General features: G+C 38.7%; 1 protein-coding gene across 1 annotated transcript; it reads right to left on the bottom strand.

Annotated features, from left to right (window-relative positions):
* Positions 1-19417: 19417 nt before the first annotated feature.
* Positions 19418-69001, bottom strand: LOC149157565 (uncharacterized). Its single transcript, XM_089433728.1, has 2 exons — positions 68409-69001; positions 19418-19532 (listed from the first exon to the last, which is right to left on the bottom strand). Exons 1-2 carry the CDS (start codon positions 68999-69001, stop codon positions 19418-19420), a joined length of 708 nt encoding a protein of 235 aa, XP_089289854.1.
* Positions 69002-72089: the final 3088 nt, after the last annotated feature.

Here is a 72089-nt window from a genome sequence, read left to right as displayed (position 1 = left end):
TGGCCAATTAAAGAGTTAATGAAAAGACGACCCAAGCATAAACTAATAATTTTGGAAGCAAAGAAACTCCAGGAAAATATATACCTTTGTGAACCAGAGCAAGGATCATTTCTTGGTGACGAGGATGATGAATATATGGATATAGACACCAATAGGGAAATTGAAAAAGATGAGAAAGAGTAAGTGGACAACTTAAAGGATTGTATGCTACATAAGGAAGGGATGCAGGAAGCCATAAGAAAGACCTCCATGTCTCATGATTTTGAAACTAATACTTATTTTGTGTTTGCAGGTAGTGGAGAATCATAAGAAACTGAGAGTAAAATGGAAATTAAAAAAGCTTAGGAACCACTGGAAGAACCTATGCAAGTATGCAAAGGCATAGATATGGAGGATGTTGCTGCATAAATGGATTTTTTGGAGGATTGGATGGATAATTCAAAGAACAATTATGAAGCAAATGAAATGATGACGGACTACAACAATTTCATAATGGATAAGGACGAGGTTTAAATGAAGAAAATGCAACAGCAAAGTGATAGTAATAAGAACAAATTCGAAGAGAAGAGGCAGAGAATGATAGAATATGAGTGGTGTCATAGTGAACTCATGGAGGAGAACAATCGTTTTCAACAAACAATGGGTGATTTTTACCAGCAAGAAGACAATTTGGACATGGAAATTGAAGAGATTAGAAGATTGATGGTGAAAGTGTCACAAAAGAGACATATTGCAGGAAGAAAAAAAGATAGCAAAAGCTTGTTGATGACAACATAACAAGCATATAAAAGCAAGGAAAAGGGAGAATTGCAACATAAAGTTTGGAAACCTGGAAAACATAAGATGACAACCACAAAACACCAACAACATAACTTAGTACAAGATCAATGACAGACTAAAGTTTGGGATCCAGGATGATTTTTTTTATCATGACGAATGGTCCAGAGACCATGATTTTCTTTTATCTGTGGAGTCTGATGCAGGTGCATCAGGCCTGGGTCAATTGTTTATTAGAGGAGTTAGTTTGTAAAGTTAGGATTTAATTAATTAATGTATTTTTCTATAGTTTTAAAGAGAGAATGAAGATTATTGTAAATAAGAGAAGATTGGAGAGTATTTTGGAAGGTTAGAGAGGATTATGGATTAGTTAGCTCTTATCTAGGGATAAGGGATTAGATGAAAGATTTTATGGATTATGAGAGATATTTTGGGAGTTTGTTGAGGGATCTAGAACCTACCTTGGGTTCTAATCCATTTGTATAAATTGAGAATAGCCTATGAGGCATGTAAGACGTAGAAATGTGTAAGTGTGAGAGTGAAGTATGATAAATTCTCCTGTAATTATTTTGTTTTATTAATTAATAATTTTAAGTTTATGTGTATACCTATTGTTTCATTTTTAGTTTAGTGTTGTGAGCTAATGTTAATGAATGCAGGCCTAAGGTTAGATGTTATTGTACCTGCGTCAATTTTTGGTATCATAGAAGGAGAAACAATGTTCTTACCTCATTACTCCATCTCTTCGAATGTATGAAGGCCCTTAAAAGAATTGAAATGCCCTCATCAATATTTTTGTTGACTGTGAAGTTAAATGACCACTGGGACCGAAACCATATGGAATGTCGATTCTTGGTGAACGCTGGCGATAGGAGAGTCGGTTTGTTGGGGATCGGGGAAGCCTGTCCACTGTGATAGGATTGTAGTGCGTTGTTGTGAGAGCCAATCTTCCATGATTGCAGTGCGTTGTCATAATAGCCAAAGAACCAAGTTTTGAAGCAATCTCGAGTTTAGAAAAATGATCTAACTAAGATTGCTGAAGTTTGCCACTTGAAGAATCTGCATCCCTAGAAATAGAAATACCGTGTTAGATGAATTTTGCATATATGAGTGCAATTCTACATACAAAAGTGTAAATTTCTCTGATTTCCATGAATCTTAGTGCATAGTACAATGCAGTGAAATCTTGAAGAGGTTGCATAAAATCGGTTCCAGCCACGGGTAAGTTCGTTGTGCAACAGTAATCAACATTTATTAAGCACAGTCGTGGAAGAATAAGCCCAAAGCAGAAGAGGTTTGTTGATAGCTTCTGTTTTCTTAGGTGTCGAACCATTGTGACTGCACTTTTTCCAGTGCAAAAAAAAACCCTTCACAGCCATATGATTTGTTATTGCGCCCCAAATTTCCGAAAGACATCCGACATGGAGAATGTTATTCACAACCCAATCTACCAAATATATTGTGGGTACATTATACTAGCAATTGTCCCAAAAGGTACAAATAGAGGCCGATAGGATTATTAAATTGGAATTGTTGAATTTTTTTAGAAGAGATATTGGTTCAATCAGCTGGTTTCCTACACTACCACAACTCTTCCCGGTAAACCCTGACAACGATTCTGCTTTTGTGAAAAATTAAAATTTGCACCAGTAAACATCACACATATACCTATACAGCTGGATTGTTGATTGATATCTTTGGACATTGAATAATTTAAGGTAAATCTATTCGCTATTACGCATTTGTGAAAAAATGAAAATTTGCACCAGTGAGCATCACAAATATATACAGTTGGATTGTTGATTCGTACCTTTGGACATGCTCGATTAATGAATAATTTAGGGTATAATCTATTACGTAAACAAAGGATCAAAGGGGGAAGGGGTGGGGTTTGTGTACTGGATCAAGCCTTTGAGATTCATGGGAGAAACGAAGGAAGAATCCCCGCCCAAAACCTCCTCTGCAATCATCCACTGTACCCTCTCAGTTGGATGAAATTTGTCCCAGTAAACATATTCCTTGGGATCCTTGCAGATTGAGCACCATGGATCCAACCCACAGCCTACATGGCCATTGTATGGACCATCTCCACAAAAAACCTGTTGACCCACCCCGTACCTCCTAGTCTTCGTCATCCAAAATGAGGTCTAGTGTGCAGCACCCTAGGCTGATGGCCTAGGCTGCCCTGGTTCGAGTCCTCCTGCCGACAGAGCCCTCATCGCTCTCTTTTTCACATCCCCCCTCAAGTGAGAAAGGATTCATAACCCTATATAATCTTATTAATGAATATTATTATATATAATATTATATTAATATTAAGGTTTAATCCTATTCATATTACCAAAAATAATTTAAGAGAGTCATAAACTAAGCAATATGGGGATTAACAAAAAAAATTAATTAATTAATCTATAAATAAATAAAATTAATTTTTTAGGAAGAAAGCGCAGGAATCTAGCATCTGTTGATACTCGAGCCATCATCTCTATTTAAATTAACAAGTCTTTTTTTTTTCAATTTCTAAGGCCTCTCTAAACTTACGATAATGAAAATGGTCAATCCTCGCAATGACTTTAGCCTCTTCAATGGAGATGTGATGATTGGTTTTTTCTGCATGCTCTACCAAAGCGGAGGAGCGAGACCTTCCATGCCTGATGTCGGCAGCATGTTCACAAATCCTTTGGCTAATGGATTGACCGGTCTCACCAATATAAGGAGCTCGACAAGAACAGGGAATGATATAAACACCCTTCTAATCCTTGGGGTTAATCGGGTCCTTAACAAAATGAAGAGAACTTCATATAGTGTTAAGAGGTCTAAAAGAAGAATGAATCTCATGCTTCCTCAAGATCCTAGCAATTTTATCCGTGGTCCCTTGAATAAAGGGAAGATGAACACCGGAAGACCAATCCTTGGGGTCAATCTTACTCTTAGGACCCTTTTCAGCATTTTGAAAAGCCTTAAGACCTTGAGACCTACTATAACCATTCTTATTAAAAACTTCCAGGAGGTAAGTTTTCTCATCTTCAAGGTGATTTTCGTCATAAACGTGCAACGCCCGCCTAAGTAGCTAAGGTGTTGAGAACGCCTATCTTTTGAGCAGGAAAATGATGGGAGCTAGCATGGAATTAAATTGAATTTAATTATTTTAGAGAGATGTTACAATGTTTAACATTTTGACTTAGTCAAATTAAAATTAAAATATAAAATATAAAATTTTCCAACCCATGGTTTTTCCTTATCATATTTTTAATCTATGGTTTTTTCCCATGGTATTTTTCTCTAATGTGAGTTATTTAAAGGTTAATATTTAAACTAATCTAAATTCATTTTAACTCTACATCTACCAAATGCCAAAAAAATCAAATCTCTTTTCACTCTTAAAAAATCAAAGTGTCAAAAAAAATCCCTCTTAACACATAATAAACTTACAACTAAAAATAAATCTAAACTAATTTTTAAATTTAAAATTTAAAATTTATATTTGAATTAAATTATAAAAATAAATTAATAATACATTGCATTTAAAAATTAAAAATCCTCAAAAATCTTTGCTTTTCTGAGCTTTTTTCTTTCGATCTTTGATTTTTATGATCTTTTTCGTGCTTTCTTGATTTTTTTTGCATAGAATCTTTTTTGAGCTTTTGTGCTTTCTTGACTTTCCGTGCTTTCTTGATTTTCCATTGTTTTGTTTTCTGGTTCAGATCAACGGTTGAAAGTGTTTCATCTGATCTAACGGATCAAAGTAAAAGTGTTGACGAAAAGTTGATGCATAGGAAAGGCCTATCGGCCTAAAAATCCTCAAAAATCTTTGCTTTTCTGAGCTTTTTTCTTTCGATCTTTGATTTTTATGATCTTTTTCGTGCTTTCTTGATTTTTTTTGCATAGAATCTTTTTTGAGCTTTTGTGCTTTCTTGACTTTCCGTGCTTTCTTGATTTTCCATTGTTTTGTTTTCTGGTTCAGATCAACGGTTGAAAGTGTTTCATCTGATCTAACGGATCAAAGTAAAAGTGTTGACGAAAAGTTGATGCATAGGAAAGGCCTATCGGCCTAATTACATGCATACGACTTTTAAAAACAAACCTCAATTCACTTTTATAAACGTATTTCATAAAATTCATAAAATTGATTTTTAATTGAATTTTAAAAGGAATGATAAAGTGAAGTTTTAAATGGGGGGATACAAAGTGTTACAAAGTTTGTTTTTAAAAGGGATTTTAATAACAAGATAATAAGGGAATGTATACGAAGATATTTTGGAGAAAATTATTATATTTTTTTTTGGAGAGAATAGGTGGGATATAAAAGAGAATTGGTGTATAAGGTGATGTTGTAGTGGTTATAACCACCCTCCAAAATTTTGGGCTACACCCAATTTCGGAGCCTCCCTTGAGAGTTTCACTTGGTGACTGCACACACTCAGGATCACTTCGTGAGCTGGTGTGAGTCTTCGCACCCACTTTGCTTGATCATTTCACCTAAGTTCTTACATGTTGATGTCAAAGTCATGTTTGTGACCATGTTCTGGTTATACTCAAAGTCTTCGCTTCGTGTATACTTGTTGTGTTCGCTATGAAAACATCTGTCGCACTCACACACAGAGTCACATTCACTATCGCGCAAGAATCATCGCGGTTGACCAATGATCAATCACAAGTGTCGTGCTTGTCGCTTAGTCATGTTGAGCATGTGTGTGAGGATGGTTTGAGTCGTCTTGTCATCAAGTCATGTAAGTGTGTGTTTGCAAGATCATGTATGCATATTTCGCTCGTTCACACACTTAGTCACTTTGTTGAAGTTATAATGACTGGATTCCCCTTTGACAGCCAACCATCACCCGACGATCGACTTGATCGATGTCACCTAGAACAACGTAGAAGCACCAAGCAAGCCATTTCAAGTTGCGATGTTCGCAAGAAAATCAATCAACCTTCATGCTGGTCAACCGGAGAGTTTGACCCGACAGCCAACCCGGGACTGACTCCCCTCAAAAATTACGCAGAGGCTGTAGACTTTACCCACTTTGTTGACTAAGAAAATTACGTAGACAAGTAGGATAGACACCCAGTTCCCATCCTTATCTCCCTCAGAAAATTGCCAGTTTTTCCAGCCAACCCTCCTGACAGTCGATCGGTTGCTCACCCAGAAAATTGCGTAGTTTTCATGAGCAAGTCCTTTGCTGCCCAGCAGTCCTCTCAACTCAGAAACTACGTAGAGGTTACAAAAAGGCTATCCTCCCAGAATCATCGCAGTTTTTCCTACCAGCAGCTCTTGGCAGCCGACTGACAGTTCCCTCCAGGAATTGTGCAGTCTTTGCTGCCAAGCTCCAGCAGCTGGCTGCCAGTTCCCTCTAGGAATTGTGCAATTTTTGCTGCCAAGATCCCGACAGATGACTACCAGTTCCCCTACGGAATTGCATAGTTTTTGCTGCCAATGACCCAACAACTAACTGCTAGTTCCCCTCAAGAATTGCGTAGTTTTTGTTGCCAAGCTCCCGCTGCCCATTCGTTCTGAAAACTGCGCATATTTTTCCTGCCCAACCTTTCCGCAGCCCGAATTGTTCCTCTAAATAACTGTGCAGTTTTTTCCTCTAGCTGAGCCAGACCCCACGGACATTCACCATCGATCCGGATTTCCCATCTTCATCACCCAGTGACACCTGCACAGTTTTCATCAGTAGTACCCTGAGCCTCCATCCCGCTTCACAACCTTGTCACCTCTCCTAATCACCTGCATTTGAAATGATCATGCATCATGGAAGACTAGGAGGTTTATGGATTTGATGTTGTCTCGTCATGAGTGACTGTAGACACAGGTACATAAACAAGCATGACACGATGATGGATGGGATGAACAAAGGGAACACATGCAGAAGGACAGGTTCACCAACGAATGAAAAAGCGATGCATGCAAAGAGATGCGCTTACGAACGGATGATCATGCAAAGATGTGTTCGCAGACAGACGGACGTACGAGAAAACATGAAAGATGTGTTCACGAACGAACATATAGATGAACATGCACCTTTTCCGAATGGACGAACCTATCAAGCTTACCAACATACAAGCAAGGAGAAATGTGTGAATGCAACATCAAGCGAACCAATGACCATCGAAGACTTCTTGCACTTTTTCATACGAAGATGAAGCTGTGACACACCATAAGAACATCCATCACCCAACAACACTACAACTCGACATGAACACCAACAACAACACAAATGTACCAGCACTGTCATGTCGAGTCATGTCATCCACATCTCTATTATTGGCCATACTGTCAATCAATGTAATGTAACGTGGAAGTACAAGAGATCCACTTGTTGTACGAAGAGTCATGTAAAGTCAAAAAGTCATGGAAGTCAAATAGTCATGAGGGTAGTCAAAAAACCACAAGGGTCAGTTTCATCCTTGGCTATAAATACCCTCTCATTTGTACATGCAAAGGAATTTTCACCTCAGCTTCTCCCGCATAGCCTTAAGAGCCTGTAATATTTTCTTGGAGGAGTAAGTAGTGGCTCCAACACCTTGCACATGGGGTTAGTGATGTATGGTGTAACGATGTGTCTTGGAACTTTCGCTTAATTCAGAATCCTGCTCACATGCCAACACGTTTTCACACATGTATTGTAATTGTTGTAAGACTAATATTTAACACTTGTAATGCATGTTGCTTTAACCTGTGTTTAACACTTGAACTAATTCACTTTTTGTAATACATATATGTTAATGAAAATGTGTTGTATATGTTGTTAATGTTGTCTCGCCCGTGTAGACTACTTTCCCGAACATCAAACAGACCTTTCACACAAAACTTGCTATAACAACCATTGTACTCACGCGGACTAGTCTGCTGAGTGTTGTAAGTTTTATCTTCCCTTGTGTGTTGTGACTTCCACATCTATGTAGACTGTTCCAACGGAAGCTGTACACATCCTGTTGTGTTGTGTGTTCCTAGCAGAATTGGGACTACTGATTCAAAATGGATTTTGGATAGACTCCTAAGTCTAAGTATTCCTCACAGAGGAAAATGAAAGTCCAAGGATGTTCCTGGAAATAGCCCCATTGCAGAGATCGTTTCATTCTAAATCTACTACAACTTGAATGGGCTAAAATGGACTTAGGATGCAGAAGTTATCGCAGAAAGAAGATTCCCTTTGTTCTTTGGAAAAAGAGGCAAAATCCCCTAAAATGGGCAAAAAAACCCTTATAAAGGGAAATCACATCGGAGGAGGTCCAAAAGGTGGACATAAGCGGAAAGGGGAGAAACCCCCGATTTTTGATCCCTGACATATCGGGTCGGAGGCAGGCTTGTGCATATAACGTAAGGGAAGGACCTCGGGCCGATGCGATATTGCAATCGCCGATATCGGCGGATCGGTGTCGGCGATGCCACAAGGCAAAGGACGGATCCCCGGGCCAATGTGACTTGTGATTGCGATATATTGAATCGCAACGTCGCCTTGCAATGATGTAAAAGTGGTGATAACGTCGGACCTGATGGACTTTATAGGCGGGGTTCGATAAGTTTTGAGTTTCGGTAAAAGGGAATTTCCTGTGTATAAGCGCGTTTTGGTGTAAAAACCGAAATACAAAGGAAATTTCTCGAAGCAATAAAGCGGACTCGAAAGGGAATTATAAACACAGTGCCATGTTATTTGAGTTCTGATAAAGCGGGATTTCGGGTGGGCCTCAGTCGGTGAGTGGTATTGGGCCAGATCCTCCCAATCCCATACAATGAATGACGCGTGGCTTGGCAGAGGAGCAAAGAAACCGCCTTTTTGAGCGGGTAACCTCCGTACCCTTAAGCCGCCCGAAACCGCATGTTGACTGTTAGATTGGAGATCACCCAGATCGATGGTGGAGCTTGTGAAAGCGACCCAAGGTGGACTCGATGCGATATTAGGGCGATTTCGATATAATTTGAAGTCCGATAAAAAGGATTTTGTCGGGTTTTTCAGGTATTTCCCATGTATTTGGGATTTTACCCAAAATGCTTATGTGATGCAATATGCTGCCTAATGGTAGACACGATAGGGATTTTAGGGGTAATTGAATGGAATTTCACGTCCGGATTTACGTCCGGTAATGTATTTTCCAGAAATCTCTGTGTAATTAAATTTTCTCCATTTTCGGGTTTTTGCCTAAGAGAAGGCCTTGAAACCTCTGTAACCACTCCAAATCCTCATGCCACGGTGCAAATGAGCATTTTTACAAGCAATGATGCATTTTGAAGCCACAGAGCCGCAGAGCCAGATGGCTAGTCGAACTGACAAGGGGTAGGGAAGCCGTAGAGGCGCAGAGAGATGATGATACGCATAGAAAATGGCTCGGGTAGCCGAAAAGCTAGAAATGTACCTCAAAGGAGGCAGAGAACTTAATTGATAGTAGGCAGAAGCAAGAGAGTAGAGAGAGTTAACAACTAATGCGCAGAGCAGCTGAGGGAGTCTTTGGAGTCACTTGGAGGTCAAGTGAAAAGCCATAGAGCTGAAAGTTGTAGAAAGCCAAAGCTAGAGCCAAAGAAGCCAAGGCCGAAGAGCCAGAGCCAGAGCCAAGAGCTACAGCCAGAGCCGAGCACCAAAGCCAGAGCCAGAGTGAGAGCCTAGAGCCAGAAACCCAAGAGCTTCAGAGCCAGGGGATAAGATGGTGTTCTTAACCCATTGTGTTTTGTGTAAACCAGTGAAGTTGAGCATGGAGCTTGTAAAAGAACTTAGACCATAATCTCAGAGAGCCTACTTGAGTTGACTAGATCTCAAGGAGATGTAGCCTAAGAGTTTTTGGTGAACTCCATATTAAACTTGCTGTCTTATGTGTGATTCTCATTTGCTGCATTGTTTCACTGTTATATGTTTTATATCAGTTTAAGCAAATCAATTACAACACATAAACAGTTTAAAACAACCATAAGCATACACCTTATTTTCAAGCACATATTTAATTCCGCATTGGTTAATCATAAAGACTTGGGAATATTTAAGCTTTGGAAGTGGGAGAGGTGCTTGTAAGTTAGACAAGAAGCCTAAGTGCCCCATTTTGCAGATCAGGCGGTATCAGAGCTTAAGATTGGTTAACCTCATCTTCAAGAAGGTGATATTGAAACTGGGTATACCAGAGCAAGTGGTATTAGCTCAGAATGCTTGATTGACAGAGCAAATATTGCTTGTCTGAAAGGTGTTTGGGTAGTCAAAGATTGATTGTCTGATTGTTGTATGCTTGTTTGCAGACTGACTATTGTTTGAGTTTGCAGAGGTGAAGGGAAAGCTATTGATAGCTCAGTCTAGGAAGGACAAGAAGGAAGAAGGGCTGAAGGCATTCTTCTATCCCAAAGGACCTCAAGGCAATCCTTGAAGCACAAGAGGTTTGTTGCAAAAGGTTGCTTAAATAAGCTCTTTAGTAATCTTGTTTGAAGTTCTTTTGTTCATTGGTATAATGACAACTTCTACAAGTGAGTCCTCAAACTCCTCTTGCATCACAAGAATCTTTGATGAAGACATGAAGCAAGACTTGTTCATTATGATGGACAAGGTGAGAGAAATGTGTGAGGAGGGAAGGAAGAGAAACATACTTAGAGAGCAGTTGAATTCCATGAAGGAAGAGAAGCAGTTGCTTTCTGACAAACTGGAGGAAATGGAGAGGTAACTTCATATTTCAAATATGAACTTGAAAAGGATGCATGAGTTGGAGTCACAACTCTTTGTTGCCAAAGAAGCCTTGGTCAAGTATCATCTTGAAGAAGAGGTAAACCATTTCAGTTTGTCTTCAAATTCTTTTAAGAATGCTTATATTGGTTCTTTTGAAAAACATACCGAAGGCATAGGTTCCAAGCTAATGTCCAAGATGGGCTATGAAGGAAAAGGCTTGGGTAAACATGCAAAAGGTATTGTTGAGCCAATAATAGTTGAGGAAAGGCCTAAGTATTTGGGTCTTGGATATGGATAGTCTTATGGAGGAAGTTCCAAAGCTGCCATGAAGGCCATTGAAACAACTACAAGAAGGAGTTGCATTGTAGGTCTTCTACCTCAAGAGTGTGAAGATTGTATTCAGGAGGAATGCAATGGCTTGAAACATCATTTGCAGGATGCGGGTGTTCAGAAGCACACACTTGGACCAGAGAGTTGTGGAAACTATGACAGCCTTGAAGAGATTGATGGCGTTCCAAAGGGAGCCACTTCTTCATTTGCTTCACCTCCTCATGAAGGCAATAAAGGTGAAAGAGAAAGGTATAAATCTGGTTCTAAACATATTCCTTTGATTATGTAAAGCATGGTAAATTTCTACATAGATATGGGAAAAGAATTGCATGTTCCTTTTGTGGTTTGGATAACCATCATGTTTCTAGATGTTGGAAGAGAATGGGTACATACAAGAAACTTTTGAAGGAAAAGAAGCAAGAAGCCAAAGGTCCATTGGACAAGGCAAATCATGCCGTCAAGAGGATGCACATGTGTTGCACTTACTGCCATAAGAAAGGACATCTTGTTGAAAGGTGTTGGACTCTGAATCCAACAATGATTCCACCAATGCTGAAGAAAGTGGAAAGAAAATATGGCAGAAATAGAAAAGAAGTTTCCATGATTGATGTGTTTCAGGATGATTCACATGTTGATGCTAATGTGTAGAGAAAGGTAGTATCTTTGAAAGGGATTGGTAAGAAATTGTTAGAGTTCTTATCCAATTAAGATTGCATATCTATTGATGCATCTATTTGATTTTCTTTGTTAATGGAATGCAAGTTGCAGGACTTTACCAAGAAGAGGAATAGGAGAAGTTGAGTAGGAGGCTCACTTTGTTGCTCCAACATTATATTTCATTTCAATTTCGAAAGTACAATGTGCTTAAGTGGAAGTTGAAGAATGAAATGCATACATGAGCATGAGATGCATGAACACAGGGATGTTGATGATTTCCTTGTATTTGAACATGTATGTGTAATTAATGTGCAGGGTTGATTGCTTTGACATGCATGTGATGTAATGTTGACTTGGGAGAAGTTAACTTGGTCTCCAAGATGGAGATAATAATGAAGTGTTTCACTTTAGAAAAAGAGTCCTAATGGTGTTTTTCTACATGCTTGACTTGAAGGGTCATTTGTTTTAAAGGCATGTTTTGTGGGCTTGTTGTCTAGTCCATCCTTTGTATGCAGATGTAAGACATGGAGGTGTTCACAAGATGTGAAATTTGTTTCTTTTGTTGAAGCAGGAGTTTAGGCCATCAAGTTATTGTCTGTATTTCTGTTGTTGTTAACAGTTGTTGTTGACAACTTTTCAAACATAAAATGAAAGTTTTGTGGAGCAGATATACTTCACATTTGTTTGAGCCACCTTGGATCAATGATCGAGGCAGAGAAGTTCAAACTACCTTCTATGACCATTTCAGCAGGAGTTCTTCAGGAATGAAAGGAGGAAGACAGTTCTTCCCAGGAAGACCAGCCCATCTAGGAAGGAAAGTGGTCATAGACTTTGGTTTAGAGGCACTATGCAAGGAAAGTGTGTGGAGGCTGAAAGAAGAGGGTACTGTTACTCTCATTTACTATTTAGATCAGTATATTAGTCTTTTGGAGATCAAAAGTTCTTTTAGTGGGAAGGCATGATCCAAAATGGATTTTGGATAGACTCCTAAGTCTAAGTATTCCTCGCAGAGGAAAATGAAAGTCCAAGGATATTCCTAGAAATATCCCCATTGCAAAGATATTTTCATTCTGAATCTACTACAACTTGAATGGGCTAAAATGGATTTAGGATACAGAAGTTATCGCAGAAAGAAGATGCCCTTTGTTCTTTGGAAAAAGAGGCAAAATCCCCTAAAATGGGCAAAAAAACCCTTATAAAGGGAAATCGCATCGGAGGAGGTCCAAAAGGCGGACTTAAGTGGGAAGGAGAGAAAACCTCGAATACCGATCCCCGACATATCGGGTCGGACGTAGGCTTGTGCATATAACTTAAGGCAAGGACCCCAGGCCGATGCGATATTGCGATCGCCGATATCGGTGGATCGGCATCAGCGATGCCACGAGGTAAAGGATGGACCCCCGGGCCAACGCGACTTGCAATTGCGATATATTGCATCACGATATCATCTCGTAGCGATGTAAAAGGGGTGATAACGCTGGACCCGATGGACTTTATAGGCGCGGTTCGATAAGTTTTGATTTTCGGTAAAAGGGACTTTCCTGTGTATAAGCGCGTTTCGGTGTAAAAACCGAAATACAAAGGAAATTGCTCGAAGCAATAAAGTGGACCCGAAAGGGAATTATAAACACGACGCCATGTTATTTGAGTTCTGATAAAGTAGGATTTCGTGTGGGCCTTAGGCAGTAAGTGGTATTGGGCCGGCTCCACCGATCCCATATAATGAACGACGCGTGGCTTGGCGGAGGAGCAGAGAAACCACCTTTTCGGGCAGGTAACCTTCATACCCTTAAGCCACCCGAAACCGCATGTTGACCGTTGGATCGGAGATCATCCAGATCGATGGTGGAGCTTGTGAAAGTGACTCAAGGCGGACTCGATGCGATATTAGGGTGATTTCAATATAATTTGAAGTCTGATAAAAAGGGTTTTGTTGGGTTTTTCACATATTTCTCATGTATTTGGGATTGTACCCAAAACACTTATGCGATGTGATATGCTACCTAATGGCAGACACGATAGGGATTTTAGGGGTGATTGAATGGAATTTCACGTCCGATAGTGTATTTTCCAGAAATCTCTGTGTAATGAAATTTTCTCCATTTTCGGGTTTTTTCTTAAGAGAAGGTCCCGAAAACTCTGTAACCGCTCCAGATCCTCATGACACTGTGCAAGCGAGCATTTTTACAGGAAATTATGCATTTTGAAGCCACAGAGCCATAGAACCAGATGGCCAGTCGAACTGACAAGGAGTAGGGAAGCCGCAGAGGTGCAGAGAGATGATGATATGCAAAGAAAACGGCTGGGGTAGCTGAAAAGTTGGAAAAGTACCTCAAAGGAGGCAAAGAGCTCAATTGAGAGTAGGCAACAACAAGAGAGCAGAGAGAGCGAACAACTAATGCGCAAAGCAGCTAAGGGAGTCTTTGGAGTCACTTGGAGGTCAAGTGAAAAGCTAGAGAGCTGAAAGTTGCAGAAAGCCAATGCCAGAGCCAAAGAAGCCAAAGTCGAAGAGCCAGAGCCAGAGCTGAGAGCTAGAGCCAGAGCCGAGTGCCAGAGCGAGAGCCTAGAGCTAGAAACCCGAGAGTTTCAGAGCCAGGGGATAAGATGGTGTTCTGAACCTATTGTGTTATGTGTAAACCAATGGAGTTAAGCATGGAGCTTGTAAAAGAACTTAGACCATAATCCCAGAGAGCCTAGTTGAGTTGACTAGAGCTCAAGGAGATGTAGCCCAAGATTTTTGGGTGAACTCCATATTAAACTTGTTGTCTTATGTGTGATGCTCATTTACGGCATTGTTTCACTATTATATGTTTTATATCAGTTTAAGAAAATCAATTACAACATAAACAATTTAAAACAACCATAAGCATACACTACTCCATTTTCAAATCAACTACTCCCAAACGAATTGGGACTCACTCCCACCCTCTCCCTCTACGGTGAAAGAACCATTGACACAAGAGACGCTTACAATCACAAGGCACGTGAACCTCACTTCTCCCAAGACAAAGCAGACCACTCTCCTGTGCTGACAAGCAAGAGTTGAGGCAAATATTTAATATAATGGTAACCAGGACATCGTACCGGATGGGACTCCCACACCAAACGGTTTGAGGTCTAGTTGGGACTTCCTACTGGGGTGATCCCTTGAATGTTGACGGGTCCAGCACCGTCAACAAGTGAGAAATTAGGGAAATGTCAAAATATTAAAGCAAGAAGCTTATGAAAGTTGGATGAGAGAGACTTAGTGGTGGTTAAAGGTATATGTGGAAGAATGTAGTGAAACTTTTTGTCTAAAGTCATGAGTTTTGAGCTCAGAGTCATAATTGTGAAATCCAAAGGAGGTTATGAATGCTCAAATGAACAAATGTCCTTGTATAAGTTGAATAAGTTCGAGATTTTCTTAATTCAAGTCAAGGTCCATTAAAAGTTGATGCCAAATTAAAATTCTAGGGTCAAAAATTAAAAAGTGCATTAAAGTTTGTGTCTTTGAATATAATGGGTGCATGATCGGCAGAGCTCAACACCCAAAAAGTCTGGTCATTGTGAAGACAAATTGAAGAGTTATTGCAGTTGATGTTTGCAACAAAAGGAAGCATATGAGAAAATGAGTGCTTAGAAAGAAGGTTCAAGTGAAATGAACCATTGACAAAGTTTAGCAGAGATAACTTGGCAAAGTGATTCAATTGCAGCTTGCAATGAACAAGGTGAAGTTCACGAAAGGAGAAGAAAATGAAGATACAGATTCTAGAAAAAGACCACCATAATGCCATAGCAATTGGAATTGGCGATGAAGAGAAAGAGATTGTTGAATTTGAGGTATGGCTTGATGTGTTTCTAGAGCTATTACTAAGACAAAGACATGAATGGGTAATAAAGTGAAAATTAAATGACCAATTAAAGAGTTAATGGAAAGATGATAGAAGCATAAACTAAGAATTTTGGAAGTAGAGAAACTCTAGGCAAATATATACCTTTGTGAACCAGAGCATGGATCATTGCTTGGTGACAAGGATGATTAACATATGGATATGGACACCAATAAGCAAATTAAAAAAGATGAGCAAGAGTCAGTGGAAAGCTTGAAGGATTGTATGCTACATAAGGAAGGGATGCAGGAAGCCATAAGAGAGACCTCCATGTCTCATGATTTTGAAACTAATACTTATTTTGTGTTTGTAGGTAGTGGAGAATCATAAGAAACCGAGAGTAAATTGGAAATTAAGAAAGCTCAGGAACCATTGGAGGAACCTATGCAAGTCTACAAAGGCATAGATATGGAGGATGTTGCTACAGATATGGATTTTTAGAGGATTGGTTGGACAATCCAAAGAACAATTATGAAGCAAATGAAATGATGATGGACTGCAACAATTTCATAGTGGATGAGGACAAGGTTTCAATGAATAAAATACAACAGCAAAGTGGCAGTAATATGAACAACTTCCAAGAGAAGAGGAGAGTGATAGAATATGAGTGGTATCCTAATGAATTCATGGAGGACAACATAATTTTCAACAAAGAACGGGTGATTTTTACTTGCAAGAAGACAAGATGGACATGGAAATTGAAGAGATTAGAAGATTGATGCTGAAAGTGTCATAAAAAAGACATTGTAGGAAGAAAAAAAGATAGCAGAAGCTTGTTGATGACAACAAAGCAAGCATATATCAACAAGGAGAAGGGAGAATTGCAACATAAAGTTTGGAAACCTAGAAAATAGAAAAGGATAGCCACAGAACATTAACAACATAACATAGTACATGATGAGCGACAGACTAAAGTTTGGGATCCAAGAAGATTTTTTTATCATGACTAATGGTCCCGAGATCACGATTTTCTTTTACTTGGGGAATTTGATGCAGGTGCATTTATCCTGGGTCAATTTTTTATTAGAGAAGTTAGTTTGTAAAGTTAGAATTTATTTAATTAATGTATTTTTCTGTAGTTTCTAAGAGAGAATGAAGATTATTGTAAGGAAGAGAAGATTCGAGAGTATTGTTGAAGGTTTGAGAGGATTATGGATTATTTAGCTCTTATCTAGGGATAAGGGATTATATGAGAGATTTTATGGATTATGAGAGATATTTTGGGAGTTTGTTGAGGGATCTAGAACCTACCTTGGGTTCTAATCCATTTGTATAAATTGAAAATAACCTATGAGGCATGTAAGATGTAGAAATGTGTATGTGTGAGAGTGAAGTATGAGAAGTTTTCCTGTAATTATTTTGTTTTATTAATTAATAATTTTTAGTTTATGTGTATAATGATTGTGTCATTTTCAGTTTACTGTTGTGAGCTAATGTTAATGAATGCAGGGATATGGTTAGATGTTATTGTACCTACGTCAATTTTTGGTATCAGAGCAGGAGCAACAATATTCTTACCTCATTACTCCATCTCTTCGAATGTATGAAGGCCCTTAAAAGACTTGAAATGCCCTCATCAATATTTTCGCTGACTTTGGTGTTCAAAGACTGCTGGGACCGAAATCGTATGGAATGTCGATTCTTGGTGAAAGTCGACGATAAGAGAGTCGGTCTGTTGGGGATCCGGGCAGCCTGTCCATCGTGATAGGATTGCAATGCGTTGTTGTCACTAAGATTCGAAGAAATCTCGAGTTTAGAAAGCCGATCTCACTAAGATTGCTGAAGTTTGCCACTTGAGGAATCCGCGTCCATAGAAATAGAGATACCATGGTAGTTCGCTTTTGCTTTTATAAGCGAGGTTCTGCATGCAAAAGCGTAAATTTCTGTGACTTCCATGAACCTTAGTGCGTAGTATAGTGCAGTGAAATCTTGAAGAGGTTGCATGAAATTGGTTGCAGCCACGGGTAGGTTTGTTGTGCAACAGTAATCAACATTTATTAAGAACAGTCATGGAAGAATAAGCCCAAAGCAAAAGAGGTTTTTTGATAGCTTCTGTTTTCTTAGGTTTCGAATCATTGTGACTGCACTTTTTCCAGTACAAATGGGAGCCCTCACCGGAGAGAGACAGTGACACTGCCGCACCTCCCTCCCCTCCCTTCCCATCACCCCTAGAACAACATGAAACGTAGATATTTTACTACACATGAGACTAGGGACCGGCTTGTGGGAACCTAATTTCCGGGATGATGACGGATATATCATGAGTCGCATCCTACTACTACTCTCAGTTCCTCGATTCATACCCATAGGGCTGCTCAAAATGGTATATGACTTTTTTTAAAAACTCCACAACCACAAGCTTTTCTATTGCGCCCCAAATTTCTGCAAGACGTATGGCATGGAGAATTTTATTCACAACCCGATCTACCAAATATATGTGGGGTACATTATATTCCATGCATACGACTTTTAAAAACAAAGCTGAATTCACTTTTATAAAAGCATTTCATAAAATTGATTTTTAATAGAATTTTAAAAGGAATGATAAAGTGAAGTTTTTAATGGGGGATACGTAAGTGTTATAAAAGTTTGTTTTTAAAAGGGATTTTAATAATGGGGTAATAAGGGAATGTATAAGAAGATAGTGTGGAGAAAATTATTATAATTGTTTTTTTTTAAGAGAATAAGTGGCATATGAAAGAGACTTAGTGTATAAGGTGAGAAATTAGGGAAATGTCCGAATCTTAAAGAAATAAGCTTATGTAAGTTGGATGAGAGAGATTTAGTGGTGGTTAAAGGTATTTGTGGAAGAATGTAATGAAACTTTTTGTCTAAAGTCATGAGTTTTGAGCTCAAAGTCATAATTGTGAAATCCAAAGGAGGTTATGAATGATCAAATGAACAAAGGTCCTTGTATAAGTTGAATAAGTTCAGGAGTTTATTAATTCAAGTCAAGGTCCATTAAAAATTGATGTCAAATTAAAAGTTTGGGGTCAAAAATTAAAAAGTGTGTTGAAGTTTGAGTCTTTGAATGTAATGGGTGCATGATTGGCAGAGCCCGACACCCAAAAAGTCTGGTAATTGTGAAGACAACTTGAAGAGTTACTGCAGTTGTTGTTTGCAACAAAAGGAAGTAGATGAGAAAAGGAGTACTCATAAAGAAGGTTCAAGTGAAATAAGATATTGAACAAGTTCAACAGAGATATCTTGGTAAAGTGATTCAATTGCAGCTTGCAATGAAGAAGGTGAAGTTCACGAAAGGAGAAGAAAATGAAGATACAAATTCTAGAACAAGACCATGATAATGCCATAGAAATTGGCATTGATGATGAAGAGAAAGAGGTTTTTGAATTAAAGGTATGTTTTGGCGTGTTTCTAGAGCTATTACAAAGATAGAGACATAGACGGGTAATAAAGCGAATAGTTAAATGACCAATTAAAGAGTTAATGGAAAGATGACAGAAGCATGAACTAAGAATTTTGGAAGCAGAGAAACTTCGACAAATATATACCTTTGTGAACCAGAGCAAGGATCGTTGCTTGGTGACAAGGATGATGAATATATGGATATGGACACCAATAAGCAAATTGAAAAAGATGAGAAAGAGTCAGTGGAAAACTTGAAGGATTGTATGCTACATAAGGAAGGGATGAAGGAAGCCATAAGAGAGACCTCCACGTCTCATGATTTTGAAACTTAATACTTATTTTGTGTTTGTAGGTAGTGGAGAATCACAAGAAACTGAGAGTAAAATGGAAATTAAGGAAGCTCAGGAACCATTGGAGGAACCTATGCAAGTCTGCAAAGGCATAGATATGGAGGATGTTGCTGCATAAATGATATTTTTAGAGGTTTGGTTGGACAATCCAAAGAACAATTATGAAGAAAATGAAATGATGATGTATTGCAAAAATTTCATAGAGGATAAGGACGGGGTTTCAATGAAGAAAATGCAGCAACAAAGTGACAGTAATAAGAAAAACCTTGAAGAGAAGAGGTAGAGAATGATATAATATGAGTGGTATCCTAGTGAATTCATGGAGGACAACAATCATTTTCAACAAAGAATGGGTGATTTTTACCAGCAAGAAGACAAGTTCGACATGGGAATTGAACAAATTAGAAGATTGATGGTGAAAGTGTCACAAAAGAGACATATTGTAGGAAGAAACAAAGATAGCAGAAGCTTTTCGATGACAACAAAACAAGCATATATCAACAAGGAGAAGGGAGAATTGCAACATAAAGTTTGGAAACCTGGAAAACAGAAAAGGACAACCACAGAAAATGAACAACATAGTACATGATAAACGACAGACTAAAGTTTGGGATCCAGGAGGATTTTTTAATCATGACTAATGGTCCGGAGACCATGATTTTCTTTTACTTGGGGAGTCTGATGCAGGTGCATCTAGCATGGGTCAATTGTTTATTATAGGAGTTAGTTTGTAAAGTTAGGATTTAATTAATTAATGTATTTTCTATAGTTTTTAAAGCAAATGAATATCATTGTAAATAAGAGAAGGTTCGAGAGTATTGTGGAAGGTTTGAGAGGATTATGGATTAGTTAGCTCTTATCTAGGGATAAGGGATTAGATGAGAGATTTTATTGATTATGAGAGATATTTTGGGAGTTTGTAGAAATGTGTAAGCAAGTGTGAGAGTGAAGTATGAGAAGTTCTCCTGTAATTATTTTGTTTTATAAATTAATAATTTTCAATTTATGTGTATACCTATTGTGTCAATTTCAGTTTAGTGTTGTGAGCTAATTTTAATGAATGCAAGCATATGGTTAGATTTTATTGTACCCATGTCACTATATGGTTTGTCATGCCCTCTAGGATGATCCTCCTAGCTTTTGCGGAATGCTTCTTCCACTTGGCTAATTGTTGTGCATCTGATACTGCTGGTTTTGAAATGTGAGTTTTGGTGTATTCCAACACTCCATTATCATCGAGTACAACTTACATATTGTCCGTCCAAGATATGAAATTTGAGGTTCCCTCCAAGGGGTACTCCAATATCAACCCGTTGAAATACATTTTCTTGCATGGAAGAAAACTGCTTCACTAAATCTGCAAATTGAAATCTCTAAAGGAGAAGATCTGTTGACTAGTTTATAGTGTGATTGTTACACAAAAATATCGTCACCATGACTATTTGCAGTCAGTATGGGTCTATCATCACTTATATTGTCCTCCTACGCAAGTCTCAGACCTCAGCTCTTCATGTCAAGCTTTGAATATGAGAGAAAGACATTGAAAATCAACAACGCTCTGGTTCCGCACTCTCTCTCATTTTTACCTGCGGTCGCTCACCCCCTGTTCACAATAACTACGGACCTGCCCACAAGAAGTCTCCTATACTTTGACAAGTTTCACTCTCTTCCCAATGAAGCCAAAAAGGTATGTGATCTTTCCTTTCAAGCTTAACTAGGAAGTCTCAATTCCACCAGCATTTACCCTCAAAATGTTTAGCTTCTAACCTCTCTAGCAACCAGCCCAATGCCTTAATTTATAGTGCAATGGAGGGAAGTTACTAGGTCCTCCTTCAAAGGGATAAAGCCCTCCTTCAAAGGGATAGCTCCTCTCATCAAGGGATTAGCTCCTTCTCTTTTGGGATGCATGAACCACCTAAGAGCGAACAATCCACGTCAAAATTCCTTCTAGAATCATCTAGAATTAACCCAAAGTGAGTTTTTTAGAATAAGCTTGCGCCTTTTTGACTTTCACAGAGGTCTGCACCCACTCCTTTAGGGACAGAGCGGGCAGGTCTGCAGTTATTGTGAACAGGGGGTGTGGGACCGTAGGTAAAAATGAGAGAAAGTGCGGAACCAGAGCTTTGTTGATTTTCAATGTCTTTCTCTCATATTCAAAGCTTGACATGAAGAGCTAAGGTCTGAGACTTGCTTAGGAGGACAGTATAAGTGATGATAGACCCATACTGACTGCAAATAGTCTTGGTGACGATATTTTTGTGTAACAGATTTCCCCCTAAAGTGCGAAGTCTGTAGTATATGAGGATTTCATTTATCATCTAGGAAGAGTGAAGTACTTTATCATTTCGAGGATCATCTTGTGGAGAGCCCGGTTGGAACCTGTAAAAACATTCAATGAAAAATATATGTATGAGATCATATCATCGCTGAGGTAGGCATTCCCATACTTAGATCAAAACTGACTAGAAAACTAACTACTGCTCTGATATAGGAATGATCTTGTAATACATCACAAGTATAGACACATGTAGACACAGTATGGACGCAGCCATCTGTTTATGAATAGTCCACAGTATAATGAATACAAAATTCCTCGCAGCCTGGATGGCGGAAACTAGATCCAGGGTCTTCATTTCTACTTCCTGAAATAGTACGATTCTATCCATGCGAATGAATGTGTTGAAGTCGGACATGGTAGAAACCACTTGATTACCAGTCAATGATGTAAATTGTTAACAAGCATGAGAGAAACCACCATTAATGTCAATGGCTCTCAAAGTACTCAGTACAATCCATGAGATGTGAATAGATGTGTTGATGTCGAACATGTCACGGAATCCTTTGATCGAAGGTCAATGATGCAACCTATCGTCGAAGGTGAGAAACCTGCCATTGAGGCATGCAGATCCCAAGGTACTGATGATTTCTAGATCATCTTTCTAGATAATGAGTTGAAGTCGATAGAAAGCGATCTGTCGTGGGCAAGCCCACAACACGAAATCATAGATCAAGTTTGAAGAAATTTAGTTGCAAGGATTGACTTAGGGATGGTCAAGATGGATGACAGATATTTTGCAGATGAATGGCTTATTTGCACTGACCTCTTGAACACATAACGACACGACAGATGGTTTGGTGACAATTGACCCAAAGTTAATACCCAAAAACCGGCTGAAGACTTTCAATATGGTTTGATCAACTGTTAGGCAAAGGATTTCCCAAACCAGGTGAATAAAAGTGTCATGTTCAAGAGTGGTTACAAAGTATGACAAACAGGCTCATTTTTCTCTCTTTTCCCCCACCATTTCTAGCAAGTACCTCTTTATTTTTGACAAGCTTGAGGAGGATAACATTTGCTTGATTATAAGCTCATCCTTCGGATGAGTCCAACTTAGTTTAAATTCGAACCCTAAGAAGGAGTGGTCCGTTCCTGTTTGTAATTGAACAGGTCCTTTACTGTTAAATTTTAACGAGTCCAGTATAGGAGAAACTCGGTGTTTTTCAATTTTAGAGAGTTTGAAAAAACTTAAGAAAACTCCATGGTTGTCCTTTTTCGTAAATTTGTGTCTCCCAAGCCCGAAAAAGTATAAAATAATACTTGAGAGAACCGCTTGATCATTACGACCAAGGAGTACTTTTCATAATTAGTGCCTCTGATATGAAAAAGTAAAAAAGCGATCAAGGACACATCGTTTTATAACCAATATCGAATTTGAAACGACAAAAACCCGGCAATATTTTCATGTTTTTACGGTTAGAAAAGAGCTGTAAGTGGACCTTCCTTTTAGTTCCGTTTTAACGAGCTTAAAAAGAAAAACTCGGCAATCTTTTCATATTTTAGGAGTTAGAAAAGAGCTTAAAGGTGACTATAAGGTTTCACTTTTTCGTAAGTTTTGACGAGTTCGAAAAAATGATAAAAATGTACTCATATGGCCGACTTTCAATTTAATTTACGAGCAGGAAAAGACGGAAAGAACTCGGCATTTTCATTTGTTTTACGAGAATGAAAGATAGCAAAATAATCTTGGGATTTTCATGAGTTTAACGAGTCTTGAAAATAACTGAAATTGACTCGAGATAGGTTTCATTTTTACAAAAGCTTGAAACAGAGAAAAACTATGCTTCAAAGTAGTTTCATTTTTACACAAGCTTGAAACAGAGAGAAACTATGCTTCAAAGTAGTTTCTTTTTTACACAAGCTTGAAACAGAGAGAAAACTGTGCTTGATGCCCCCTAAGCATAACTGCTAGAGCGCATGCCCCCCAGCTTCATTTAATTCAACTAAGTACACTGCTGGTAACTAATAGCTGGATGGAATGAAGGTTCAATTACGAGATCATTTGAAAGACTCGACCTAAAACTGTAAGAAAATTATGCAAAAACTGAAATAACTAACCTAAATATACAACTTAACATTTATGAGATCTAGTCAAACTCTCGACTCAATTAGAGGAGGATTTGTTTCATTTTCTAACGAGCTTGACATAGGAAAAGAACTATGCTCAGATCTGGTTTCATGTTTACGCAAGCTTGAAACGAAAAATTATGCTTGTTATAAGTTCGCATGCCCCCAGCATAATGACGCAAATCGAGGTACATGCCCCCCAAGCTTCATTGCATTCAACCAGGTGGATGAAATGAAGGTTTACTTTCGAAATTTTGGAAAGACTCGTGGGAGTTGTTTCATTTTTTAGTGAGGTTGACACAGGAAAAGAACTATCCTCAAAACCCTTGTTTCATTTTTTAAATGAGCTTGACACAAGATAAGGAACTATGCTCATAACTACTCTCTACAATCTACCTAACAAGGAACTATACTCTAAAAATCCTTGATTCATTTTTTAACGAGCTTGACACAAGACAAGGAACTATGCTCATGTCTACTCTCTACAATCTACTTATATAACCTACAATCTACTTGATTCATTTTTTAATGAGGTTGACTCAGTAACAGGAACTATCCTCTAAAATCCTTGATTCATTTTTTAACGAGATTGACACAAGACAAGGAACTTTCCTCAAAACAGTCTGTTTCATTTTTTAATGAGGTTGATACAGGAAAAAACTATCCTCGCACTCACTAATCATGGCTTCCAACTCGAAGAAAGACATGTCAATGGACACACCTTGATCATGGCTTCCAAAAGGTCTTCATCAGAAGGAAGAATAGTTCTCTGGAAGGAACACATGTCAAGGGACTCAAAAGGGATAAGAACATCGCGTTCAAATAATCCCATAGAGTTTTCCATGTCAATTACCGGATCTAAATCAAAGGAAGATGAGCAAACAGTGAGAGGCTCACTTACATCAGTAACTGAAAACATGAGACCAGTTGCCACATAATTAACCCGTGGCGGGGTAGGTACGACTTTAGAATCAGGAACATTTAGGGGTGTCATATTATTGGTAGTTGAAACAAGACTAGGGAACGAAAGCTGGTCTACAGTCACAATATTGCCATTGTGAGGGAAAGACATCACGCGAAAGAGTGTCGATACGACAGCTTTCATTGCATAAACATAGTCTCGCCCAAGGAGTAAATTGAAATCCAAGGGACCTTGAACTACCATAAGATCAATATAGATAGTTTTACCTTCCAAGGTAATAGAAAACTTAGGAAGGATCCCTAAAGGTTCACTAATGGTTCTGTTAAAAGCTTTCAGATTCTGCATAATAGGTGCAAGCTGAGGGCAACCCAAAGCTTTCCAAGCAGTTGAGGATAAAATACTAACAGAAGCACCCTCATCTACCTGTGTGCGGTGCATGTCCCTACCACCAACCTTGACAATGATTTGGAAAGGGATGGAGGAAGGAAGATGAGGTTCTGCCAGTCTATTCCAATCAAAGGAAAAGACCTCAGTACTTGGAGGGGGTTCTGTAGAAATAGGTGAAATGCCCCCCGGCATAGAAGAATCTGATGTAACAAGAAGAACCTGAGCGGTATGAAGTTCACTCTCTAAAGGGAGAGTGGGATCGACCGAATGTGAAATTGAATCGACCACTTGATCAACTAATGGATCATCAACCTGAGTGATATGAGTTTCACTCTTCAATGGAAGAGTGGGATCGACTGTACTTGAAATTATATCAATCACTTCGTCAGTTGACGGTAGGTTGGGAGAAAGTTTACGGTAACCAGTTGGAAATTCTTGCTATGGAATAGTAAGGTTTTCCAACAATTTTGAGGCTTCATCCATGTGAGGGCAAATGTGAGTTTGATGACTCCCTTTGCATAAATTACAACCTAACTTTACCCTTTTCCCCAGGAACCTGACTATCACTGGTTGATGGATCAATGGAAAGTTGATGAGATTTTTTTGACCATACTTCCAAGACCTTTGGAATACCAGGACAATTGATAAGGAAGTGGTCACCCTTACAAAGCCTGCAAGGGTATTTGGGTTTACGATTCATGTTGGAGGTTTCCTCAACACAACTAACACTTATAGTCGTGGTTGGTTGGTTGACTTCTTTCTTATCTTGCTTCTTCTTCTTCCCTTTCTTCTTCTTCTTAGCTACCTGGTTACTAGCGTCAAGGCTTTTACCAAGCGAAGAGGAATAAATGGAGGAAGAAAAATTAGGCGAAGAAGGTAAAGGGTCAATAGAAGGTTGGTGATGTTGAGATGGTGAACTCTGTTGAGGTGAAGCATTCGGTTGAGGTGGAACAATTGGAGTATTTGGGACCAACGAAGTTGAAAATAACCATATCGGTAAACCTATTGTAAATCCAGGTAATGACAAAGTAGCCATATAAGGAGGACCAAAATTTCCAAAATAAGGAAAAGTACTAGGATTCTCGTTAAGAGGGGTTCCTTGGTTGGTAAATTCCGGAACATTTGCCATTATATTCAACTTCAGTGAATTTTATTAACAATTTAAAACTAAAATTAACAATTCACAATTCACACCTATGGTCTCTAAAAGTAAAAACAAACAAATTAACACGCACTATCAAATCTAGGAGTCAAACCACACACAAACAGTAACTTTCCGTACTGAAAACACTAGTTGGTGATGAAATCCAACGTCGCAGAATTCAATACAGAAATGGTAGTTGGAACAGTTACCCTGACAACCTGCTTAATGAATAGACTGGCACAAGTTTCTCCACTAAACCGTCTCGAGTGAAGAGAACCCCCCAGAAAATCCAAGTGAGTCTAGTTGACGTCTACTCCAGGTATAGTGGGACCTTCCCTCCACCGTCACCTTAGGAAAGAATCCTATAGAATATGGTCACTAAGGTTACCAACGGAAACAAATATACCTGGGGAAACAGTCTATGATCCGATACGCACGCAAGGGCAGAGTAACAAGCTCAATCCCCTTGAAGGCTCCTTGACATAATCCAAGGTTTACCAACAAGTGACCCCAGGCTCCTCGACAATGGTTAATCTGAGGTTTACCATTTTTAATACGTGAATATCTTCTATCATTCCCAATGAGGAAGGATTGATTCCCACACTGGTTCAGATATGATCTCGTTATTATCCTTTAAGAGGAGCTTTCCCAGAGCATAGATGTAACAATTGGAATTTATCTCCTACCGCAAGATACAACTACTTGTTTGTTTTACTATCTTGGAGAGTTTATTAAAACCTATTCCAAGACACTAGCCTAAGCTAGATTGGTGGAAAGAGCCCTAAAAATGTAAAAATTACTAGATGAATTTTAATTAAGCGATGTGTTATTTAGGCTGTTATTACTCAAAGGGGTAAATGGATACGAAACCAATGGTGTTATGACCCGACCCAAAACTGAATGCAATCGAATATGATAATGTAATCTTTTCAATTCGATGAATCCCAACTAAAGTAAGGAGAGAGTTTCCATTCACTTCCAACAATGCAAAAAATTGATCACTAAGAGAAAATATAACAAATTCTCTAATGCACTAATTTCATCAAGAAAAACTAATGCAAATCAATTCCAAAACATTTTTTATTTTCATTTTGTGTGTGTTTAAAACAAGAATAAAAATATGTAAATTCAAATCAAAGAAAGCTGATCTAAATATAGATTGATTTTTCAGAATGTAAACTATGCAATTGTAATATATGCACAATTCATTTGAAAAGTATGCAAATGTAATCTATGCACATTTTTCATCCATATTCTGAAAATGAGAATTCTAATTATGCAAATGTGATCTATGCAAGAGAATTCTCAAACACAAGATGATTCTAATGTAATCTAAGAACCAATCAAGTGCAAGTCGAGAAAATTGGGTGAGAGTTCCAAAGATCAAAAAATAAAAACACTCAAAGGAAAAGACTAAGAGAGACCTCCAAGTAATGACTAAAGGAAATCAAATTAAGAATTTCTCAAAAAAGAGACTCAAAACACCCAATTGATAAAAGCTTAAAATAGGAATGCCAATGGAATTAACCTAAGAAAAGTTCTTGAGAAGTCACGTGCAGATCTGGGTAGAGGCTAAAAACACATAAACAAATCCTAAGGTGACCGAGGGAGAAAATTTTAAGTTTTTCAAAAATTTTGACAGGGTCCGCAGGCCCGCAGTCCACACAGGTGTGGTACCGCTCTGTGTGTAAAGCAAAAGTGTGGATAGGTCCGCACTGTGTTACAAGCATAGGGTGCGGTCCACTCCCAAAAGTATGAAAAACAAAAAATAATTCAAGATTAACTAAACCTACCCAATCCCACACACATCAAGCCAAAAACAGAAACAAAAGCACAGTTTCTCAGGCCAAAGTAAAAGCAAGGAAAAAATTAAACATTCAAGTCCCCAGTATGGTCGCCATTTTGTCACACGGAATGAGTCGATCTTGCGGACAAGATAGACCTTCCTAGAATCTAACGATATCTAGTGACAAGCAAGACAATCAAAAACTATCTTTCTCTAAATATGCAATTCATAAACAAAGGCAAACAAGTGTTTTAGGCCTACCTTGGGTCCAACGCAAGTTTGTGGAAGGCTTGCTCCTTTGATCCAAATGAGCTCCCTTGTAGCGAATATGCAAACACAAACAAGCAAACAAATTAAATAGCACCTGAAAAGCCAATATCATAAAGCATACTTATCATGATGATCAAGGAATTCATGAAATAAATGACATAAGACAATTTGTTGAGAAAAATGAATCTGATTGTATTAATTCAAATCAAAGAAGAACTTTACAACCTGTGCCTTGATGCTGTACAAGCTCCTGCCAGGGTCCAACAAGAAGTCTCCTCTACTTTGACAAGTTTCACTTTCTTCCCAATGAAGCCAAAAAGGTATGTGATCTTTCCTTTCAAGCTTAACTAGGAAGTCTCAATTCCACCAGCATTTACCCTCAAAATGTTCAGCTTCTAACCTCTCTAGCAACCAGCCCAATGCCTTAATTTATAGTGCAATGGAGGGAAGCGACTAGGTCCTCCTTCAAAGGGATAAAGCCCTGCTTCAAAGGGATAGCTCCTCTCATCAAGGAATTAGCTCCTTCTCTTTTGGGATGCATGAACCACCTAAGAGTGAACAGTGATTTATGCTATGATACCATGTAGAAATTAATAGAAATTTTCTACTACTAATGAAATCAAACTAAAATCAAGAGATTACAAATTTTCTCTACTATTCCGTGGAATGGAAATCACGATATAGAAACATGTTGAAAATAGCAACAAGAAATGCTAAAAATAGCATTGTTATAAATAGAAATTTGGGTACCAGTGTTGGAGATAGCAACAAGGAATGAAAAATGTAAGTGCTAAAAATAGCATTGCTATAAATAGCATTTCAGGTTAGATTCCTACTTTAGTTACTCCCTGAACTAAAATAGAGAAGTAAAATTCGAATTTGATCTTAGGAGCTATTTGTAAAATGATTAATTAATTCATATTGAGTTAATTAGTTGTAGAAAATCAAACATGAAGTCTATGTGGGGACATGCAACAGTTTCTTCATTGATTGAGGAATTTATCCATCAGTTAAAGAGATGAGGATGAGTTGTAATTAGTTGGCTTAGTTAACTGAGTCAAGTCTAGTTAGATTAATTGAAACAGTTTGTTGAATTAATTGTGAGTTCAGTTAGTTAATGCTTGCATGCATGTAACTACTGCACTTCAGATAACTGAATATTCTCTCATAAATAACTCATGCATGTCAGTTTTGTTAAAGACCCAGTTGAGATCAGAGGAGGGATATTGTACTATCAGTTAGATGAATTTTTCCTATAAAGGAAACTCATCAATGCAGAAGGATTTATCTCCTTCAGGTTTGTGTAGTTATTTCTAAGCCAAGTGAGTAGTGTGAGGCGGGAATTCACACATGTGGAAGCACTAGACCCCAGGAAAAACTGCGCAAGGAAATAGGAGGCTTGGAGGGCAGAGGAGAAGGTTGTGAGAGCCTTTGACTGTCTATGAGCAACATTATTTGATTGCAGAGAGAGCAGAATAGCTTGTGAGCTGATTCTTTTTGTAACTTGAACAAGATTTCCACTTTTCTGATAATACAGAGATTGGGGTTTTAGGGTGAGGCTTTCCCCGGGTTATTTCTTCTGTGTTATGTGTGATTGATTTCTCATTCTCAGTTATATGTGTTCTCTTGATCTTGCTCAATTCGATTAAGCTTCCGCAAAGTGTTGTAGAAGTATATCTTGTATTGTGTTTTAGTATATTGCATAATCTGTTGATCTATAGTGGGAATTTCTACATGGTATTGGAGAAAAGGTGATCAAGGAAAGGAACAATATACAAGAAGGAGGAGTTCGAAGGTTGTGGTTCTTGAATATAGAAATCGAGTTCTTATCACATCTCAATTTCACTAATGGCATTCAACGGTTTAAGACTCGAGTATGCCCTTGATGGAAGCTCAAATTATATAGCGTGGAAGGATCACATGGAGGTAGTATTAGAGGATAACGGTCTAAAGGACTTCATTGATCAAGAAGTCCCCAAGCCAACTGATGCTAATCAACTGGTAGAATGGAAGAAATGTGTGGCTAGAGCAAGGAGAATCCTCCTGGAGGGAGTTCAAGACCACATTGTCTCGAGCCTCCATGGGAAAGACATTGTTTTTGATGTGGAAAACATTGAAAGATCTATATCAGAACAGAAGCAATCAGAGGATGTTGGCGCTAAAAAACAAGCTTTGTAAGATCAAGTGTAAAAATGGCAACACAATCTCTACATATCTGAACAAGCTCACCACCTACAGGGATGAGCTTGGAAGTGTAAGGATCACGACCGCTGATGATGACATGGTGAGTCTTGCACTCCTCGGTCTTCCTAAGAGCTGGCATAGCTACCAAGACTCAGTTAATGGAAGAGAGAAACTGCCAAATTGGGAACGACTTTGGTTGGATTTAATACAGGAGGAGATGAGAAGATGCACTAGAGATGGATGTTCATCATCCAAGGAGGATAAAGAAAATTGCGCCTTAGAGAGTAAGGCGAAGAATTGGAAGGAGAAGGATTCTCATCCCAAATCGAGTTCTTCCCATGGTGGGAAGAAGTTTGACAAATCGAAAGTGCGATGCTTTCGTTGTCATGAGGTGGGCCATTTTGCTACAAATTGTCCACTGAGGAAATCCAAGAAGGGACCCATGGAAGGATCAAAAGGTGAGGCACTGGCCTCACAGTTCGAGTTGGATTTCACACTTTTCGCATGCATGGTTTCATCCATGGTGGGAAGTGGATGGTTTCTTGACAATGGAGCTTCTTTCCACATGACCAGCGACAAGAGTTTGTTCAGTACCTTGGAGGAGAAATATCTCCAGATACTCATAGCGATGGGTAATGATGAAAAATGTGGTGTCTCAGGTGTAGGCACGGTTGTTTTTTAGGGGGAGCATGGAACTATCATTACCTTGACCAATGTCAAGTATGTACCAGGACTGAAGAAAAATTTGGTGTCGATCGCAATGCTGGAAGACAAAGGCTATGATGTGGTCTTCAGTAAGGGAAAGGTTTTCCTTAGACATGTCACCACGGGATAGGTGAAGCAGATCATTTCACGAGTCAAGAACCTATATGCTCTTGAGGTTCAAGATGCATGCAAAGCTTTGAGGATCAAGGCAAATGATGGAGACTTGGTGGTTGAGAGGGAGAGTACATTACCTCTCAACATGCAGCGCCAAAAGAAGTCTCAGACAATTGTGAAGGAGCCATAATTGGTGAAACAACTTTAGGAGGTTGTGGAGCAGCCATAATTGGAGAAGCTGAGAGGAGATCGAGTGGAGGCATCCACTCATGCAGAGACCTCCAGTAGGGGGAAATTTCGAGCAAAGTGGGTAGAGGGATCACATGCATCCATACCTCCAGGTCAGAGGTGGGGCGATGTGGAGTGACAATCCAAAGAAGGCTGGAATAGGGGCAGGATCATTGAGGTACCCAACCTCTTTGATTAGACCTTGCTACGGGAGCCCCGATGAGGAGTAGCAGGACTAGCTGAGTGGGTAGAGGCAGATGCAGATGGAGTGGTAGAGAGAGCTACAGTGCAGGAATATTAGGACAACGCATAACTAGCAGGCTGCAACAATGCAAGAGGCACATGAGTGTTGCACCAGTGCAGGATGGCATAGAGAGGTGTGCAATGGTGCGAGATGCATGGAGTGTTGTAGTAGCTCAGAGGTCATAGAGGGAGCACTTGTCAGTGGTAGAGGGAGCTTCAACATCAGAGGGAGTTTCTAGCCCAACAGGGAGGTTAGTTGGGAGATTTTTTTGTTTCTAGAGTTGCTGGAGCAACAACACTTGGGAGAAGTGTTGCATGCAGAACATTCCAAAGGTTTAGAATTGGGTTCAAGTTGAATGCCTTTCTTGTTGAGAGGGAGTGTTGAAAATAGCAACAAGAAATGCTAAAAGTTGCATTGCTATAAATAGTAGTTTGGGTACCAGTGACGGACATAGAAACAAGGAATGAAAAATGGAAGTGCTAAAAGTAGCATTGCTATAAATATCATTTTTGGTTAGATTCCTATTTTAGTTAGTCCCTGAACTATAATAGAGAAGTAAAATTCGAATTTGATCTTAGCAGCTATTTATAAAATAATTAATTAATTCATCTTGAGTTAATTAGTTGTAGAAAATCAAACATGAAGTCTATGTGGGGACATGCAACAGTTTCTCCATCAATTGAGGAATTTATCCATCAGTTAAAGAGATAAGGATGAGTTGTAATAGTGAGTTGTAATTAGTTTTCTCAGTTAACTGAGTCAAGTCTAGTTAGATTAATTGAAACAGTTTGTTGAATAAATTGTGAGTTCAGTTAGTTAATGCTTGCATGCATGTAACCGCTGCACTTCAGATAACTGAATATTCTCTCATAAATAACTCATGCATGTCAGTTCTGTCAGAGACCCAGTTGAGATCAGAGGAGGGACAATGTACTATCAGTTGGATGAATTTTTCCTATAAAGGAAACTCATTCATGCAGAAGGATTTATATCCTTCAGGTTTGTGCAGTTATTTCTGAGCCAAGCGAGCAGTGTGAAGTGGGAATTCACACATGTGGAAGCACTAGACCCTAGGAAAAACTGCGAAGGAAATAGGAGGCTTGGAAGGCAGAGGAGAAGGTTGTGAGAGCATTTGACTATCTATGAGCAGCATTGTTTGATTGTAGAGAGAGCAGGATAACTTGTGAGATAATTCTTTTTGTAACTTGAACAAGATTTCCACTTTTATGATAATACAGAGATTGGGGTTTTAGGTTGAGGCTTTCCCCGGGTTATTTCTTCTGTGTTATGTGTGATTGATTTCTCATTCTTAGTTATATGTGTTCTCTTGATCTTTCTTAATTCGATTAAGCTTCCACAAAGTTTTGTAGAAGTATATCTTGTATTGTGTTTTAGTATATTGCAACCATGAAAACCAAAAGAACACAATGATTTTACAAGTGAAACCAACTAGGAAAACCCACTCCGCTGCTTTTCATTAATCATATGAGATTGAGAAACTATTACAATGCCTTGCTTCGAATATGAAGCACACCTTGCACTGTAAACTGTTGGGTGTGGAGCTTGATTATCTTCCTGGATTCATAGGTATTATTTTTAGTTGGGTGTATATCCTAGGGATACTGTACACCCATCCACACGGGGGGGGTTAGTGGAATTGTCCCCCCTATGAGGGCCTGTGGGGACTATCCACCGCGTCTAGGGGGTTCAGGGGCTAGCGAGCCCCCGACGACAGCGCCCTTTAATTTTGTAGTCAATCTAGGCTGCTCATTAGGTGGATGATATGACGGTAGAAGTTATGTTAATTTAGGGTTTCTTTCCCTAGAAGGTAACCCTTGGTTTATATGAGGAAATTTTATTATTGCTACATATTATTATTGCGAGTGAGAAAGAGAGAGGAGATTGTGTGAGAGAGAAGAGGAAATTACAACGAATATGTTGTAGGTTGTATATCTATATTTTACTGGATAATATAAAAGGAAGGACTGGTTGTTTCTCCGTGGACATAGACCAAATTGGGTGAACCACATATATCTGTGTCTCTCTTGTTTTATGTGTTTCTGTGTTTTTGTTTCCACAATATTTGATGTGTTCCATTGCTCTATGATTTAATTTTCTAACATAAACTTGTTCTCCTGCTGACTGTCCCGCTCTTGCCAACACTTAGCCAATTCAAGGCTCCATCTTCCTCCTATTTTGTTGTGCAAATCTTGAGGAAATTAACTTCTAAAAGATAGGAATTTCCACCTATTTTCTTGCGCAATTCCCAAGGAACGATTCACCTTCTTAACTTCCAAGCCTGTACGCTAAACCAATATACAGTTGATAATAACAATGTGCCTTTTCCTCCACTCTAGCTAGTCAATTCGAATTCCATGCATGTTTGGGCTATTTTTATCTGATTGACTAGTTTAACTGAGAGATCACTGAGTTAACAAGAATTGTGCTACTCAACTAACCTTCAACTGACTCAACTAATGAATTGAGTTCAGTGAACTGAGTTCAATTGAAAATCATTGAACTAGATTGCTAAATTTTAGCAATCACTACATGCAAAACTCTAGTCCAAGCCTACAAACTAGAACTTGCTGATATAACTAAGTGACAAGGTCATGTCACTCAAGCTAACTGCAATCCAAGTCATCTTGGGGATGTGGAAAATCAAATTACTCAATTTGACTAAGGCACAAGTCAAATTGAGCCTTTCTTGCTACAATTTCTAACACATAATAAAATGAAATTTAATTTAAGTAGAATTATGAAAATAAGGAGGAGATATAAATTAGAAAAGTATTAGTGATATAAAGTAAAAAAGCAATATTAAATTTTCCTTAATTGTAATAAAATCATTATAGTTATATAATAAAGTTAAAATTAATTAAAGAGAATTTTAACGTTTAAAAGAAGAAAGCAGAGGGCGGTAGAATAATTATGAAGAGATGATAGAGTAAGATAAGGATTTAAAAGTGAACAAAATAATTTTACTTAGGGTAAATATAGACTAGATAAGGATAGGGGAAAAATAGAAACCTTTGAGAAACAAATAATTGATGAAGAAGAGAAAATCAAGAGATTAAAAGATAAAATAATAATAAGACCAAAATATATAAAGGGGCGGAACCATGAAAGTTGTATTGGTCTAATCGATAAATAATAAGCTTCCAAGATTGGCTAATTCTATAGACATATTCTTGATTAAAATTATCAAGGTGTTTCTTAATTTCCAAAGCTTGACGAATGATGCATGAATTGTAGTGGGTCGTTGATCTGATTGGGATAATTAGCTTTCGATACTAAATTTCTTTTTAGATTATGTTAAATGTTCTTAAAGATTGAAGAGATTAATTGCAAGTTTAAAACATGAGTTTTTGAGTGATTTTATGTAATTTTTATATGCAAATTAACATAAACAAATGACTGAACAACAACATATAGCAGAAATAAACATCACCATAAACAATATCACAAAAACACGTGATGAAGGAGTTCACCCCTCCTAGGCTACGTCTCCTTGGTCTAGCTTCCAATGCCTTGGGCCTCTCTATTATGCTTGAAAGTGTTAATACCTCAGTTTACAATGCTTAGAAAGTTCTGAAACCTATTCCAATGGCTCCAGAATGCCCAAAAATGCATGTGTAGCCTCTTTCTTCTCCTAATTTGGTAAAAAACTCATCAAGTTATCATTTGCCCAAGTTTGGCTGCTATTTGCTCTACAAAATCCCCAAAATTTGGCACCTAATTGACAATTTCGCCCCAGATTGTGCTAATGGAGCGCCATTTCCCCCAAAATCTGGTGCAAATTGTGGGCACTTTAATTCATCCTCTAAGCCCTTAAGTTCGAAAAATCTGGGCACATGGGGGTCACGTGCCTGGAGCTAAGGCCAACGACCCGCCCCCATCGGCCAGGCCCCCGCTCCCCTCCGGTAGTGGTCGCATGGTGGTATCGTGTCCAAGGGTCAACCCCTCCCCTGAAATGGTGCGCTCATAGTCCTTAAGTATATGCCGAAGCCATAGTATGTTAAGATATATTTCTATGGCCTATTGGTGGAGGCTTTGGACTTGTGTTGTGAGGTCGCGAGTTCAACCCCTGCTACTATTGCTCAGACTTCAACCCAATATTTTGGTGGCCCCTAGGCTGCCAAGTGGTGGCCTCTGGCTCGGCCATGTCAGCCGATGATTGGCCACCAATCCAACCAATCAAAAATTCCAAATTACAACCAAAAACAAAATACCACTTGTTAGCCTGCTATTTGCTGGAGGAGCACGTTAACTAGTCAAACTGCCACATAGATCTGCATAGTCAGTGCCACGTCAGCAGTACAGACTATTGACTAGGTTGTCAATTTTTTACAAAAAATCACCTGTTTGGGAAAACAAACAGAACATTATTCTGGAAGCATACAGTGTCTGTTTCGTGCGAAACTAGTTGCACCAGATTTAGGATGACGAGAAATACGCGGTCATTCGGGTTCCACACCAATCTGACAACTTTAAATTTTGAGCTATTTTTTGATCACCTGATCATTCCTCCCTATTGGAAGCCTTTTGGACCCAAAAAATCCCTTTCAGTTGTCCAGCAGGTAAGGGTACAATTCCCTCACCTTTCCAATCTCGATCCATTTGGCCTTTGAAGGATCTTTTCCTTTGAACCCCACTCGAAGGTAATCCACATTCCCTCATTTGAAGACCTCGTTCTTCTATCAAGTATGGTGTCTTGCTGTAGTTCATCAAGGTATCCAGGAGAAAAATCCTCAATGGAAGGAATTTGGAAATTTTCTCCTTGATCTTTTATCAAAGGAGGCTCATACAACCTTAAATTCTCAATATTAACAACAACATAAATTTGCATATATGAAGGTGTTGTAGCAGCTACAACCACTCTCCAAAATTTTTGCCTACACTCAATTTCGGAGCCTCCCTCGAGAGTTTCATTTGATGACTGGACACACTCAGGTTCACTCCGTGAGCCCGTGTGAGTCTTTGCATCCACCTTGCTTGTTCATTTCAGCCAAGTTTTTGCATGTTGGTATCCAAGTCATGCTTGCGACCATGTTATGGTCATGCTCAAGGTCTTCGCTTCATGTGTACATGTTATGTTCGCTATGAAATCATCTGTCGCACACACACGGAGTCACATTCACTATCGCACAAGCGTCATCACGGTCAATCAATGATCAATCACAAGTGTCAGGCTTGTCATTGACACTGTCAGTCAGTCATGTGAACATGTTTGTCTAGTTGGTTTGAGTCGTCTCGTCGTCAAGTCATGTGGGTGTGTGCTTGTAAGATCACATTTGCATCTTTCACTCGTTCACACACTTAATCATTTTGTTGAAGTTATGACGACCGAAATCCCCTTTGATAGCTAGACAATCACCCCACCATCGAATTGATCGATTGTCACCCAAAACAACATAGAAGCACCAAGAAAGTCTTTTCAAGTTGCATTTCCCACAAGCAATTCAATCAACCTTCATGTTGGCCACTCGGAGAGTCGGACCCGACAGCCACCTCAGGACTGACTCCCGTAAAAAATTGCGCAGATGTTGTTGACCTTTCCCGCTCTATTGAGTAAGGAAATTGCACAAATAGGCCAAACAGACACCTAGTGCCCATTCTTGTCTGCCTCAGAAAAAAGCGTAGTTTTCCTAGTTAGTCCTCCTGACAGTCAACGGAATGCTCATCCAAAAAATTGCGCAGTTTTCATAAGCAGGCCTTCTACTGCTCAGTAGTCCGCTCAGCTCAGAAATTGCGCAGAGATTATCAGCAGGCCATCCTCCCAGCTTCAGTGTAGTTTCTCTCGCCAGCAACTCCCAACAACAGATTGATAGTTCCCTCCAGGAATTGCGCAGTTTATGCTGTCAAGATCCCGGCAGCTGACTACGAGTTCCCCTTGGGAATTCTGTAGCTTCTGCTACCAGTTCCCTCTGGGAATTGTGTAGTTTTGGTTGCCAGGCTCTCGGCTAGTTCCTCCAAAAAACTATAAATTTTTTTCCTACTAATCATCCATGCAGCCCCACCTATTCCTCCAGAAAATTGCCCAAATTTTGCTGTCAAACCCTTGCTACCCACTCGTTCCGGAAAATATGCAGATTCTGTCTGCCTCGCCTTCCTGCAGCTCAGACTGTCCCTCCCAAAATTTGCGCAGTTTTGCCTTCCAGTCGAGCGAGACCTCGCGGACAGTCACTGTTGACTTGGATTTCCCATCTTCATCACCCAATGATTCTTGCACAGTTTTATTTAGCAGTTCCTGGAGCCATCATCCCACCTCACAACCTTGCTGCCTCTTTCGGTCACCTACATTTGAAATGATCATGTGTCCTAGTAGACTAGGAGGTGTTTGGATTTGATGCTGTCTCGCCATGAGTGACTGTAGGTATAGGTACACCAACAAACATGGCACGACGATGAATGGGATGAACGAAGGGAGCACATGCAGAAGGACAGGTTCACAAACATACAAACAAATGATGCATGTGAAGAGATGTGCTCACGAACGGATGATCATGCAAAGATGTGTTCATAGATGGATGGACGAGAAAACATGAAAGATGTGCTCATGGACAGATGAACGGACGAATATGCACCTTTTGCGAACATATGAGCCTGTCAAGCCCTCCAACATACAAGCAAGGAGAAACGTGCCATAGCAACATCAAGCGAACCAACGACCATTGAATACTCCACGCACTTTTCCATGCAGAGGTAAAGTTGTGACACACCATGAAGACATCCATCACCCAGCAGCACTGCAACTTGACATGCACTTCAACAGCAACACGGATGTACCGGCACTGTCATGTCGAGTCATGTCACGAGTCATGTTGTCCACATATCCACTATGGGCCATGTTGTCAAATCAATGTAATGTAACGTGGAATTCCAAGAGACCCACTTGTTGTACAAAGAGTCTTGTGAAGTCGAAAGTCATGGAAGTCAAACAGTCACGAGGGTAGTCGAACAGCCACAAGGATTAGTTTCACCCTTGGCTATAAATACCCCCTCATTTGTACATGCAAAGAAATTTTCACCTCAGATCATCCCACATAGCCAAGAGAGTCTGTAACCTTTTCTTTGAGGAGTACGTAGTGGCTCCAATGCCCCTCACATGAGGTTAGTGATGTATGGTGTAACGATGTGTCTTGGAACTTTCTCTTAATTCGGAAACCTGCTAACAGGCCAACATGTTTTCACACATGTATCGTTTCTATTGTAAGACTAATCTTTAACACTTGTAATGCATGTTGCTTGAATCCGTGTTTCACCCTTGAACTAATTCACTTGTTGTAATACAAATATATTAATGAAAATGTATTGTATATGTTTTTAACGCTGTCTCACTTGTGTAGACTACTCTCCCGAACATTAGACAAAACTTTCACATGAAACTTGCTATAAAAACCATTGCACTCATGTGGACTAATCCACTGAGTGTTATATGTGTTATCTTCCCTTGTGTGTTGTGACTGCCGCATCCGTGCGGGCTGTTCCGTCAGAAGTTGTGCATGTCTTGCTGTGTTGTGTGTTCCTAGCAGAGTTGGGACTTCTCCCAACCGACTTGGGACTCACTCTCACTCTCTCCCTCTACAGTGAGAGAACCATTGACATAAGTGACACTTACACTCACCAGGCACGCGAACCTCACTTCTCGAAGACAAAGTAGACCACTCTCCTGTGCTGACAAGCAAGAGTTGAGGAAAATCCTTAATATAATGGCAACCGGGCCATCATACCGAATGGGACTCCCACACAAAATAGTGTGAGGTCTAGTTGGGACTTTATACCAGGGTGATCCCCTAAATGTTGGCGGGTCCAACAACATCAACATTTCTGGCAATAGGAGGAGAGACAGATGACAAGATGTGTCCTCTCATTCTATTTTGACCCTTTGCATATCTATCATGGATTGTTTCACTCTTCCCCCTCTGCGATGTTTTTAGAATCACAAAGATGTCACCATCACGAGGGAGTTCTTTGATCTCTTTTCCACTTACACATATAATGGTGAAGGCGAAGTGGCCTGGCCTGAGTTCTTACATGACTTTCTTTCCATGCTTCACGAGGAAGATGGATGTTCTGACGAACATGCCAACTTGCTACTTGCATACACACTTCACGAATCTCCACATCGATGGTTGTGTAGCCTAACAGCTGACAGCATGCACTCACTTGAGAAATTTTGTGATCTCATTGAAGACACTTTCTATAATTTTGTTCTAGAACATCTTGACCAAAAACTGATACAACAATGGAAGGCTCTGCATGAATTGCCTATGGATTTTTGGTAGCACTTCCATGATTTACAGTTTCCAGTTCCGAAGAGCCAGATGAAATTTTTCTATCTTTAGGACCAATTCAAGTACCGTCTTAAGAAATCTACTCATCCCAAGAAGAAGTTCAAGCTAAAACCCCGCTCATCATTCTTCAGTGATGGATCTGCACAATCACAGATGGACACGATCACTATCACAAGTGATTGTCCACTATCCCCTCATCAAACAACTCCACCATTGCAGAGTGATGCCAAAGAGCATGAGGACACATTTGTTGAAATGTCATGACCTCCCGACATCGCTCCTTTTGATTTTCGCGCAGAGTTGGTTATGAGTCTCATACCTCGTCACGTGCATTTTGTACCTCAACCTCCGTCTTTGTATTATGATCATCCTCCGAATGACACTGTCTTCTATTCTTCCATTTTAGACTCTACACTTGTTTTGAACGAGGATTGATCTATCAATGGAGTTGGTGTTGCACAACCAACATGTGCAGGAATTCATGAAGAGCATGAAGGGGAGCATGAACATCCACCGACAGCAGGGGACCATCCCAGTCTGTCCGTACCTCCTCCATTTTTTCCTAGCATCCTTGTTGATCCTGCCATTTCTGATTTTTAATGTGTATCTCTATCCATAGATGCACCCATTATTGATCTTTCGCAGGACACAACGTATGTCATCCCATCATCGAACAATGGAGAGGACCAATCATTCATTGAAAATCCACTTGATCTTTCATCTTATATTTTTGGAAACACAGAGGGTGAACATCCTTCCTTCTCATCTACCCTTCTGTGTGGTTCATCAAACCATGAGGATGCTGACCAACATCCTGCATTTTTTGATCTTGGTTGTCGTGATCTCTTCACCTCATCATATGATCATGATGTTGATTCACTCGCTATTAATATTTCTAAGCCACTGGTCTATGAAGATCCATCTTTCAACAAAGTCGAAACCCCACAGACTATCGAGGCACTTTAGCTTGAGATGATGGTTATATCGTGCCCTTGTTGTCCTGAGGTTGGTTCCACTTCTGATTAGGAAATTGTTCAAACATGAAAGGCTCCCCATCACTCATTTGTATGCACTCAAGTTCAATCTAGCACTCCGATTTTACTTCCTCCACTCGAACTACACGATCCCATCGCTCGTGAATTGGAGGAATCTTACACAGCAAGCACACTTGCGCAATGTAAGTGGTATACCTTTATCACGTTTGCTTGCATATCACGGTCAAGGGAATACATACACTCAAAATCTACACGTAGTGTAGCATGGAACCATGGCAAGTCCACATAGTGCATAACATGTGCTTTCACTCATTTTTGTTCTATGGACACTTGTATGCTTGGAGTGTGTTTGTTTCCATTGTTGTATCTTTCACATTTTTTGGTTCGCAAAACTAGGTTGCTCGTGGAACAAGCCTTCACCAACTTGGTTCAACCAATGCGTCGGTTGCTACATTGGAAATATCTCTTCACATGATCAAGCCCATGCACCATTAGCTAAGGAGTAGGAGTAGTGTTTTCTTTCAGTTTGCTTGCATGCATGCTTGTTTTATTTCTTGATTTGGATGTTTGTTTGCTTGCTTGCTTGTGTGTTTGCTTACTCGCTTTGCTTTTGCTTTTACTTCTGCTTCTGTTTTTCTTGCTATTTTTGTTTACATTCGTTTTTTTGCTTGATATATTACTATTTTTGTTTCTGGAAATAAGTGATGCTAACTATTACATTCTAGCTTTTGAATAGAGTATGTGGCTGAGATAGGAAGAGACCTGTGACACTGCAACACTTGTCCAATATTGTGTTCGTATTCTTTGTGCTTGGTTACAACCTTCAGCTGATGAAGTCTTGATGGAAAATACGAACCGTCTGCAAGGGAAGTTTTGGTCAAACCATGAACCCATTGGGAAGCCCCATTCCTGTACTTAGTCTTCTTCTTTGTGTGTTCAAGCTCATCCAACTAGTAGAAACGGAGAAGGGGAAATCTAAACGAGAAAAGATATGTGAGAGGTGTTACATGCCTATCTAAAGGAATAACCTCTTCTGCTCTCAATAAGTTGGGATCCCTCTTCCACCCCAAAAATAAATAAGTGCATATGCATAGTCCTCTTGAAAAATAAAAAGGCAAAAGAAGAGAAAGGCTTCCTATGTAGAGAGGTGAAGCATGCAACTCCACCAGGGTACTGACCAGGCTCGCTAGCCGTGGAGAAATGTGTGTGTTCCTGTGTGACTCTGTCAGGGTACTGTCTAGGCTTTTTGGTAGCGGAGCAACGCCAGAGATGAAAAATTATACTCTGAAAATTTTCAACTTGTGAGCTAAACTACCCTTCCCGGATTCGAAACAATGTGATGAAGCTGAAATTTTGATTGTGTTTGACTGAGTTGGCAAAAGGCGAACCATGTATGTCCATGGGGTAAGTGGGGAATCCAAAGTAACCCACAAAATGATTCAATACTCCCTGAGGGACCAAGGCCCTATACTATCAATGATCCCAAGTAGAGAAGATAGAGTTCTACTAGTGTGTCGCCATTTGTTGTAGTGGCTACAACCACCCTCCAAAATTTTGGCCTGCACCCAATTTCGGAGCCTCCCTTGAGAGTTTCTCTTGATGGTTACACACACTTGGGTTCAACCTGTGAGCCCGTGTGAGTATTTTTATCCACATTGCTTGTTCATTTCATCTAAGTTGTTGCATGTTGGTATCCAATTCATGCTTGCGACCATGTTCTAGTCATGCTCAAGGTCTTCACTTCTATGTACATGTTATGTTCACTATGAAAGCATCTGTCACACTAACACACAGAGTCACATTTACTGTCGCGCAAGCGTCGTCATATTTGATCAACAATCAATCACAAGTGGCACGCTTGTTGCTTGCACCATTGGTAAGTCATGTGAACATGTGCGTCTGGTTGGTTTGAGTCATCTCGTCGTCAAGTCATGTGGGCGTGCGTTTGTAAGATCACATTTGCATCTTTCACTTGTTCACACACTTAGTCATTTTGTTGAAGTTCTGATGATTAGACTCCCCTTTGACAGTCGGACCATCACCTCGTCATCGACTCGATTGACTATCACCCAGAACAACACAAAAGCACTAAGAAAATCTTTTCAAGCTAAGCTGCCCGCAAGCAATTCAATCAACCTTCATGCTGGCCACTCAGAGAATCAGACTCATCAGCCAACCTAGGACTGACCCCCCTCAAAAATTACACAGAGGTTGCTGACCTTGCCCACTATGCTGACTGAGAAAATTACGCAGACTGGCCAGATAGACACCCAGTGCCCTTCCTTGTCTCCCTCAGAAAATTGCACAGTTTTCCCGGCCAATCCTCCCGACTGTTGAATGACTACTCATCCAGAAAATTGTGCAGTTTTCATGAGAAGGCCTTCTGCTGCCTAGCAGTCCACTCAGCTCAAAAATTGCATAGAGATGATCAGCAGGCCAACCTCCCAGCCTCAGTGTAGTTTCTCTCGCCAGCATCTCCCAGCAGCAGATTGACAGTTTCCTCCAAGAATTGTGCGGTTGTCTTTTATTTTCCCTTGTTGTTGAATTTCTTTGGTTTCATTTCGGGATGAAGCTTCCAACAATGAGCTTCATCGTGACCCTCTTTGGAAAAATGCTTTCATGTTAATTTTTCTCCTTCCTTCTTAATAGATGAATTTTTGTTTCCCTTCCCTTTGAAACCCTTTTCTTTTCCTTTACCCTTAAATGACTTTTTACTACCCTCTTTTGGAGTATTTTTCCCTCTCGCTTCAAGATGACTAGCTTGCACACACACCTCATCTAGATTATTGGGATTAAACATAAGGATAGTAAGCCCAAGGTAACTGTGTAATCCTCCTATGTACTTCATCAATGTGTCTTGTGATTGCAAATCTACAACTAACATTAGAGACCTTTTTTCTAAATTCTTGGGTGTAATCTTGCACATTTTGACTTTTAAGTTGTCTAAATTTGTGCCAATTGATGATGGCTTTCTGCATATATTCTAGAGGATAGAATTGTCTTTTAACTGCAGTAATGAAATCAGACCAAGAAATTGAGATCTTACGATGAACCACACTGGATGGTTCGAAATGCGTCGACATAAGTTTTTCTATGTGATTTTCGCCGAAGATTCTTCAATAAAATTGAGATCTTACCCTTTTTTTTATCTCTTCTTGCGTGTTTGATTCCTACCATACTAGTGCTACATGCTCCAACCTCAAGGAAGCTAGCTGAATATTTATGTCATCCTCTTGAAGGTTTTGAATTATGCAAAAGACCTCCAACTGACGAACCCAATTGTCAAGCTTCTTTGCACTCACTTCACCATTATACATGGGCAATTCAAATTTCACATCAAGTTTTAACAGGGGTGATTTACCAGTTATTTTTGAGGTGTGTTGATGAGTATGAGTAAGGTTTGTATTAGTGGAAGAGGATGAAGATGCTTGTGAAGTTGAAGAAGAAGATGATGATAGTGGAGAGGGTGGAGGTTTACCTCCATTTCCATTACCTCTCCTCCTAAAGAACCTTCTCCTTTGGGAGGCTTGGAGCTTTCACCCTGCAATCTGGTATTCCTCTCTTCATAGAGGACCTTCACCATCTCTGTCATATCAAAGAAAGCCTTCCTAAAGACCTTGTCATCCTCTACCATGTTTGTGGGCTCTTGTTCATGTGACATGCTCACTGAAGTCTCAATTGCAACTTGAGGAAGAAATGGTGGTGTAGATTGTGGAAACCTTGCACTCCTTCTCCTTGACCCAACTTCAGGGCTTTCAACTAGCTTCCCTTCTCCTCTCTTGAGCTTCAACTTTGTAAGCGTGAAACTCACTTGCAAACAGTTAAATCCTTCTTGCACAAAGAAAACCAAGTGCTCTGATATGAAACTTGATATGATTGGGATAATTAGTTTGCTATATTAAATTCATTTTCAGATTATGTTAAATGTGTTTAAGGATTCAAGAGATTATTTGCAAGTTTAAAACATGAGTTTTTGAGTGCTTTTATGTAATTTTTATGTGAAAATTAAAATAAATAAATGACTAAACAACAACATATAACAGACATAAACATCACCATAAACAATATCGCAACAACACATGATGAAGGAGTTCACCCCTCATGGGCTACGTCTCCTTGGTCCATCTTCCAATGGCTTGACCTTCTCTATTATGCTCAAAAGTGTGAATACATCAATTTACAATGTCTAGAAAGCTTTGAAACCTATTCTAATGGCTCCAGAATGCCCAAAAATGCCAGTGTAGCCTCTTTCTACTCCTGATTTGGTAAAAAACTCATCAAGTTATAATTTTCCCAAGTTTGGTTGTTATTCGCTCTATAAACTCTCCAAAATCTAGCACCTAACCCACAATTTCACCCCACATTGTGCTAATGGAGCACCATTTTGCCCAAAATACGACGCAAATTTTGGGCATCTTAATTCAACCTCTAAGGCCTTATGTCTGAAAAATATGGGCACATGGGGGCCATGTGCCTCGGGCTAAGGCCAAGGGCCTGCCCCCGTCGACTGGGCTCCCACTCCCCTCTGGTAGTGGTCACATGGTGGTATTGTGTCTAAGGGCTAGCCCACGTGGTGCACTCATAGTCTTTAAGTATATGCCGAAGCCATAGTATGTTAAGATCTATTGTTATGGTGTATTGGTGGAGGCTTTGGACTTGTTGTGAGGTCACAAGTTCAACCCCCGCTGCTACTATCCGAATTTTGACCCAATATTTTGGTGGCCCTCAGGCTGCCATGAGGCGGCCTCCAGTAGGGCCATGTGTTAGCCCATGGTTGGCCACTAATCAAACCAATCAAAAATGTTGAATTACAACCAATAAAAAAATACCACTTATCAGCCTGCCATTTGCCGGAGGAGCCCGTTGACTAGTCAAACTATCGCAGAGACCTACACAATCAGCGCCAGGTCAAAAATATGAACTGCTAACTGGGCTGTCAAACTTTTGAAAAGAAATCCCCTGTTTGGGAAAGTGAACAAAACATGATTATGGGAGCATATGGTGTCCGTTTCATGCGAAACGAGTTGCACCAGATTCAAGATGATGAGCACTACATGGTAGTTCAGGTTCAACACGAATCCAAAAACTTTGAATTTTGTGCTATTTTTTGAGCACCTGATCAGTCATTGAGGCTACGATTTTGGTTTAATCAAAGCAAATAAGACATTTATATTTAAATGAGTGCTCATATATAGCTGATTTGGAGAGGAAATTGTGGGAAGTGTCTCTAATATTCTCTTTGAGACTCGATTAGAAAGTACATACCATTTGACCAATGTATGATTTTCCATAGGAGCAAGGAATTTAGTAAACTCCTAAACCTAGCATGGGGTTAGATTTATCTTTGGTGAACAAGGATAAATGTTTAAGAGTTTCATAGGGTTTTTAAAATACTCTTGCTATCCTTTTTGGACAAAGTTTGAGAAATCAAATCAATAGTTCCTTGGATGTATAGAGGTGTGATGAGAGCACAATGAAGAGAAGGGGTGGAAGATTTAGGTTTAGGATTTTTGGCATTTCAGAAAGATTTATTGATTTTATAGAGAGAGTAACCATTGTATTTGAAGTCTTGGGTTTCAAAGTGGGTGATTCCTATTTACTTTTTTTATTTAACTAAAAAAAACCTGTATTCCATTCATATATTGAAAAAAAAAGTGTATGCACCATTTGTGTTTTCCCTAGGATCCACACTGATCCTACAAGTGGCTAGGTGTCCAAAAGAACAAACTAGAAGGTTTTAACAATAAATTTTCTACAATACAACGTGATAGATATGTTGATGATCAACCCATCAAATTGCCAGTCCATGTGCATTTAAGCACCCATAAAAAATGACAACATAAAGTATAATCTAATAATCTATACTAATATAGAAGTATCAGAGTTCATAACAAAAAAATAAATATATACATATCGTGATAAAAAGATGATCACGGGATCAATCATGATCATCTATAGTAGGTTCCTCCAAAAAACTAATAGTGAAAAAATTGGTGTTGATTGGTCCCTATAACTTTAGTCATCCACTAAAGTCCCCTATACAAGTACATGCCTTAATTAGAAATCATGCTAGCAAACATGTTTTGTTCTTTGTGAACATGATTACATGTCAATGAAGAATATACATATTTTAGTTGAAAAATATCCTTCAAATTATGTGAAAGGGAAATGGAATGACATATTTGGGTCACATTGACCCAATTCAACACCATTAATGAATCACCAAAAATCTAAAATTTTTCAACACCCTTTTCCATGGCAGAGGCAATTAAGGATTTGCAAGAATATAATTTTCACCAGTTGTTTGTACCCCTCCCTAGTTCCATATTGAGTTGAAAATAATGTTGCTCTGATAGATAAAGCACAAAACCCCCACGACAAATAGTGCCCTTCCACTGGGTTGCCCCATCAACTTATAACCCCAAGGTATATTTACATTTGGTGCCTCAACCATGACATTTCTACCATGCAATAGGTCGAGACTGTGCATAGTGTGCTAATATGGACATGCCATCAACAACAATATGAACTAGATAAGATAATTTGTATCGAAATATAGCTTTATTGCGGGAAAGGCATATACTCGAACAAAGGATGAGTGGTAGAGCTCTATAAGAGATGGTTTCCTAGTATTCAACCCATACCTCCCAAATATCCTCAAATGAAACCCCTTCCCATATACATGTTCCACCCAAGGCCCCCCTATAGGCCTTCCAAACTTGTTTGGTAAAAGGACAATGAACAAATAAGTGTTCAATCGATTTAGAGCTACCCTGACAAAGAATGCACCAACCCGGACCAATTTTATGAAAATATTGCATGACATCTCAAGTTGCGACAGAACCAACAATTGTACGCCAGTAAAAAAACCACAATTTGGATGGGAATTTTGTTTTTCAAAGTACCCACAACCACCATACTATATCAACATTCTGTGCCATACTATTTATTTGTATTTAACTAGTTTTCAGGGTGTAGACACCATTCGTAGTTGCAAACCATACAAGTTCATCTTGAGAGGAAGAAAGTCTAGTATGTGAGACAAATAAATCATTTATATAATGCCCCCATTCCCTCAATAAAAAACCATTTAAATTTAAATTTTCCACTGACAACTAGCCTTGTCTCCAAAGAGTCTTTTGAGCAGGGTTTTGTATGTGTGCAATTCAAGAGATGCCTCGATCCCTGAGTCAACCAATAAGATCATGTGAAATCATATAACTAATATCACTCCCAGGCCACATATCCATACTCAGGTGAACCCTATCCCCATTCCCAATCTTCCAAGCCAACCTAGAAGATATCAAATGTAAAGAGTTCAAAACAACCTACCACACCATTGAAATGTTTTGTCTTAGTTTGTTTCAAAGCAAATCCAATCATCCAATGTGTGGGGAGCAATATATTTATTTTGAATAACTTGAGTCCACAAGGTATTTGTAGTTAATAGTCACCAACCACATTTTGCAACCAAATCCTAGAAAACATGAAAATGCTTTTAAGACACCAACCACTAAGGAGCTTTGACACAACAATATGTGACCACTTAACCCAGGGAAGAAAAATTTTCTTATGAGAACCTACCCGTAAAAACTTGAAACAAATCCTTCTTTCTTGTTCTAGAGCACCTTTGGGGATCCATGTTAATCACATAAAATATACCAGGATGGCTTCTAAGATAGATTTGACTAGTACCATCCTACCCACCCTTGAGAGCCATTGAAAAATACAACATTTTAGCCTTTTCTCCACCTTTGAGATCAACCACTTCTAGTCAGTCCAACATCAAGGTCTGAGACCTCAAATGGAAACTTTGAGCTGATATTTTCTGTCTCACGTACACTGAGATGAATATGGATATTGTGGACTTCCAATCATTAATAGCCATACTCATAGCCTTGCTAAACAAGAGTAGTATCTCCTAGAGTTTTGTGAGATATTTTCTTTGACCATTGCAAAAAATATAGATGTCATCAACGAAGAGAGGAAGTGTAAATGAGAGAAACAGGGTGACTGACACTCCAATAAATGTTCCACTCCTATTAGCCTCAACATCATAAGACTAAGGCTTTCATCAACCAATAGGAATAATAGTGGTGATAATGGGAAACCTTGTCTTAATCCCCACTCAGTAGAAAAGAATGGAGAAGTTGAGCCATTAATTAGTACAACAAAGGAGACAAACATCACATAGCTGATAATCCAACTGATGAATGAGACATCAAACCCCACATGGTTCAAAATAAGATGTAAATAAAGCCAAGTTACCCTATCATAAGACTTTGATAGATCAATCTTTATAATTTTCCCTTTTGCCATCAGAGTTTTTAGACTATGTAAGCACTCCTACGCAACACGAATAGCTTCATGAATCTTCTTGCCCTCAAGGAAACCAAATTGTTCCTGAGAAATGTATTTTGATAGGATTGGATTAATTCTCCATGTTATAACCTTCGATATAACCATGTATACACAATTGGATGAAACTCCTCGAAGGATGCATGATTGTCAGCTTTTGGAATTAATGCAATGAAGGTTGCATTGAAGGTAGGGTAAATGATATCTCCTCTCCTAGATTCGTTGATCACCCTTAGGAGGTCTATGCTCGGAAAGTCATAATAAGAAGTGAAGGATTCGATAGCCCAACCATTTGGACCCGAACTTTTATCCTTTGGAAATTGGAGAGAACGACCTTTAGTTCCTCCTCCGAGGCAACCTCCATCAAACCCTATTATCATCTTCCTCCACAAATCTTGGAATTATGCCACTTGTATTGATTTCGCAATGTTTGTTCTTGCTAGTTCTAAAAAATTCATTTTGAAATTATCCATTCCCAAAGCCACCAGACCATTAAAGGATGTGACCTTAATACCCCTAGGCCCTTCCATACTCCAAATGGTATTGGAAATATTCCTCCCCTTTAGATATGAGTGGAAGAACTTTGTATTTTCTTCACTACATTCAAGTCAGATATCCTAACCCTTAAGCCTCCGTGTAGCTTCCCTAGAGTCAAGAAACTCTTTCCTCCTCAAATTCAAACTGAAAAAATACTCTTGAGGTTTTAGAGGTGAAACCCTCCTCATTTGTAATAAAATAAGCCTTAATATATTGTTCTAATTCCACTAGGGCCTCGTTCTCCTCTTGCCTAATATTTTCTGCCCAATCCTTTGAGAGGGATTTGATGGTTTTGAGGTTAGACCTAAATTTTATGGTAGTCGAGTGGCCCGAACCTTCAACAAAAGGATTCCCATTGTTCCTAAAAAGTTAGAAAAAACTCCAACTAGGGTTTATATTGAAGGAGTTGGTTGGTTTCTAAGTGATGCATTTGATTTCAAAAATAATGGGGGCATGATCTGCAACAACCGCAGTGCCCACCCATGACAAAGGAGAGGAAATAAATGGATTAGAGGTTAAAAAATTAGGAATCGATCCAATATTTTTGCAATATACTCATCCCCAACTCAAGTAGGCGAATTATTCCCAGGAACTATATGAGAGAGATTATTAGAGACCATATGGTTTGAGAAAAAATCTGACAGATGACCAGTTCTAGCATTCTTGCGGTAGGATTCCACCACTCCCAAAGAAAATTTTATATCACCCATGTTAGGATTCCAAGAAAATATCCTAGGTTGTAGCTCGGAAATGCCTGGTAACATATAAATTCAACTATTGTTGTGATGGATGAATGGAAGGAATTATGCTTGTCCAAGCTAGATAACCACTTCTACTTTGTTTCACTCCAGACATGCATGAACACCCCCAGACTACAAGGCTTTAGACCACCAACTACTCACAGTTTAGAGATTGGGTGAATATGGAGAATACTGATGACACCAACAGATGCACAAGACCATGTGATGGCCGGCTGCAACCAATAAAGAAGTCTGCAAATGTAATATACTAATGCAAAGACAAGATGACAACTCTCCTGCATTAGTTAGAAAGAAACCTGGACCATATGTTCAATGATGCATACAAGACTCTAACACAGAGATAGGATGACAACTATCTAATGCTAAATATCAAGAAGTCAAGAACATAGTATATCAGGCACAACTTAGAACAGAGGGAAATGGAAAGTGAGCAGTTAACAACAAAAGAAGCTTGTATTAGCTGAAAATGAAGACGAGATGCTGCAAGTGACAAAATATCTACAGTCTCCAGAAGTTGAACCTTACATCAAATGCCAACCTATCAACCCTGATTACATTTTTCTTCTGGGTATTTATAGATTTTAGATTACAAGGGCACTTGTCCATTTGGGTATGGAGGGGTCATAATTGACCACCAACTGCATTTAACTGCATGATGGAGTCTCTGAATGGGTTTGCTTGCTTCAGTGGAAGAATCCGATCTGTTTAGGTGCTGTGTTGTCCTCTTAGGCAGATGGAGTGTTCGTACTAGTGAAGCTCCATAACTGATAAATGCAGTTATAGGGGAGTTCTTGTCCTTCTTCCCCCTTTTCCATACTGTCTGTTAAACATGGTTGTTGAGGATTTACTGTGATTGGTACTGGCAAGCTCGTCACCTTCCTCCTTTGGGCAAACGGAGTGGTCAAAGGACGTGGAGTACATGGGCGAGTGGACGATATGGATGAGCGGAAAGGATGGCTGTCAGATTGGGGAAATGGACGACGGAGATGGCTTGGAAGAGGGTATCAGCCGAGGTGGGAGCGGGTTGAATTTGGGCCATTAGATCTTAGGCGGACAAATCAAACGGTGGTCGGGAGGCGAAGATACGTGGTTGTTATCGGGCAAGGGTGGTTCAGTCGGGCCCTAAGCGGTAAAAGGACGGGACCGCCCAATTCCACTCAACAGTTGACACGTAGTGGCAGATGAGAGAGAAAAACTACTCTCATCACGCGCTAACGTTCCATCACTTTGTTGGCGCGATAAGTGCAAAGGCCGTTAGATCTTGGCGGAGATGATCTTATGGTGGGGATTCGCTCGAGTGGATTATTATAATGGGCGTGATGAGAGCCGTTGGATCGGTGGGGCTCAATCAATGGTGGGGATTAGGAAAGGGGTTTATGAGTGCGTGGGGTTATATGGGTTAGGTTCTATGGTGGGTTTAGGCCTTTGCGCTCGGGGCTTAGAGTAAAAGGGGTTTTGTTGGGTTTAGAGGAAAAAAAGAGGGAACAGAGATGAAGGGAGAATGAGTGGGGTAAAGGAAGAAAGGAGAAAATGACAAATATGACCTTTCTTTTGAGGACAACCAAGCAGACCAAGCTTGTCTCAGACCTTGAAAAATCAGTGTTGAATGGCAGAGCTAACAACCTCGATAATCAAATTATCCTAATTTAACATAGTTTTGTTGAAAACCCATTCTAGAACCCCACTCAATCCTCACGAGGCCAATATAAATTAATAAAGGTGAAAGAGTAATCCAAGTCTAAAAAGTGCCCTAAGATGCTTAAACTAGATTGAAAGCTCCAAAAATTTTCCACCAAAAGATTCCTTGTGCCCCATCCCAAAGCTAGTCCCCCAGAACAACCACATACATCAATAGATATAAATTTAAGGGTGCGAATGGTGGATTCTGAAATTTTGGTAATAGTCACCCCATCTGTAAGAGTTTCTTGCAAAAAAATTATGTTGGGGCGTTCCACCTAGAGTAGTCTATGAAAAACAAGTTTTTCGGGTGAATTCACCAAACTCCTACAATTATAAAATAAGGCCTTCATTTGTGCATCCCACGTAGGGGGAACAATGCTCTAAGTGCCCCCATCAATTGATGATTGTCTACCAGTAACCATTTCTTCACATGCCTTGACTTTAGCCTTTGAGATATGGTATTTCCTTCTTGTTCATTTGAGTGAATGACAAAGGCCAAAATGTGGCCCCACCCCCCACAATTCCTTAGACAAATAAAGTGATCCTTGACATGAGGTTGTATAAAATATCACTACCATCCAAAATGCCAAAAACCCCATAGGAGACCGATGTCCTAAGAGAGGAGTAGCACAATGATCCGAGAGGAATAATGCAGATGGCCTTTATAGGGGAATAGGGAGTGAACAACTTTGAAGATACAACCACACACATACACACAGTGGAGCAAACCCCATTCATGCCAGATTCTGAAAATGAATTAACAAGTAAAGATACAGGTGGGAGGGTTTCAGAGGTACCCGGTGTCGAAGTGAGTGCCATCGACAAATGATCATAAATAATAGGACATAAGTAAGAAGTTGTAGATCTAGCTAAAAAAAGTTTTCAACAGAAGTGAGTAGTTGTAGGACAAATATTTGTGGCCATCGACATTTTTACGTCACTACCAAGACATAAGTTGTATGGCGTCGGAAAGGAATCCCGATTCAAAACCCACAACTTCTTTTTCATATCGTTGTTTGTTCCAATATCATTTGAAACTCATGGGAAAGGAATTTTTATGTCCACAATATGATGATTTACTTGGGAGACCAATGAAGCAGTAAACGACACGAAGGAGGGCGCTGACATATGAATCCGAACTAGAAAATGGTGCTCTGGCCATGTTAAACCACCAGAGATAGGAAAATGCTTGTCGATAATAACAATATGGTTATACACCCCATCTCTGCATCTAAGAAAAGTTCCAGGTTAGGTAAAAATGGGGCCTCGATGAGGTGCCACTAAGTCATAGTCCACTCGGTCGAGATCCACCATAATGCAACTCAATAATTCCTAGATCAACACTTGCACTGCTAAACCCTTGAGTATAATATGTAGGTATAAGGAAGATACCCTCCTCTAGAGCATCAGCTGTAGAGGAAAACTGAATAAGGCAATCCACTACTGGGTAACTAAACAACAGGTGATAGTAACAACACAATTTACCCTACCACTAAAGAGTAAAAAAGTGAAAACCCTGTGAGCAAGCATCTACAAAGAGACAAGAAATGGATAAGAGAAAGTGCACTTGAAACCCCATAGAATAATGGTTCATCCAATTTTTCCATATGAAAACACTACCTATTACACGTGTTGCTGATGTGCTTGAGAAGGCTCCTTCCTTCAATGAACCCCCCATGGAAACCTCCTCGAAGAGAAACTAGGGTTTCCCTAATGCCAGTGATTCCTATTTACTTACATGTTCCTAATGCATATTTACCACTTATCAATTGCACAATGTAATCAAATCTACTTTGTCCATATATGTCTTTTGTATTTAAATGAAAGAATCTTAGCCACATAAGTAGTAATTTCATGAATGCATTTTTATTTTTTAATGATACCATTTATAGATGTTATGCATGTGAAATATACTTTTCTTTAGAATATTATTTTCCTTCTAATAGTAAATAATAACCCATACTTTTCATCTAAATAGTAAATTCCAATAATAAAGGGGGTATCAAGGGTGAGGCAATGATCACTCCAATCCTTCTCAACTTGTGCCGATAGCGAAGCCATGCTCACTCCAACCACTAAATTAAACATGCTCAATCCAACCACTCAAGTAAACATGTTTGCATGAAGGGGGAAATGGCATAACACATACGAGACCTCATTAATTAAGCATGATTAACCCCAAAACTTTAGATAAATAATATAAAATGTAGTGGAAAGCCAAATAATACAAGAGAAAAGAGAGACAATCCCTAAGAAAGATATATTTGATAATGAAAATAAAGAGCTATGTTCACTTGCCTCTTCAAGGGGGAAACCTCGAAGAACAATGCGGGCATTGACATATGAATTTGAACTGGAAAATGGTACTCCAGCCACATTAAACCACTAGAGATAGGAAAACCCCTGTTGATAATACCAATATGGTTATACACCCCATCTCTGCATGTAGGAAAAGTTAAAGGCCAACTAAAAATGGGGCCTCGATGAGGTGTCACTATGTCATAGTCCACTTGGTCGAGATCCACCATAATGCAACTCAATAACTGCCAGATCAACACTTGGACTGCAAAACACTTGAGTATAATATGTAGGTATAAGGAAGATACTCTCCTCTAGAGCATCAGTTCAATTGTAGAGGAAACCTGAATAAGGCAATCCATTACTAGGTAACCAAACAACAAGTGATAGTAACAACATAGTTCACCCTACCACCGAAGAGTTAAAAAGTAAAAACCCCATGAGCAAGCATTGCAAAGAGACAAGAAATGGATAAGAGAAAGTGCACTTGAAACCCCATAGAATAATGGTTCATCCAAGTTTTCCATGTGAAAAAACTACCCAGTACATGTGTCGTTGATGTGCCCGAGAAGGCTCCTTCCTTCAATGAACCCCCATTGAAACCTCCTCGAAGAGCAACTAGGGTTTCCTTAATTCCAGTGATTCCAGCCTACTTAACAATTTACCACTTAACAATTTCACAATGTAATCAAATCTACTTTGTCCATATATGTATTTTGTATTTAAATGAAAGAATCTTGGCCACATAAGTAGTAATTTCATGAATGCACTTTTATTTTTTAATGATGTCATTTATAGATGCTATGCATGTGAAATATGTTTTTCCTTAGAATAGTAAATATTAACCCATACATTTCCTTTGAATAGTAAATTCCAATAATAAAGGAGGTATCAAGGGTGAGGCAATGATGACTCCAACCCTTCTCAACTTGTACCGATAGTGAAGCCATGCTCACTCCAACCACTCAAGTAAACATGTTTGCATGAAGGGGGAAATGACATAACACATGTGAGACCTCATTAATTAAGCATGCTTCCCAAAATTTTAGAGAAATCATATAAAATGTAGTGTAAATCCAAAGAACACAAGATAAAATAGAGACAACCCCTAAGAAAGATATATTTGATAATCAAAATAAAGAGATATGTTCACTTACCTCTTCAAGGGGGAAACCTCCAAGAACAATGCTCAAATTTAAAAATTCTTGAAAAAACATTACATAACCTTCTACTGTTTAGTAACTATCCATAGAGAATCTTAAGTACAAATAGGCCCACTTATAATGAGTGCCTACTAACTAATTTGGGTATTACTAACAAAGAGGACCCTTTTTACAATGGGTGACTATTAACTAACTATTTAAGGGGATTTATTCAATGAAGGTGGCCTCATACATTAATAAAGTATAAAAATAATGGGGTTAGGGTAGGGCCCTAACATGAACCCTCCCCTTTAAAAGTAGGATTGTCCTCAAGGCTAAAGGTGAGGAAATTGTTGTAGGTTAAAAGTTCTCATGTGACATCTTCTAGTTGAATATCTATCTGCTTAATTAATAGTTAATCACACACTAGTGCAATTAACACTCTTTGGTATCTAATATTGCTTCTAGCGCGTTCCAAATATAACCTTCTTTATCAAGCTCTAGTAGGTTAGTTTGCACATTACAATTTAATCCCACGACCTTCTTAAAAAAATACACATGAAAGACTAGAGGAATCTTGGAGTGGAATGGGAGAGCCAACTTGTAGGCGACTTGGCCAATGCATTGCATTCTCTCATAAGGACCATAGAAATTAGGAGCTAGCTTTTGGGGAATTTTTTTTTTAAGTGATGTTTATTTATAAGGCTATAGGTGAAGGAACACTTCATCTTCTTTGACAAAAAAAATATTTGAATATATGTCGATAAACTCATTGTTTTATTTGATTTTGTGCAATAATGAAGTTGTCCTTGAGGATATAGATAATGGCTTTTCTAGTGTGATCCATTCTCTCTACTGCATGAATCTTGGATGTTCTTGGTACATAGGATTCCATTCCAATGGGATTTTTTCCATAAAAAACTTCATATGGTGTCATTTTGGGAGTTCCATGATAAGTGGTATCATACCACCATTCATCAAGGTACATCCAATGTGCTCACCAATGTGGCCTTTTAGAAGCAAAGCATCTCAAATAGGTTTCTGAGCACTTATTAATGACCACTTTTGTTTGACCATAAATGTGAGGACGATTTGTAGCACTCATATTTAGATGTATACCTTGAAGTTTAAATAACCCCCAATAAATATTATTGGTAAATGTGAGGTCCTGATTTGATAAAATAAAAGTGTGCATGCCATGTAGCTTAAAGATCTGATGCTTGAAGGCCTATGAAACCAATGAAGGAGTGAAAGGATGACATAGGGCACAAGAATGAGTAGCTTTTGAAAGAAAATCAACCACCACCATGATGATAATTTTATTTACCATTTTTGGGAGTCCCATGTTAAAAAATCCATTGAAATGTTTGTTGAAATCTATGTCAGGATTGGTAGACATTGCAATTCCCCTATTATCTTCACCATATCTCCATTATTACTTTGGGAAACATCACATGATAATATGAAATCCTAGATATCTATTTTCATTCCTTCATAGAAGAATGAACATTTAATTATTTCATGGATTCTATGAAAACCAAAGTGACCTACCATTGATGATGAACGTATCTCCTGGAAGATTTATTGTTTTAGGATAAAGCATTTTTCCAAAACAATGTGTCTTTTATACCCTAGTGTATATTTTTTCCATGTATAACTTTTAGTTGGGTTGTGATATGATCTAAAATTGTTAGATGACCTACCTTAAAATACTATTCACTAGCCATTCTTTGTTTGTTTAACCATGTAGAGTTAACTGTTGCAAACCTATTATAAATAAAAGTAGAAAATATGGAATGGAACACACACACACTTAACATGGATATTTTACCTTGGAAAGCACAAACCAAGAAAATTAAAAATATTTTTCAATATATTCTTTCTTTACTATGTTACAATATATTATAAACCTCCAACCCACTAACCCTGTATTAGAATATAACTACAATTTCTTAACCAAAATTACATTAATGTGGACCACAAAACTCTATGCCATGAAATTGTCAAAAAGATAAAACCATACTGAGAAATTTTTATTGATAAAAGTCTCAATAAAACCCTAGTGCACCCATCACAATGAATCACACATGGGGCTAGTCGAGCAAAGAATATTAGATACCCAACATTCTCCGACTCATTGTTTTCTTTTCATAACAGGGGCCACAAGGTTACTTGACCAATGATGTTAGGAAGTAATTCCCACTGTTTCTCTGTACCAAGAAAACTTCTCGGTGCTCATATGCCTTGTTAATTAATTTGCAACATTCTTCAAGGTGTCCACCTTCACCAACAACACCTCCTTGTTTTCAACCATGTCCCTCACAAAGAAATATTAAACAACAATATGCTTTATCTTAGAATAATAAGCTAGGTTTTATACCAGCAAGATTGCATTCTAACAATCACAATCTCATTGGATTCACAATTATACTAAAAGGGGGATGAATTAATACATTACAATTTTAACTTATTTAAATCATTCAAGAACCATAAAACATCAATATCATAAGTAGAACATGAAACACAATATACATTGAAACCCTTCACGGAGAAAACCATAAAAATTATTTTAAATAATTGTTCTTTGTAGGTACCAACCTATTATTACAATCTTTGTAGGCACCAACCTACATGATACACCAATCATCTCATCCTTTCAAGTTGGTATGCACTAGCCTATGAGGGATACCAATCCTATTTGATAATTTTTAGGAACCAACCTACAAGAGACACCAATCCCATCTAAACTCTACTCTGTAATTCTTTTTTTCATTTGATTCACTCTTTCCTTTCAGAATTTTTACAATCACCTCATGAATTGTTTCTCTTCTTTAATTTTTGTAGTCACCTCATAAAATATTTTCTCTCATTAAATTTTTTCAATCACCTCATCCGATATTTCTTCTTTTTGAATTTTGTTAGTCACTTCATCTAATATTTTCTCTAAACTAGACACTTCCTTTAAATCCCAACTTCTTAATCTACATACTTTTCTATCTGACACTCCAAATTCACATCTCACCTTAGTATTCTTTTACCAAAATAATACTTTCTTATATAACACTTCCTTCAACCACGAGATTTAATTTGGTGCCCCCTTTAATTCGATATTTCAGATATATACTTTACCATCTTAACACGTTTTATTTTGGATCTTCCTTCATCCCAACTTATCAAAGATTTAACAAATATACAATTTAGTATTTTATTCCACCTTTTAAAGCGTAAATACCATAGCCAATTCTTTAATTTTATTCCATGTCTCCTTTTGTCTTGTCCCTTAGTTTACTTATATATACCTAGCACAATTCCTTTTTTAAGCCTTAATGTGTAGGCACTCATACATATAGCCAAGAGCTATGTAAGAACTTAAAATTCCTTGGAGCTCCCTTAAATCCAACCTTTTTACATAGTAGTTCTTATATTTATAAGTGCTACACCCTACACCCATATAACATGTCCAAGTGATTTTATACCAGGATATCGGGTAATCAATGTTACTCAGTGGATGAGAGCTAAAACTAAAATTTCATAAGTCAACACACACTTTAAATCATATCATGATAGGGGACAATAAAGGTGTTAAAAATCCAAATTTTATTTTTTAGTTGGAAATTAGGAAAACCCAAAATAATTTAACATTGAAAAACCTTGCAAAAATGACCTTTTTTTGGGGCCTTTAGCTATGGGTTCTACATATTAAGCACCTTGTGATAAGGGGTTTTATTTGTGGGCTTTGCTAAATCTTATCAGAATATTGAATGTTTTCAACACAAGCGCACCTAATAAACCTCTAATTGCTGATATACGAAGGGATTTAAGCCCTTAGCACCAGAACTAGTCTCCCTAAGACCATAAGAATAACTAGGAGCAATTTATGTGAAGATATTAAAACAATCCTCTAGTCTTGTATTTCTATGATAATGGTAATCTGTCGATATGATGAAGGGCCTTAGCCCTCGGGTGCTACACCTTAAGTAGCCATGTGAATGGAGCTGTGATTAGGGGCTATATACATCATATATCAGGAAAATAATTGAACTTTTCCTTTTAATAAAATGGTGATATGTCAGGATTAACCCATAGGTGCTACACCTTGACATATTTATGAAACTTGAAGGTGATATACAAATTGCAAGTGAAATTTTATGTATTCTGGGAAATGGATCAAGTTACTAAACACATAAACAAATGATTTTTAGACTTAGTTAAAAGCCAAAACAAAGACAAAATACCATATTAGAAACACATAACAACAAACATGATAAAGGTGTTCACCCCTCTCCTGGGCTACATCTCCTGGTCCAACTTCCAATGTAGGGCTTCTTTCATTAAGTGCTCAAATTTTTGTTTTCATGGATTTACAATACTCATAATTAAAAAAACATGTGTCCAATGGATCCAAAACCATCAAAAACCCCCACCTAGGTTCTTTCTGCACCTCATTTGGCCAAAATTTGAGAAATTTATGCATGTTACAATTTTTTCCCTATTTCCATAGCTAACCATCCTACAATTCAACCCAAATCTGGCTTGAGAGCCCCAAGCCTAGAACTAGCGCACAAACCTAGCCTACAATCCCACCCAATGGGTGAAATTTTCAGACAATTAAACTATCCATTAACCCCCCAGTTCCAAAAAATGTAGTCATATGGGGGCTATGTGCCCAAGGGTTGGGGTTAATTGCCAACCCCTATCGGTTGGGCCCCCAACACTTGGTGCTTCGTCATGTTAAGTGGCCGTAGAACCAAAGGTTGATGCCAAAATTTCACACGCATCAATTGTTGAAGACTAAGCTCATATCATGGGCCATAGACCTTGGGGCTGGCCCCCATCTAATGTCGCGCTCCTGGTTATATGGGGGGTCATGTGACCTGGGCTGGCCCCCATTCCAACTCCGCGGATGGTTCTTCACTTTGATTTTTATGGTAGGGTTGTGACCATGGGGCTGGTGCTAATCCCTAGCCCTTGGTCCCTTCCCATGGTTATGTGGGCGTAGGGACCGCTAGGGCTTAGCCCTGACCCAATTCCAAAAATAAAATGCATATCATTTTAAATAAAAGACGAAACCCATATGGTTACGAAACATGGTGGTGGCGTAGTGGTAAAGTGCCTTGGTGCTTGGTTGTTGGTCATGTGTTCAATTCTCATGGGGTGCTTCATCCCTCAGCAAAATTTGAACACACTAACAGGGGGCCATGTGGCAGTCAGCAATTGGCCCAGATGGCTCTCCCCTATTGCTCCATCCAAATACACAATCAACCACCAACAGTATTAAAATAAAATTTTGAGCCAATCAAATTTGATTATTTTTTAACCAATTTGGAGTAGCCAAGTGGCAGCTTGCCACTGGCCCAAAATGTACAATCACCTTATAAATTCTGCAATTTTTTACCTGTTTGGAAATTCGACCAGAATGCGATATCAGGAGCATACGATATCGTTTTTGAACGATTCAAGTTGTGTTGGATTCAGATCACCAAGATATATCCAATGACACATGTTTCGAGCTTTGTCACACAGTTTGGATTTTGAGTACTAAATTGATCCCTTGGATCACTCCTCCCCATTGGAAGATTTTGGACCTCCAAAAGCTCATTTTCAGTTTACAAATAAATGAGGGTATAATTCCCTCACCCTTCCCTTCTTAATGCATTTCAATTTTCCTGAATTTGTACCTTGGAACCCCATATGAAGGTGCTTCTCGTTCCTTCTTCTTGAAGGTCCTGTTTCTCTGTCAAGGATATTAGTTTGCTGCAATTGTTCAAGATGTTTATAAGAGAAAAATTTTGTTAAAGAAATATGAAATTTCTCTCCTCGACCTTCAATCAAATAAGATTTATTCAATTTCAAGTTCACTTCACCTTGAACACTGTAGTCATAACGATGCTTAGCATGTATAGCCTTGCACTTGGCTTGACTCTTTACCAAATGTGATTTCCATCGCCATGCACCATCCCTATCCCAAGCCAAAACATTATGAACCCAACAAGAATATATTTTAGAACCAATGTACTCTTTGTCAAATAGCCTTTGCATCTGCTTTTTGACCCCTGCATTCTTTAACATTGACATTTTGTTCATACGAATGTTCAACAATGATGCATCCTCCTATAAGTGCACTTCATATTGTTTTCCTTTTTTAGGAGGCAACATGTTAGACTCCTGAAACATATTATCACATGGATTAGCAAGCTCCATGAAATCAAATTTCAAACTTGATTCATATCTTTGAAAAGCTTCAGATTCATCAACATCTTTATGTTTAATCATCAACAATGTAAAATTCTGACTAGCATTTACAAACCTCTTCATTTGTCCAACATTCACAAGAGATAAATTGAAATTCTTGCTATGTGCTCTAATAATGTACTCAATCCCATATTTAAACAAGTGATACTTATTCTCATGGCAATGAATGATGGATTTACTATCATATAAGTATGGAGTTCCTAAAACAATCCCACAAATGTCAAGTGGTACCACATCAAGTTCTACCTCATCAATAAAATTTGTAGTGATGGAAAATCTAAGTATGCATTTTCTTGTCACTTGCAACTTGGAATTCTCACATACCCAACCCAAAGGATAAGGTTTAGGATGATGAATGGTTTCCAAATTTAGTTTCTTAACAATGTATTCTAAAATCAGATTTGCTTGTGAATCGCTATCAAACTAAGTATCTACCTTGTTATGTTTTTTGATGATTTTAATATGGAAAAAATATATTCTTTCTCTTTAATTTTGGATTTTCTAGAAGAAGTAGTACTTGCAATTGAATCCTTAACATTCAATCCCATGGCTATGATTTTTTTTTCATCTCCAGAATCAGATCCTAGATCTTCTTGTGTAGTTGCAACAATATTTTCTTTCTCCTTGTTATTAACATTTTTGGGTCTCATATTAGGATAAAGTTTCCAAAAGTGGTCTTCATCATGGCCTTCTTTAGAAAAATGTTTACATGTGATATTTTCTCCTCCTTTCTTGACTGAAGCATTATTTTTATCCTTGCCTTTAAACCTCCCTTTTTCTTCTTCTCTAGACTTGAATGACTTCTCACTAGTTTCTTCAGAAACATTTTTTCCTCTGTTCTCTAAATGAGTTTCCTGTACACAAGCTTCATTTAGTTTTCTAGGGTTAAACATGATAATTGTATGTCTCAAGTAACTATGTAATCCTCCAATGTATTTGAGTAGAGTGTCTTGAGAGGATAAATATATACCCAAAATCAAAGCTCTTTTTTTAAATTCTTGAGTATAACTTTGCACATTTTTACCTTTAGCTTGTTTAAAGTTTTTCCAATCCATAATAGATTTTTGCATGTATGCTAATGGATAAAATTGCCTTCTTATTGCAACAACAAAATCATTCCAAGAGGATAAAACCTTACCATTTTTCTTCATGTCCTCTTGAGTTTTGGTTTCTCACCAAATAAGTGTTGCACCTTCCAATCTAAGAGAAGAACGTTGAATTTTGGTATCACCATCCTTGATTCTTTGTATCCTACAATACACTTCAATTTGATGAACCCAGTTATCTGATTTCTCATAATCTACCTCTCCATCATACATAGGAAATTCAAACTTAATATCAAGCTTTAACAAAGGACTTTTACCATGTCCTTTTGGAAAATTTGGAGGTATTTGTGAAAGGGTAGAAGAAGTAGAAGATGAGGATGAAGATGGGGATGAGGATGGAGGTGAAGGTGGTGGTTTGTCATCATTCCCTCCATTCCCTTTTGGAGGCTTGTCTCCTTTTCCTCCATCTCCTTTTGGAGGTTTTGGGCTCTATGCATACAACCTTGAATTCCTATCTTCATAAAGAACCTTTACCATTTCAGACATCTCAAAGAAATATTTTTTGAAAGTTTTTTCATCTTCAGACATCCCTTCAGGACCTTCTTCATGTTCCATGACTATTAAAGCTTGAGGTGTGTTTGTTCCTCTTGAAACAATTTGAGTTCTTGGCTCCACAAGTTTTCTTTCTCCTCTCTTAATTTTCAACCTTGTAAGCATTAGAAAAACACTTGCAAACAAAATCAAACCTTCATAATAACCTGATGCTCTTATACCAAAATGAAATGTTTATGAAACTTGAATGCGTTAAACAAATTGCAAGTGTAATTTTATGTATTTTTGGTAATAGATCAAGTTACTAAACACATAAATAAATGATTTTTAAACTTAGTTAACAACCAAAACATAGACAAAATACCATATCAGAAACAAATAACGACAAACATGATAAAGGAGTTCACCCCTCTCCTGGGCTACATCTCTTGGTCCAACTTCCAATGTAGGGCCTCTTTCATTAAGTTCTCAAATTTTTGTTTTCATGGCTTTCCAATGCTCAAAATGAAAAAAAAAATGTCTCCAATGGATCCAGAACTGTAAAAAACCCCCTTTTGGGTTCTTTCTACACCTCGTTTGGCCAAAAACTAAGAAATTTATGCATGTTACAAGTTTTCCCCCAATTCCATAGCTAACCATCCTACAATTCAACCCAAATCTAGCTTGAGCACCCCAAACATGGAAGTAGAATGCAAACCTAGCCTACAATCCCACCCAATGGATGAAATTTTCAGACAGTTAAACTATCCATTAACCCCCCAGTTCCGAAAAATGCAGTAGTATGGGGGCCACATGCCTAGGGGCTTGGGCTAACCGCCTGCCCTCGCCAGCCGGGCCCCCAACACCTAGCGCTTGGTCATGTTATGTGCCCATAAAATCGGAGGTCGATGCCAAAAAGTTTTACGCGTTAAATGTCAGAGACTAAGGTCATATGAAAGGCCATATGCTGTGAGGTTGGCCCTCATTGCAAGCGCCCTAGTGGATGGCACCCATCCAATGTCGTGCTCCCAGTTATATGGGGGGTCATATTACCCGGACTGCCCCCATTCCAACTCCACCGAAGGTTCTCCACTCTAGTTTTTGTGGTCATGCTATGACCACGGGGCTGGGGCTAAGCCCTGACCCTTGGTCCCGCCCCATGGTTATGTGGTGGTGCAGTGGAAACAATGGTTTAATAAAAACCCACAAATGGATCTATAAAAATCAACAATCACCCCTTTTTACAAAATATAAGCCCTTTTCCCTATCGAATCCAAAAGCCTTTGAAAAAGCTTAAAAAAATGCTTTTTACCTTTTGGGACCCAAAATACCTTTGAAAAGGCTAAAACCAAGCTTTTCCACATTTTACATAGTTATATGAGCTATTGCCACAAATCCAGATCTGGCCGATCGAATGGCTCAGATTGAATCGCAATATCAGCGATTGGGTTCCAATGGCTAAAATTATCGGTGCTATTTTCTGACAGAGGTCTGATGCGATATCACTGATCGCTATCGACGGTGGTAATATGCCCGCTTTACAATATATAACTCCCACTTCGATGTGCCGATGTGATTTATGTCGGTAATCGCAATCGCAAAGGGGTTGGGGACAAGCTTTGGTCGTGCGTCGATACAACTGTGCGATGTGATAGATATGCCGGACCCGATAAGGCCCAAAAATCCCGAGCATAAAATTTCAAGTCCACCTTTCTGAATCCGCTAAGTGTTTTAGTGTGATTCTCTTTGTAAACGGCTTTCGGCGATATAACAAGTAATTACACAGGGGCGACGCGTTTTTGGTTCTATGGACCCGATATCATTCAAAACCTCCATCTAAAGGATTTGAAGTCTGGATTCTCGCTCCAAATCCGTTTTACGCCCAATACTTAGTGTATTTTGGGTTTTCTGCCTGCGAAACCAGAATAATGGAATGCACTCGCTAATTGATCCTTTAACACAATATCTTCATTAAAAAACATGAAAACACAGGGACAACATCAATAACATCCAAATCATAGAAAAGCAAGCATTTGAAGGCCTCCATGGTCTGTTTATATCATTATGCATGCACACTATTTTATTCATAATAAAACAATAACAGAGTCTCGACCTTAGGCCTGAATAAAACAATAACAGAGTCTTGACCTTAGGCCTGATTACACAAAAAAAGACCTTTGTCTCCAAAAGGATGCAATCCACACACTCTCTCTATCCTCTCGCTCCACTCATCCTCTTGCTCATTACATTTTCCTTCATTTTATCCATCGATAAATGCTCTAACCATATCTAACAACAAATCTCTATTTTTAATAGATCTAAGAGCAATCTTCTAATTCCTAGCTCTTTCTCACACCTATGCTAACAACTCTATCTTTGGATCTAAAATAAGATAGTCTCTACCTTATTACAATAATGAATTATAACTGATTTCTTGAGAGATCCAACCCTCTTAATAAAACTGGCTTTTTACTAATCAGGTCAATGAATTTCAACCTCTTTTAGCCAAAACATGTGAACAAGTTTTCACATTGTTGACTGAGTCCGGACGCTCCTGCATCAGACTCCCGGGGAAGAAAGTAATTGTCCTTCAAAGTTTCAGGACTTACTCCATACTTATGTAGTTCGGCTATAGTCAACCAACTGGAATCTTCCACTGGCTATCCTTTCCACTTGACTAGATATTGGAAATAAGTCTGCCCTCTGGTTTTCTTGGATACTCTTTGATCCAAGATAACTTCAACTTCTTTCTTGACTGCTTTTGGTACTTGTTCCTCCCAGTTCACGGTTTGAACTTAATCCCCTGTAGCTTCCTCCTGCAACTCTATCTCTGCCTCTCTGTATGGATATAAATCTGCAACATTAAAAATGGGGGATATTCCAATCCCTTCTAGCAACTCAATCTCATATGCATTAGCTGAAAATTTTCTGACAATTTTGCAAGGTCCTATCTTTTTCATTTTCAATTTGTTGTAAGTTTTAGTAGGAAATATCTCTCTTCTCAAATGCACCATCACTAAGTCTCCCACTTGGAATTCTTTCTCTCTTCTTTTCAGATCTACCCTCTGTTTGTATTTGTTGTTGCTTTCCTGCAATTTTCCTTTGACTTCTTCCTATAATATTTGCATCTGTTTTTCAAATTCTTTAGTGCTTGCACTCTTGGTTTCCTAGTTTCCCAGATCCATGAGTTCATACACACCTCTTGGATGCATTCCAAAGACAATCTAAAATGGACTCATTCCAGTGCTTCTGTTTGCTGTATCATTGTACACAAACTCAGCTTGAGCTAATGCCAAATCCCACTGTTTGGGATTCTGATATACTAAACTCCTTAATATATTTCCCAAGCTCCTGTTCATTACTTCAGTTTGTCCATCTGTTTGAGGATGGTATGCTGAACTAAAACTGAGGTTAGCTCCCAATTTCTTCCAAAGAGTCCTCTAGAAATTCCCTACAAACTTGGTATCTCGATCAGATACAATACTTACAGGTAACTCATGCAATCTTACAATCTCTGAAAAGAATAAATTAGTTATGTGTGTTGCATCACTAGTTTTCCTACAAGAAATGAAATGTGCCATTTTAGAGAATCTATCTACTACAACATAAATGGAATCATTTCCTCTCTATGTTTTTGGTAATCCCAGAACAAAATCCATTCTAACTGCATCCCACGGCTGGTTTGGTATGGGCAATGGTTGATACAGTCTTGTATTTTGACTCCTTCCTTTGGCATGCTGACATATTCTGCATTTCTCAACAAACTTTTTAAGATCATTTTGCATTTTGGGCCAATAATAAAAAGCATTCACCTGAGCAAAGGTTTTATCTTGTCCAAAATGACCAGATAATCCTCCACTATGTTTCTCCTTTATGATCTTTTCCCTCATGGAACATTTGGGAATACACAACTTGTTGCTTTTAAATAATAGGACTCCTTGAATGAGGTAGTCCAATCACTGACTTCTGTTATGGCTCATTGGGTTCTGAACTGTTGTGTAGATATATCTGAAATCTTCATCATCCTTATACATTTCAAGCATTTCCTCAAATCCTACAACACCTACTTCGAATTCTTGCATAATAAAGCTTACCTTGCTCAATGCATCTGCTACTTTATTTGACTTACCACTCGTATGCTTTATTACAAAAGTAAAACTTTTCAGAAATTCTACCCACTTGGCATGTTTCTTATTCAACTTTGGCTGGTTATTGATAAACTGTAAGGCATGATTGTCTGAATATAATATGAATTCTTTTGGCAGCAAATAATGTCTCCACTTTTTCAAAGCCTACACAATAGCATAAAACTCCATATCACAAGAAGAATATTTCTTATTTGCATCATTAAGTTTCTCATTGAAATATGCTATTGGTCTTTGCTCCTAACTCAGAACTGCTCCAACTGCAACTCCAATAGCATTTGTTTCTACTTGAAAGACTTTCTCAAAATTAGGCAATGCTAAAATTGGCTCCTCTATGATCTTCTTCTTCAGTAAATTAAAGTTTTTGTCTGTTGTTTTTGTCCATTGAAATGGGTGATTGATCTCCTTGATTGTCTCAAGGATTGGTGCACAAATTTGACTAAAACCTTTTATAAAATTTCTGTAAAATCAAGTCCATGGAAGCTTCTTAGCTCAAATATGCTTCTGGGAGTAGGCCAGTTCCAAATTGCTTGAACCTTCTCTAGATCCATCTTCAAGCCTTCTTTGGAAACTACAAATCCCAAGTAAACCAGCTCCTCCTTTATTAAACTACTCTTCTTCAAATTTATTAGTAGTTTCTCTTTTTGCAGAGTTCTTAGGACCAACTTAAGATGCTCTAAATGCTCCTCTTTACTTTTACTAAAAACCAAAATATCATCAAGGTACACAATAACAAATTTACCTACATACTCCTTTAAGACTTCATTCATTAACCTCATGAATGTGCTAGGTGCATTAGTGAGCCCAAAAGGCATCACTAACCACTCATACAGTCCACTATTTGTTTTGAATGCAGTTTTCCATTCATCACCTTCCCGAATCCTTATTTGATGATATCCACTCTTCAAGTCTATTTTAGTAAAGTATTTTGATCCACTTAGACAGTCCATTAAATCATCCATTCGTGGCAAAGGAAATCTGTACCTGATTGTGATCTTGTTGATAACCCTGGAATCTGTGCACATGCACCATTCTCCTCCTCTCTTCGGACTGAGTACTGTTGGTACAACACATGGGCTAAGAATTTCTCTAATTATCCCCTTATCCATCAGCTCCTGTACTTGCCTTCCAACTTCTGCGTTCTCTTGAGGAGTTAGTCTATATGCTGCTTTATTTGGCAAGCTTTCTCCTGGTATTAAGTCAATGTGATGACTAATTCTCCTAATCGGTGGTAATGCATTCAGCAACTCATCCACAATAATATTAGCAAAATCATCTAACATCGTTTTAACTTCTTCAGACAAATCATTCAATTTTGTGGAAGTTAAGATTACCTTTGGTCTTCCTACAATAGCAAAATGAAACTCCTCATTCTTCACTACTCCCTGCAGCAACTCCTTTCCACTTATAAACATAATACTACTTCTAGGTGTTCCTTTGTCAGCATCATCCTTCAATGGCAGCAATGTTTGTTTAGTTCCATCTTTCTCCAAAGTATAATTGTTTCTCCTTCCATCATGAATAGCTTTCCGATCAAATTTGCACATTCTTCCCAGTAATACATGGCATACATCCATGGGCATTACATCACATAAGATCACATCTTTATACGTACCAATTTGTATCTCCACCTTGCACTGTTCAGTCACAATGATGTGATGTCCCTTCTGCAACCATGACACTTTATAAGGAGTAGGGTGCATGGTCTTTGCTAGCCCAAGCTTGTATACAATTTCTGTAGAAATAAGATTGTCAGTGCTTCCACTGTCAATTATTACTTTGCAGCACTTACCTTTTGATTTACAGGTAGTTCTAAACAAATTCTTCCTTTGTGCAGGTTCTCCAATCTCCTTCTCTGCTCTAAGCAAAGTCCTTCTCAATAACAGTGATTCACCTTCTTCAGGGGGTTCTTCCTTTTCCACAAGTCGAGGTGGTTCTGGATTTGCCTCAGCCACATTCGCACTCCTCTGACTTGCTGATTTGTTATGAGGACAATCCCATGACATATGTCCCCATTCTCCACATGTATAACACTGAACATCTCTTCCTCGCCCTCTTCCTCTGGGCACAAATCTTCCTCTGCTAGATTCTCCCCTCTGTGGTGGTCTGCTACTTGAGCTTCTTGCTTCATGTTGATGCTATTGTCCTCTTGATATGGTAGCTCCTCTACCTCTTACTGAGCTTTTTCCTCTATTCCTCTGGTTTTGTTTCCTCAAGATCTTTTCTTTGCCTTCAAACTTGCTTGATAGGCTTCCTCAATAGTTTTCAGACTTAACAAGAAAATCTCATCTTGTATGTCATACCTTAAGCCATTTACATATCTAGCTACCTTTTCCACATCATTCTCTACATGCCCTGCTCTAATATTCAATCTATAAAATTCTTTTGTATATTCTTTAACCGACATTCCTTTTTGCCTTAAATTTTGCAATTGCTTAAAAAGATTCAAATGATAGTCTTTAGGAAAAAACTTTCCTTTTATTTTACTTACCATTTTATCCCATAGCTTGATCTTGGACTTCCCTTTCCTCGTTCTTGATGTCTGTACCTCATCCCACCAGATGGCTACGCGACCCTTCAATCTGGTAACTACAAAATTCACTCTCTTCCCCTCATCAGTCTCTTCATAGTCAAAGTACTGGTCTAAGGATCTGATCCAATCCATTAACTCTTCTGCGTTCAGACTCCCTTCATACATAGGAATTTCCGCCTTAGGTTTTCCTCCCACTTTTGCCAACATCTTAAGGACCTTTGCAGTTTCATTGTTTTCGCCTACTATCTCCTCTGCAGGAGATTCTTCTGAAGAACTCTCATCTCCACGTACAAAAACACTATACTTCTTCCAGTAGAATTGCATTTGAATCAGGTCTTCCTCGACCAATGCCTCTCCTTGGTGGCATTCTCGCCACAAACAACTCCTTTCTTTTGCTCTGATACCAAAAATGGTGCAGCGGAAACAATGGGTTAATAAAAACCCACAAATGGATCTATAAAACCCAACAATCACCGCTTTTTACAAAATATAAGCCCTTTTCCATATAAAAATCCAAAAGCCTTTGAAAAAGCTTAAAACATCACTTTTTACCTTTCAGGACCCAAAATACCTTTGAAAAGGCTAAAACCAAGCTTTTCTGCCTTTTACATAGTTATATGAGCTATTGCCGCAAATCAAGATTTGGCTGATCGAACAGCTTAGATTGAATCGCAATATTGGAGATCAGGTTCCAATGGCTACAACTATTGGCGCTATCTTCTGGCGGAGGTTCGATGCGATATCGTTGATCGCTATCAGCGATGGTAATATGCCCGCTTTACAATATATAACTCCTGCTCCAATGTGCCGATGCGATTTATGTCGACAATCACAATCGCAAAGGGGTTGGGGACAAGCTTTGGTTGTGTGTCGATACAACTGTACGATGCAATAGATATGTCAGACCCGATAAGGCCCAAAATTATTGAGCATAAAATTTCAAGTCCACCTTTCTGAATTCGCTAAGTGTTTTAGCGCGGTTCTCTTTGTAAACGGCTTTCGGTGATATTACAAGTAATTACACAGGGGCGATGCGTTTTGGGCTCTACGGACCCAGTATCATTCAAAACCTCTGTCTAAAGGATTTGAAGTCTAGATTCTCACTCCAAATGTGTTTTACGCCTAATACTTTGTGTATTTTGGGTTTTCTGCCTGCGAAACCAGAACGATGGAATGCACTCGCTAACTGATCCTTTAACACAATATCTCCATTAAAAAAACATGAAAACACAGGGACAACATCAATAACATCTGAATCATAGAAAAGCAAGCATTTGAATGCCTCCATGGGCTATTTATATCATTATGCACGCAACACTGGTTTATTCACAACAAAGAAATAACAGAGTCTTGGCCTTAGGCCTAATTACATAGAAAAGGACCTTTGTCTCCAAAACGATGCAATCCACACACTCTCTCTATGCTCTTGCTCCACTCATCCTCTCGATCATTACATTTTCCTTTGTTTTATCCATCGATAAACACTCTAACCATATCTAACAACAAATCTCTATTTTTAATAGATCTAACAACAATCTTCTAATTCCTAGCTCTTTCTCACACCTATGCTAACAACTCTATCTCTGGATCTAAAATAAGATAGTCTCTAACTTATTACAATAATGAATAATAACTAATTTCTTCAGAGATCCAACCCTCTCAGTAAAACTGGCCTTTTACTAATCAATTCAATGAATTTCAACTTCTTTTAGCCACAACATGTGAACAAGTTTTCACATTACTGATTAATTTCGGATGCTCCTGCATCATGTGGGCATGGGGACTAGGGCTGGAGCTTAGCCCCGACCCAATGGAAAACATAAAACACGTACCATTTTAAATAAAAGTCAAAACCCATATGGTTAATAAACATGGTGGTGGCGTAGTGGTAAAGTGCCTTGGTTCTTGGTGCTTGGTCCTATGTTCAATTCCCGTGGGGTGCTTCGACCCTTAACAAAACTTTAACACACCAAAAGGAGGCCACGTGGCAGTCAACAATTGACTCGCGTGGCTCTCCCCTATTGGTCCATCCTAATACACATCCAACCACCAATAATATTAAAATAAATTTATGATCCAATCAAATTTGATTATTTTTTGACCAATCTGGAATGGCCAATTGGAATCCTGCC

The sequence above is a fragment of the Pinus tabuliformis genome, chromosome 5_2 (genome assembly GCF_031772625.1).
Source record: "Pinus tabuliformis cultivar Carrire ecotype Pingquan chromosome 5_2, CPIR1, whole genome shotgun sequence".
In the NCBI taxonomy this organism is placed as follows: domain Eukaryota; kingdom Viridiplantae; phylum Streptophyta; class Pinopsida; order Pinales; family Pinaceae; genus Pinus; species Pinus tabuliformis.
This window is presented reverse-complemented; position numbering and strand designations above follow the sequence as displayed.

Bases quoted from the DNA above. Each gene is read 5' to 3' on its own strand.
- LOC149157565 (XM_089433728.1), bottom strand. From the start codon at position 69,001: ATGGATGTATGCCATGTATTACTGGGAAGAATGTGCAAATTTGATCGG. The intron at 19,533-68,408 runs GTACAGATTTCC...TCTGTTTTCCAG, and splicing joins ATCAACAAGATCACAATCAG to GTTTCCAAACTTTATGTTGC.